General features: G+C 37.3%; 1 protein-coding gene across 1 annotated transcript; it reads left to right on the top strand.

The window, feature by feature from the left end:
- Positions 1-20,308: 20,308 nt before the first annotated feature.
- Positions 20,309-23,296, top strand: LOC143855481 (alpha carbonic anhydrase 7-like). Its single transcript, XM_077365597.1, has 7 exons — positions 20,309-20,320; positions 20,415-20,521; positions 20,931-21,033; positions 22,647-22,660; positions 22,787-22,952; positions 23,046-23,099; positions 23,240-23,296. The coding sequence occupies exons 1-7, from the start codon at positions 20,309-20,311 to the stop codon at positions 23,294-23,296; spliced, it is 513 nt and encodes a 170-aa protein (XP_077221712.1).
- Positions 23,297-72,089: the final 48,793 nt, after the last annotated feature.

The following is a 72,089-nucleotide window of genomic DNA, read 5'->3' on the forward strand; positions in this document are numbered from 1 at the left end:
TTAGGATTCACTTTGTGAGCCTACTTGTTTTTCTAGTATACAACCTAGTTGCACATAGGATGTAGGACCCACCTGCATTAGTTTAGGTTTAAAAACTTACATTTAGTTAGGGAATATAGGGAGTCCTAAAATCCACAATCCACTTTAACCTAAATAATCATATTTAAGAAGTTTTCAAAACTAGTCCAGTTCTTTGGGTCGAGTCTAGTTTAGTGGTCTAGGCACAAATAGGCATTGTAGCTTATAATAGGCCACAGAACTACATAAGCCTTGATTCCAAAAAGGGGCTTGGATACGTAGGCAGCTTGGATGACTGGTCATCCAAGTCCAGGGAAAACTGTTGCACATTTTTATTTTAGAGTTTTTAGGAGTTTGTGGTTTGTTGGTTATCATTTTTTTATGGGTATGTTGTTGTTGGTTATCATTTATTATGATAATAATAATTGTTGGTTATCATTATTTCTTACATAGGGACGTGCTAGTGTGTTTTCTTTCATCATTTTGGGTGTTTATCATTTAGTATGATTTTTCTTATTCACTCACATGCTAGTTATAACTTTTACTTGTTTATCATATACATGTTTAGATGTAGTTTCACATGTTTAGTTGTAGTTCTTTATTGTTCATTACTGATTATCTCTTGATTACCTGTCTAGTTGTAGCTCTTTACTGTTTACTTATTTTATTATCTCTTAATCATTTGTTTAGCTGTAGCTCTTTATTACTTTCCTGCTTATCTTATTTCATCATATCTGCTTATTATTATTGCCAATATTTGCTTAGCTCTAGATGTACATGTGTATGTTTACTGCTTTCTTAGATGTGATGAGTTAGGATTAGATGGATGTATAGAGACTGGTAGCAGGGTTATCTGTTATCGGATCGACACTAGTTTCCTCTGCCTCCTCCTGATTTCGATGTACTTATTTCAGCATTGTATATGTATTTTCATATTATGAGGAGGAGACGGTGGATTCTAGTGTTCATTCTAATGACAGATAATACTGGTTCCAACTCTCTTTAGGCATGGATGTTAGATGTGATGTATGGAGATAGGTAGCAGAATTGTCTGATATTGGATTAGCTCTAGTCTTCTCCGCCTCTTTTAGAAACGGTGGATTCTAGTATTCTTTCCAATGTCAAATGATTCTGATATCACTTCTCATTAGGGCTTGTTTGTTTTATTTCTCTTTTATCCATTTCCGGGTCATGCATGTTCAGGTAGACATTTTCTTGGGGATATTTGTTCCCATTTCACATTATTTTCGCCCAAAATTCTTTGAAAATAATAAATAAATGGCATAAGAGACCAAGTACCCTCGGGCGAGTAGGGTGCCTAACACCTTCCCAACTTATAATCAGGCACAGACCCTTTCTTCTCTGGTTATCTGTTGCAAACATAGTATTTGTTTTTGGTTCCATGGCCTATCCATGAATGACGACTCTTTCATTGTTTTATGTACGTCTTGGTTTCGAGGCTTTTGTCTCCGGATCAAGAGGTATCTAATATATCATCATAAGATGTTTTATTTTGAGAGTTCCTAGTAGAGCTCTCCTTCACATGTGAAGGTCTAAAGGACTGACGGGGACTCGTTCCTCGCCGCTTCTCAGATCGAGGTCCACACCACATTAGAAGCAAAGGAAGATTGCATGTCCCATTCACCATCCTCCTCCTCCTTGTCTTTGGATTCAATCACGACATTCCCATCATCGGTCTCAATCTTAACCTAACAATTTCTTCTAATATGATCCGGCTTACCACATTGATAACAATAAAAATCATGTTTTTCAAGTGATTTATCACTATTTTTAGCCTGGTCACCTTTCTTATAATCGAAACCGAGATATTTCGGCTGAACTTTTAAAACTTGATTGCAAGCACTATAATATATTATGATTTTCCATCCTAAGGGAAAGTGCTTGGCACCTGTAATGTATAAAGTAGGAGGCTGAGCATATGTACTCTTAATAGACTTATAATAGGTTTGTTGGCGTGCTTTAGTTATAGGGTACTTTGATAGGTATACCTATGTGGGTGTAGAAGTTGTGCCGCTTCCTATGAGACTTGGCTAGTCTCTAAATTTCCCATGAAACCAAGATATAGACACAAAGTCAATATACATGCTGGCTTCTAGAAATCGCCTAAGGAGATGAAATCTTATATGTGAAATTTGTTCTATTAGCTAAATAGAATCGCTAGTTCAAAGATATGTCTACTACGCAATCCTTGTTAATTTTGATGTGTTTTTACAAAGTGAAGCTTCAAGTCGTGAGATACCTTCTTCTATGCATAAGAATTTTAAGTCTCATGAGATATTTTTTTCTTTGATTTTGAATATTTTGGGGGCTTTTGTTAGAGTTTTCTCAAAATAAAGTGTTTGGTAAAATGTTTTCTTGAAAAGAAAATGTTTTGCTTTTAAAATGAGTGCCTTTTGAAAAATGGGTTTGATGTGCTCGAGGATTGTCCCACATTGGAAAGTGAAAATTTTGGAGAGGGGTTAATAAACACCCTCTCACTTCTCTCTCTTGCTTTTAAAGCACGTGTAGACTTTGCAAATGGAGGGGCGTGCACGGTAGTGGGTTGTAGGGCACTTTGCAGTACACATCATCGCGAGGAGCGACTGGAGCACTTAAAATTTTCCAAAATAGATCTGAGCTGTTGATCTTGGCAGAAGATCAATGAGATCGAGTAGTGGATGATCCAAAGAGGCTGCGATCTGAACTATAGGATTGTACTTGGATGTGCTCCAACAACTAGTGCTCGATCGGGTGTGATCTATTGCATAGGATCGCATGGCAATGGCTAGTATTCAATAGGGTACAATCCGGATCGTTGGATCTTGACCAATCGCTTACCAACAATTAAGTGTTGATCGGGTGCGATCAGAGCCACAAATTGGTGATCGGTCATGATGTGACTATTTCACCAATTTAGGCCATGGAATTGTGATTTAACGATCAGATAGAGTAGCCATGTGCTAAAAAATGGTGCTTTTCAAATTGAAATGCTACCAAATGCTCTATAAAAATACCAGAAACTTGCCGGTTGAGGTATCATACAAAAATTGCAATTGAGCCCTCTCTCTCCAAGCCAATTATATTCACTTTGTCTTTTATTTCACCATTCTCTCTATGGGTTTTGTTATTCTGTAGAAATAGAAACAAGTTTTTCACTCACCTGTCAAATCCAAAGGCATTTCAAGTTTGTTACCGCTCGAGTAAAGCGTAAACAAACAACAATAGATTTTCTCTTTTGTGCTTCATTGTATCTTGGAGGCGAACTCGCGGATCCCCTCTATACATTATTCAGTTGGCGGGTGCGAATATCGAAAAGAGATGAATTGTATTGTCCCTTAAAGCAAACATCATCAATGTCTTACCGTCATTTCATCAACACCTTTGAGATGTGAAAGCATGTCTTACTAATCTCACCACATTGCCATTCAACTCTTTACCATCTCACCAATGTTGCCACTTCTTGAGGATGTGCCTACTTTGTAGGCTGAAAGATTGACCTGATCCTATGGGATCTTATTGAGTAATTGGGGTCATGGCTGTTGTATTTTTTCATATATTTGTTAGATATTTTCAAAATCTTTTGGGTACATTCAAAATATTTGAAAGTGTTTTATCAAAATAAAAAAGGAAATTAAAACAGATTTTCAAACAAGGCCGGTCGACCACGAAGGTTCAGTTGACCGCGGATTGGAATCTGGAAATGTATATGATTTCCAGAAAGGTATGACCGGTCGACCTCGGTAGCCCCGGTCGACCGCGGTTCTTTGGATCAAAAAAAATAAAAAGTCCAGAAGCATATCGGCGAGCGACCGCTGATAGCCCGATCGACCGTGGTTCTGCGAAAATCTACCCGTTGGGGGAAAAATGGACACATCTTTTCACTTCCAAATTTGAATCTCTTCGTGTCCTTTTGCTTCCCAATAGTCATGGATGATTTCAAACTCAATTGACACTTTTTGGATGATCCAAATTAATTATATCGCGAAGAGGTGCGATCTAACGACCATTTTACAAACCAATCTAAGGGGTACTTTGAAGAGGTACTTTTCACATTGAAAAGACATCTATGGCTCTATAGAAAGAGCAGAAAATTTATCTTTTCAGAGTTAGCTATTGCTGGATCTTTTCTCTCTTGAAATCCCCAACATTCTTGGTTTTAAAGGTTGAGTTGTACACAAAACAGTGCACTAAATACTGTTTTTTTGCAGAAACGGTTTTAGTGAATTTCTCTAAGGCTTGTAATTCTTAAAGGGCGTTTTGGGTTTGATTCCGCTTGTGCAAAGTGTCGTCAAACTTTTGTAGGATATTCCTACAAGGCTTCATTGTATCTTGGAGGCAATTTGCAGATCCTCTTCGCACGCTACTGGTGGGGGCAAAATTTTTCTTAAGGAAAGCGATTGCACTCCTTGAAGCATCACCACTTGTTGATCTTAAATCTCCATCAGCCACAGATCCCACCAATAATCTTAAGACAAATTTCTCATGGAGATCTTCTAGGCATGTTTTCAAGAAGACAAGAAGACAAATTTGATACAATGGTATGAATTACTTTCGTTAGATTTGATTACATCAGGTGCGCCTTTGTTTTCGGATTATAAAGCATAGAGAATTGTGTTTAATTCTATATGTTTTGTGATATCTTCATATTTCCCTTAAAAGAATGAAATCCACCATATTTGAATGACTATCGCAATAGTCTGTGTTTCAAGGAGGTTTAATTGTCTTGAAAAATTGACTCTGTCAATATTTAGAGAAAAGTAGAGTTTAAAACTCTTACTTCTAAGATGGTTGAATCTCTTAAGAAAATTGACTTGAATGTCAATAATTAGAGAAAGTAGAGTATAAACTCTTACCATCATATACACGGTCAATTGATGAAGAAGTAAGAAAGGGCATAAATAACACTTTCTTGTTTAAGATGTAGTTCTTGTAAAAAGGAAAATCTATGTGAAGATATATATAAGGCATATGAGAATATTCACTTTCAATTTAAAATGTCATTTAGGACATAATAATTGATAAAAGTGAATGTTATCGATGTGTGATATAGTTAATTTTATAACCTTTTATTCTTTGGTTGGAAATTAGAAAAGAAACAAACATGAAAATGTTCCTGAGAAGAACATGTATGGTTTGGTTTTCCTTGTGGCTAAACTAAGTTGGGGCACACTTCTTGAAAGAAGTTAGTTGCACAAGATGATAAAGGAATTTTGAAGCCATGAAATCCGAGGATATATCCTCGAAGATGAAAATGTTTGTATTGACTTGGGTGTTACAAGTAGTGTCTATAAAAAGACAATGGCCTATTTTGACTTAGTGGTTAAATTGAGAATGTAAGCATTCTATTCATGGGCAATTGTCACTAGTAAAGTCAAAGGATAAGGAATGATTGGAATAGATTAATAGGAAAATTTCTCAAAAAAATGAGATTTTAACTGAAAATCTCAAAAAGGGTTGAGCTGGCTAAATTCTCAAAAAGGGGTGAAACGTATCCCAAGGCATGTTTTAAGACAAGAATGCCCTTGAGTTGCTTTTCCCTCCACCTTCTTGAGAAACGGATCTCAATGCATTTCACAAACCCTATTCACCTTTTTTAGCTTCTTCTTCCCCATGCCAAGTGTTGAAAGTTCATTGCCTTTGGTAAAACTCCATTGTATAGTCCCCTTCTAGGATGAATTCAGCCGATACTTTTCAAAATGGACTATACAGCCCATACCATAGGATGATCCAAACCACCCAATTGATGGGCCACAAAGTAAATAGGTTGTGCCCCAAAAATCATTTCCATAGGATGATTCAAACCATCCGATCTAAAGAGGGACTTAGATTATGGAAACTTCTATAGATTGGACGGTTGGGATCATCTATGGAAATAATTTTTGGGGCGAAACCTATTTATGTTATGGCCCATCAATTGGGCGGTTGGGATCATCCTATGGTGTGGGTTGTACAGTCCATTTTGAAAAATAAGAGGTGAATTTATCACTGCCCTTCTAGAAATTGTGTTTAATTACATAAATACGCTTGGCTTTTGACTTGGTGGTAGGGAAGACCTGTTGTTTCTTCATGAGAAAGAGTTTTTATATGGTGTAAACCCATATACTCCAGCATTTTTCAAAAAATATTGTACGGGTCACACCATAGGATGATCCAAACCGTCCATTAGATGGGCCACAATGCATATAGGTGTAGACACCCCCATTTTGCTACACTTTAAAAAGCGAAAGATTCGGTAGTATCATCGAGTCTTGAGTCCGTATTCAGCATTAGATTAGGCATCTATGCATTTTAGGGTAGATTTCACCTCATTATGGGAGTTTTAAAGTTGATTCGCGATCCTGAAGGTCTCTAGGGGGTTCCTTTGGCCTCTGGAAGAAGAAAGTTTAAGTTTCCAAGCAAATGAAAAAAACCTGCTATTTTTAGAATTTTCAGGGTTTCCCTCATTTTTGCCTATTTTGAACTGCAGGGGTATGTTGGTCATTCCCGATGTGTCTCATTTGACCCCCCGAGTTATATTTGAGAAATCTTGAGTGATTTTACAAATTTTGAAAAAGCTGCTATTTTTAGAAACTTATGGGGCTTCCACATTTTCATCATCTTATGGATATTTCAATCATTCCTCATATGTCCAAAACCATCTCGAGGGTACGGCTGATGGATTAAGAGTAATTTCGTAAGATTTGAGAAACCTGCTAAATTTAGATCTCTCAAGATTTTCTCTTAGTCTTGCACTTCGAGGGTATTTTTGACATTTCCAAACATATCATATTTAGTACCTAAGTTGTGAGTCCGTTCATAAATTTTTGAAAATATGCTATTTTTAGAATTTCTCAAGGTTTTCCCTAGTCTCGCCAAATTGTAGCACCTCGGGGTAATTTGGTCTTTTCCTGTGTAATTCTTTTGATCCCCGAAATATGTCTGAGAGATTATGAATGATTTTCTGAATTTTGAAAAACCTGCTAAATTTAGTATTTCTCAGGAGTTTCGCTTAATTTGGAAATTCTAAGTGTTGAGGGCATTTTGGGTATTTTCAGGGGGTACCAAATGATCCTGTTTGATATTACTCATCAAAAGGACCCAACTTTAAAAGTTTCTATTTTTGAAGTTTGATCACAAAGACTTTCCATTTTTAACATTTCCCTTTAGGGGTGAACCAATTTAAGGTTATTTTGGTCACATTTGGATGTGTAATTGTCAAATAGGGGCATTTTGGTTCCAAAAAATTATTTTCCTAAAAAAGATGGTTCGATCATGTGTGAGGGATGCATCATAAATGTCAAATGGGTTGGGTCCATATATAGAATGTTGAATTTAGAAAGATTTTATTGAATTTTTACGGAAAAATCCTAAACCAGTGTGAAATGGCCCATTGGGCTAAAGCCCGTAAAGATGAAGCTCATGTGGGTTCACCCATATGGGTCGACCACCATGGTGGGTGCCCCACATGGCTGACCCACATGAATTGAGCATCCAACCTTGATGATGTCACAATGGTGACATCATATTTGTTAAAAGAAAAATAAAAAGAATAAAAAAAAGAAAAGAAGGAAAGAAGGAAAAGAGGAATGATTGCTTAAAAAAGGTTTTCTTCCAAAGAAGCAATGTGGAATAAAGAATAGCATGTCTTGATTGACAATAAATTAAGATTGGAATCAAATCCAATTTGAAAATAAGAAAGAAAGCAAGCAAGAGGGGAAAATTGGAAACAAGCCAAAAATGAGAGCTCTCACATTGGGAACTACTATTTCCCTCTTAACCCTAGCTTTTTTGTATAAAAATCAAAGCAAACAATCCTAAAAAAGATTGGAAAAAGATTAAAATTCATTTTTTTCTCTCTCCTCCCAAGAAGAAAAAAAAATCTTTTTTTTTGAAGTGTGATCTCACTCTCAAGTGTTCTTCACAAAAGGAATTCTTGAATTCGAATTCCTTCTTCTTCTCCAAGGCATCACACAATCAAGAATTATTGGAGTGTTCTTTGGGTCTTTTTCATCATATAAAAGGGTGCGACAAAGCGTATACCTCGGATCTATGCACCCTAGAGACAAGGAGCGCGATCAACGGTAGGATCTTTATCTTTGTAATATCAAAAGTAGAAAAGCATGCTAGGGTTTTACTTTTGATAGATCAAATCAATGAATTTTTTCTTGAAATTCCAGTGTGTTATAATATAGATTATGAGTTTTCAAAATCCAAAATTTGATCCAAAAATTAAATTTCCTCCATTTAATAATGATTTTCTTTCGTTTTTTATTCAATATGGATTTAAATCGGATTATCAAAGCAAGTGTTAGAAAACGTGGGTTTCTTTAAAAACTGATATTTTTGAGGATTTTTATAAAATAAAATACTACTGGAAACTTAATTTTCAATCACGGTTTGGCCGTTTTAATTTTCATTCTAATTTTCAAACAATAACCCCGAAAGGGGTTATTTCTTGATGAACGATTCCAAAAGTATATCAAACCATGTCCAAAATTTATAAAATCTTATTTCCAAACTAATGTTTTGATTTCCAGAATACCCAAAAATTTTCGGATTTTTTGTATTTTTTCAATCCGGTTTTAAATTATTTTAAATTTCGACCATTTTTAATAAATATCAAAATATTTTAAAAATTATTGAAACTCTCCAGAATTAATTTTCAATAATAAATTGAATTTTTCATGAGATTTGTTTTTTGAAAAAGGTTTTTTTATTTGTTTTCTAATCGCTTTTTCGTTTTACGTGCCGTAATTCTTTTTCGTATTAAATTAGTTAATTTTTGAAATTTTTCTTTATAAACCAGTAACTTAGGTTACTGGAATATTAGATAAAAATTTTAAATTGGTTTTGAAAAGTTTGAATATGGTTTTGTAATTTATTTTAATAAATGGGTTTCAATTTCTAGGAAACAAATTCTCCTTTTCTATTTAAAAATCGATTTTATGGAGGAGATTTAATTTTTAAGTTTTGAAATTTTGATATAAAATTTTATAATCTATTATATATCTACTGGAATTTTTTATTTGATTTTAGGATACTATTAGGATTGCTTTTTAAGTAATTCTTTGGTTTCATCCAAGTTTTGTGTGAATTTCAATTGGCATCAAATAGTAATAAAAATTCTTGAAAGTCATACAGTAGTCTAATCTCATGATTATCTTTATTCTGTGAAAGTTTGGATTAATGTGAAATTGATATGCTACAAGTTGATGTGTTAATCTATAATCTGAGTTGGATTTTGAAAAATCGGGAATTGATATCAAATCTTAATGATAATTCATGAAATTGTTCGAGTAAGCCACAATCATCCATATCTTGTTACTGGAAATGTTTCAAATGATTTGGAGTTCGATTACTTAGGGTTACTGTGTATTCCTAGCAATCCGGTCTTAATGATATTAAATCACAATTTAATAGCAAATCAATACAAAAGTCAATAAAAATCTCCAAAGACCTTAAGTTTTTATCATAAATGCAATCCCTAACTTTTTTGAAACAGAAACCTTAGGGTTCATAGATTGCCTTTGTAAATTAGCTATTCTGTGACAATTTAACTGCCGAGATCGCAACCGTAATCGTATACTAATTGCGATTAATCCTGCATAATTGGAGTGCGTAAATTATAGTATGATATTGGCTCCGAGGTCCACTGTCCACGAAAATCCTGAGAAATATGCCAGGCAATAAGATACTATAATTTACGTGCTAAATTATACAAGTGTTGAGAGCACGATTCCTTTCCATGGTTGCGATCCGAGGCCGAAACTTGCGAACCATAGAGCCTTTGGTATTCCTTAGATGTTTAGGAATAAAAAATCCTCAAAAATTGAAAATCATTAAGTTCAACAAATCGAATTAACTCGATCCGTGTCTTAGGAGCCGTTGGATTACGGTCTCCTATCGTTGGAACCTTTAGGGCCCCTTAGGAATACTTACGTCACGTTGTGTCCTAAGTTTTAGGGAGTCCTAGAGTTAGGAGTCCAGCCTCATAACGGGCGTTTGCTATGGATAGCAACCGTGCCATAGATCTAGTTACATTAGTCACCTCACTTTTCTCATAGGACAAGCCTAGTTACCTAGGATGTAGGTTCACCTGCATTAGTCAAAGAGATGTCTTGCACTTAGATAGGACCATATAGCATCTTAGATGAAGTCCTAGGATAATACAATCTTCAACTTGAATTAAATAATTTCTCTTAAAACTGTTGAAACAGTCAATCCAGTCTAGATCGGTGTCCTAGATGAGTTAGGCATAAGTAGCTTAGTTCAGGTGCACCGAACTACGTCGACTCTGATCCCTGTGAGGCTTGGGTACGTAGGCAGCTTGGATGCTTGATGGCATACCAATCACGAGTCGGCTCCACACATAAGTGGGGTTTTGTACATTAATCCTTAAATTAAAAGTAATTAAATCACTTAGGACTTTCCATGAAATTAGAAGTTTATGAGAACTTTCACTTAGATTGAATTCAAACAAATTAAGAAAATCAAGATACACATTTAGGAATTACATAGAAATTAGATCTTAGGATGCATGTCACATAGTTCACACATTAATATAGAGTTAAATGAGCCATTTAAAAGAAATTTGAAAGAGTTAACTTTTGGAATTGAAGACCGATTATCGGGCAGGAATGGTGCATGTGGTGGTAACTCCTCATACCTTCCATTCTCGTAACCAGGTAACGAGTCTAGATTTCTGGTCAATTATGGGTCCTAGATCCCTCATCTAGGTGGTGACTCTGTCACTCTCTTTTGCATGGAATTCGGATTGCCTTAGTGATCTCAAGTTCACGGAAAAGATGAATTAAATCACACCTTGCTAGGCTCGGCGGGTTACCCCTGCCCTTATGGGTACTGGGTTGCACGTTTGTTTGTACCCTATGGCTTGGTTGCTGCCTGCTTGGTTGGGTAATTAAAATCAATAATAAAAAGCACACGCCATTCGCGTGGGTACGAGAGACCAAGAGAGAGCGTGGCGGCTCGCGCCCCACCCCTCTCGCGAGATCGGGTCCCACAATAGGTTGTGCCTAAAAAATCATTTCCATAGGGTGATCCTAGCCCTCCAATCCATAGAGGAAATTCAGATTATGGAAACCTCTGTAGATTGAAGGGCAAGGACCAGCCTATGGAAAACATACTCAAAACTTCAAACAACATTTCATGTTCTGTATTTTTGTTTGGATAAAAATTGTCCATCTTCTCGAGTTTCTTTCCACTTTCTCTTGATCCCTAATTCTAACCGCAAACTATGTATAATATAAGTAGGATTTACGACACCTTGATGGATGGTCCCACTTGACTCAAAATAGCTTGTGACCCGGACTCAGAAACTAAGATCCGAAAAGCACTCCAAAAAAGGATAATGGGTCTAATGAAATATTATTAGAATGTATGTACCACTATTTATACATTGGAACTACTATTTATACCTCAGAACTACTACATAGTGGTCAATAGTGGTTCCGAGGTATAAATAGTGATTCTCACTGTATAATTAGTGGTTCTGAGTGTTTAAGCCACTATGTATACACTCATTCTCACTTTTTATAGTGGTTTTGACTGTAATTGTGGTTCCCAGGAATCTTGAAACCACAATTAGTGCTTGGAAGGATTTAATTGTTGTTCCTTTCATCTAAATGTGGTTCTGAGTGTTTAAACCACTGTTTATAAATTCACGACAACTTTGAGACCCAATGAAATACTATTAGAATGTATGAACCAATATTTATACCCAGAACCACTATTTATACCTCGGAACCACTACATAGTGGTAAATAGTGGTTCCTAGGTATAATTAGTGGTTCTGAGTGTTTAAAACCATATAAATACACTCATTCTCAATTTTTATAGTGATTTTGAGTGCATAAAATTTTCAATCTCACAATTTAAACTCTCGGAACAAGTATTAGGCCATCTAAACTATCAACCACCATAAGATCTGAGTGTTTAGACAAATATGTAACCCATTGTTCATAACTTCATTGCAACTTTAACAACCAATGAAATACCAGTAGAATGTGTGAACCTTTATTTATACCTCAGAACCACTATTTATACCTTGGAACCACTATATAGTGGTAAATAGTGGTTTCTAGGTATAATTAGTGGTTATGACTGTTTAACCCCTATTTATACACTCATTCTCACTTTTTTACTTGTTTTCGTTGCATAAGCTTTTATTCTCACTATTTATACTCTTGGAACCACTATATAGTGGTTCAGAGGTCTACATGGTAGTTAGGACTAGGGGTGCACTATTTGGTTAACGCCGAATTAACCGACCGAACCGATTTGGTTTTTCAATTTCGGTTTCAAAACTAAGTTTTATTCGGTTTTGGTTTCGGCTTCTAAAAGTAACTAATATGGTTAACCGAAATGACCGAATTAGATCTATAAGCTGTCAATAGTTGATTCTCCTCTCTCTTTCTGCAAGGAAAATAGGAAGAAAGCTCTGACCAAATCCTGCAAAGTTGACATCCAATCCCATCTTTTTCCTAATTTGGGAAAGGTAAAGAAAATATTACAGGTCCCGCCTTATCCACATTTATTGATTCAGCAAGTACTGTCCAGTCAACACATCTTGTGACTGACCTAGCTGCTGGAAAGGACAAAAGGAGTAAAGGACCTACTTATCTCTAGCTGGTCAAGCTGAAATTTCAAAATTTAAAAATCTAAAGACTAAAAGTAAACCTAAAGTCGTCAAAGCCACCTTGAGATAGAGAGACTATCAGGCGAGATTTCTAGGGTTTTATTTTTCACTCCTCTTCTTCGATGCCTCGACGGGACTTAGGGTTTGAAACTTTGAGTGACGGCACCGCGGTCTGCCGCCTCCAAGACTCCAACGGCCTCCACCTCTCCGCCTCCGTCTCTTACATCACAGATTCACAGGTATTCTATTTCTGGTTTTCTTTTTTTATTTTCCTAGATTTTGAAATTATGGACATGCTGTAGGATCAAAATATCAAGTATGTTACTTCCTAGTTCCTACGGCCCTTCATGGCTTCATCTTCATCATATAAAAACTTGAAATTCCATACGGCGAATTTGGTTATAACCAAACTAACCGAATAACCGAAGAACTATTTCGGTTCGGTTAATTTTGGTCCAGAAAAAATTAGTTTCGGTTTCGGTTATTAAAAATATGGCATTTCGGTTCGGTTATAACCGATTGAGCAGCTTTAGTTAGGACGGTATAAATAGATTACCTAAGTGTTTAAATAGTGGTTCTGATATTCTCCATAGGGTCCTCATTGTATTTCCACATTCAGAACCACTATTCAAACCATTGGAACCACTACTTAGTGGTTGAGAGGACTAAATACTGGTTCCCACATATCAACAGTGGTTCCGAGAACAAAATATTGCTTCTACACATTTAAATAGCGGTTTTAATTGTATAGACATGAGTTTCATCCGGGTTTACTCCAAATAGAAACATAGAGAGCAACAGAGAGATAGAGAGATGATGACAATACACCATAGCATTGTAAAGAGGATGATGACAATAACAAGTGCCTAACAAAACCATAACAAATCCCTAACAAATAAACAAGATGATGACAATACACCATAGCATTGTAAGGAACATGTTAAACCTAAAAATATGTATGACAATGGACCTACCAGAGAACCTTAGGTTTCATAGGCAAAGAAAATAAAGAGATCCAATAAAATCTAGATGTTCTCTAGGGGAGTTTCACCGGTCTGCAATGGAATTTCAATGGAGTTATACAACAGGCAATGGAGTTTCAGCAGTTGGCTTGGGGAAGAAGAAGGTAAAAAGGTAGAAACGGTAGGTGAAATGCATTGGGATCCGTTTCCTACTTTCTTGGAGGGAAAAGCAACTCTAGGGCATTTTTGTCTTAAAACATGCCTTGGGATGCGTTTCACCCCTTTTTGAGAATTTAGCCGACTCAACCCTTTTTTGAGATTTCCAGTTAAAAATCACATTTTTTGAGAATTTTTCCTAGATTTATTCTAAGAAAATTCCTTAACTTTTTTTATATAAGTTGTTTGTTTGAAACTAAAGATATTGTAGTCTTTAGTGGCACCTTTGATAAAGTGGAATAAAACTTGTTTTAAAGAAAACAAGTGATATCTTTCAAGGATAGTTTGAGAATAATCAGTTGTATAACTTTGATGTCATACAAGTAATTATATTACTCACATACTTTTTAGTACGAAAAGGTTAATTTCATGATTAAGAATGATATGTTGCATGTTTAATCTTGATATCACCTGAAAACTTCAAGTATGATATCACAGAATGAAACATGGTTATCATTAGAAAATGCATGTTGTTATACTTTCTAAAGTATGAACTATTTTCTAAATGAATATTTACATCTATACATGGTGATATGTATATGATCATCTTTAATAGAGTATGCGAAAAAATCATGATAAGCTACCTAAGTTTTAGTATGTGCATCTTTTCTATATTATAAAGATGAGTTTCGAGAAAGTTAAAACTTTTAGAAAATCAAATGAAACTAAAATCAAGTATCTTAGGTATAATATTAATGTAAATTACCTCTTTCTTGATGTTGTGAAAATATAAAGGAAAGATTTGAAATAAGTTTTGACTTATATATACTTTGATGAAGTAATGGAGCAAAACTAATGATTAGAATGTTAGTAGAAATCCTAGTTAGTGGGTAAAGCTTCAACAATCACTAAATGTATATAGTGTACCCTTATAAAATTTGAAATAAATGAAAACCTAACTTAGGTTATAGGGTATTTGTGTTAAGTACCCAATCATGTCTAAGAAGTTATGAAGTAAGGGTATTGAGTGCATATTCCTAGATATGAAAATTTACATGCTTTAAGTGATAGAAATTAATGTTGTATGTAAGGTCACAAAGTTGTTGACCCTTGGGTTGTAATCTTTTGAGATTAAATTCTCCTATATCCAAAGGTTGAAAGATTTTAATCCATTCTATAATCATTATAACAGTCTAAAGAGGAGATACCCAATGAATAAGAATAAGGAAAAGAGAAATAAAAGATAGTGAGATCTTGTTTTATTTAGTAGGAGAAACGAAATAATCTCTTAAACTTCCATCATGATAAATCTAAGAGTAGAGTCTGATCCTCAAGATTATAAAGAGTAATTAATATATCTAGATTATATTGTAAAATGGAGATAATAATGAAGTAGACTCTATTGTGAAAGTTCTTTTGCTATAAGTGGATCTTTAAAAGGATCAAGACCAAGATCAAGAGATAAAAGTCAACAAAATAATCTGAAGCAAGATGGTAGCAAAAGATATATAAAGGAACCCAAGATAAATTGTTTTGACAAATAGTTTTTGAATGCTAAGATTGAAAACCGTGTTCTTAATCTCTAAGATCAATAGTTATGAAATGGATGATTGAGATAGGGTAACTTGAATGGTAATCTTGATGGCAAAGCATATATAACTATATATTGAATGACTTCGAGTTTTCAGTTATTTCTAGTCTATAAATAAGATATGCAAGTCATTGTATAATTTGCTCAATGCTTGATTTGCTCAAGTATCCAAATAGAATAAGAAATATTTGATGAGATTATAATATCAAATGATTTGAGGATACATAATGCAATAAGTATGCTTATAGCAAATCTACAATTCTAAAGTTGTTAACATTTTTGGATAACATGTGATTTTGATGTTGACATTGGTATTATAGATGTCATAAAGTAATTTGTGATCAAATTTGACATTAAATTGGGTATTAAAATGCCAAAGAGTTTTGTTAATAGTAAAATGTTGGTGTTATAAATGATTTTTTGGGTATTAAAAAATGTGAGAAAGAGTAACAGTCGTGTTATGTCTCAATATAGAAAATACCCAAAGGTTCAATCTTTTGAATGCACACCAAGGAATATAATTTTGGTTCAAATCCAAAATTGGAAAGTATAAGAATTATTTTCAGTCTAAGTAAAACTATGTTATTGATAGTTTTGTATTCTTTGAAAGCTGTTAGACCTGGTAAAACAAAAGCAGTATGTAAACTTGTATGTTTACTAGAAATTCAGGTTAAGTACATTGACATGTATGGATTTTCAAATGACTGAATAGAACTTTGAACTATAGAAATGTCTATAGTTGGTATCCTGTAATGATACAAGGATATGAAATGCCAGTTAGATGACTGAGCACACATGAATGGGTAAATGATATGCATTCATGGTGGGGATATGCATTCATGGTGGGGGTATATCTCCCGGGCCTCTAAAAGCAAGGATGCATAATTGATTCTATGGCGCTAGAATTCAATGCATTGAGCTTTTAGGATAAAGAGGCAAATTGGCTAAGGAATTCATTATTGGAAATTCTAGTTTGAAATAAACCAATGTTGTTTAAAATTTCAGTAGTGGGTTTTTGCACTATTGAAGGCTTATAACCAAGTGGTAAGTCATGATATATGACTTAGGGTAGTTATGTAAAGCAGTTACTCATAGGTGGTGTGGTAACAATTGATTATATAAGTCTAGACCAAGATCTGATTGATAGATCACGCGAGACGGATGGTGTTTAAACGCCATAAGGGGATGGGGTTAAAGCCATTAACCTATAATTACCAATGATGGAACCCGACTCAGCACTTGAATAAACATCAAGTCTTTAGTTCAATGAGTCCAAGTACATCATATGGAGTGGTTGCAAGCACTATAATATAATTTTATTTGTCATCCCAAGGTAAAGTGCTTGGTACCTGTAATGTTTAAAATGGTAAGGATGAGCAATTGGGCTCTTAATAGACTTATAACATGGTGTTGGAGTGTTTTAGTTACAGGGACACTTTTAATAAGTCTACCTATAAGAGCGTGGGAGTGGTGCCGCTTCCTATGAAACCTAGCTAGTCTCTAGAGCACTCATCAAACCAAGATGACACAAGGCCAATACATGTGTCGGCTCTTAGAAATTGTCTAATGAGATGAAAACTTATGTGTGAGATATGTCTGGTTAGCCGAATAGAATCGCTAGTTCAAAGATACGTCTACTACGCAATTTTGGCTAACTTTGATATGTTTTCACTAAGTGAAGGTTCAAATCGAGAGATACCTTTATTTATGCGTAAGGTTTTCAAGCCTAATAAGAAAACTTTCTTTGATTTTGAAAATGGTGGGGGATTGTTAGATATTTTCAAAATGTTTTGGGTAAATTCAAAATATTTGAAAGTGTTTTATCAAAATATAAAAAAGAAAATTAAAACAGATTTTCAAACAGGGCCGGTCGACCGCGGAGGTTCGGTTGACCGCGGATTGGAATTTGGAAATGTATATGATTTCCAGAAAGGTATGGCCGGTCGACCTCGGTAGCCACGGTCGACCTCGGTAGCCCCGGTCGACCTCGGTAGCCTCGGTCGACCGCGATTCTTTGGATCAGAAAAAATAAGAAGTCTAGAAGTATATCAGCGGGCGACCGCGGGTAGCCCAATCGACCGCGGTTGGGCGAAAATCTATCCGTTGGGAGAAAAATGGACACATCTTTTCACTTTCAAATTTGAATCTCTTCGTGTCCTTTTGCTTCCCAATAGTCATGGATGATTTCAAACTCAATGGACAATTTATGGATGATTCAAATTAGTTATATCGCGAAGAGGTGCGATCTAACGGCCATTGTACAAAACAATCTAAAGGGTACTCTGAAGAGATGCTTTTCACATTGAAAAGACATCTATGGCTCTATAAAAAGAGCAAAAAATCTATCATTCAAGAGTTAGTTATTGCTGGATCTTTTCTCTCTTGAAATCCCCTACATTCTTATTTTTTTTAAAGGTTGAGCTGTATACAAAACAATGCACTAAACACTGTTTTTCTGCAGAAACAATTTTAGTGAATTTCTCTAAGGCTTGTAACTCTTAAATGACGTTTTGGGTTTGATTCCGCTTGTGCAAAGCGTCGTCAAACATTTATAGGATCTTCTTACAAGGCTTCATTGTAACTTGGAGGCAATTCGCGGATCCCTTTGTAAAGTACTGGTGGGGGCGAAATTTCTCTTAAGGAGAGAGATTATGCGCCTTGAAGCATCTCCACTTGTTGATCTTAAATCTCCATCAGCCACAGATCTCACCAACAATATATCATTGCTAAATCTGTGTAAGTAGGTACGTTGCCTAATCACGTAATCTCTATCTACTTGTGTGATTTTTTGTTCTCCTCGCATGGCCATTTTGTTTTTATCAAGATTGGATAAAGTTGAGTCAACCCCTTGCACTTTTAAGTCAACTAGAGTTTCCAAGTCTCCGAACTAATCTTCTTGGTGGAACTATACTTCTTCGAACTATTCTTCACCTTGTGGAATATTCAAATAGATTTCACACACTCAAAACATTCAAAAATGACGTACGTAGGACAGAACAGCTTTGGTCGTGAGACTTATCTTTCAATTTTTGTTCAACTAATCAATGCAGTTGGTAAGAAATGGTTAGCTTTAGCTGTTTTTCCTCCGTTATCTTTGTACTCGTGAGTTGAAAAAAAATAACCATGAAGAAAATTTTCTGACTAAGTCGTTGGAAAAACAATAACCATGAAGAAAATATTTCTTCTTAGTCAAACATTCTTTCATGTTGCTTTCTTTGATTTATACTCTATATAAGCTAGCAAGGCTCTCTCAACATTTACAGTAAGGGTGTGGGTGTTTTCTTTGGAAGTGATAGGACTGATTTTATTAATGAGAAAAAGGGGAGGACACTCCTGCGGCGAGATCAATACACGGATAAGAACAACAACACAAAGGGTACAACCGTCAAGGAGAGAGAAAGTCAAAGATCTCAAGCCTAGCTCTAGCAACCCCTTTTTATGGAAAACTTGTCAGCATTTGAATCATCCGCTCTTTTGACATGCTTGAAGGAGATGGACTATCCTTTTAAGTTCTATCCAATCCTTGATCTCATCTATCCAATGAGCAAACCTGCCCTAATCTCCGTGTTATTTGAGTCGGACGTCCCCAAAGGGCCAAAGTATGCCATAATTGTCACCCCTTGACTATCTCTAATGAGACCTCCTACTCCAAAAGGTCCAAGGTTACCCAAACTTACCCTTCAAGGTTTAGCTTGAATTTGCCTAGCTCTGGCAAATTTAAGTTTAGCCTAAGTCCTTGAAGCACCGCTCAAATGTGTTTAAGGGTGTGTTAGGCAACTCTTGTCGTTTTCAGATGAAATGAGTAGAAACGATAGGGGAGCAACCCAAACCCAACTCGAGATAGCATGATCCAAAATTGTATTTTTGGATTTTTAAAATCACTTTGCAGAATTTATATGGCCGATAATCCAATTGGGCCGATGAGGCTTTCAATCAGACCTTCGTTCATGCATGTAATTTCAAAATAGAGATCGAAACACCAAAAATATAATAGAGTAGGCAAAACAAACCCTACTCGGAAAAACCTATTTTTTAATTCCTAGAAAGATAAAATAAAAGAACTACTTTCTCTATTTATCGTCCATAGGGAAGGAACAATGATCTAATAAGAGAAAAAGAAACAAAAATGAAAACTAGTAGGAGAGATTCTCTTGGCTCACAATTCTACGTCCCAATGCATGGTCTCTCGGAGATCTTCTTCTTCTTCAAAGCCTCAACGTGTGTTTCTGAGTGCCTCTACAATTCTTTCTTTCTTCTTTTTTTTTTCTTTCATTTGTAATAATAGGAGTTTCCTTCAATCCCATATCTACTATAAATAGCGAGTTTCAGACTTACAATAATATAGTAATTTGCGCATTTACTATAAATAGTAAATCATTGACTTCCTAGCATTCCGTCAGCCCTAACCGACCAATTCTGACCCTCTCGGGTCGAGGATGGTAAACCCTAATCCGGCCCAATCCAAGCCTTGGGTCAAGGATGGTATCAAATCAGGTTGGGTAGAGTCGGGTTAGGTTAGGGTTAGCCTAGAGCAAAAACAGAAAAAATACAAAAATAAATAAATAAATAAAAACATACCCCTAAGATTTTTAAAATCGGGATAAAATTGTAGGATGGAGGTGGGGTTCGGTTCATGTCAACCCTAACCCAACCCAACTCGAGGAATTGCCAACGCAACCCGAGCCGAAATCTGGTTGAACCTGTCTTACTCAGTTGAGCCCGACCCAAGTTGCACTATTAGAAAACGAGGGAATGAGAATCACCTGAATCAAATCCGCTTGGAGAATGCTTACCAAATGTGATTTTTCCAATTTTTCATCATTTCTCATTCTCCGCAAGGCAAAATTGATAAAAGCCCTACGGAGAATGGTTGCCAAACACGCCCTAAGCCATGTTTGTTTTGGATTTTGAGAATCGATTTTGGGTCCAAAGCTGATTCTTGGTAAAATGAGGCCTTTGGTTTGCTGTGAGGAATCAATTTTAGACTCAAATTGATTCTACATCCCAGTAATATCAGATAATTATGACTCTCTTTTGTAATTTATGGATGCAGCTAAGATGGATTAACGGCGCTGGGTCAGTTCATATCAATGGAACTGAGTATGTGCTGAAACAATGCCATTGGCATGCACCCTCGGAGCACACCATCAATGGCAAGAGGTGCTTCTTCTATCCCTTCATCTTCATTAGAACTGTTTATTTCTATTTCTTTTTCAGCTAATATATTTTGAACATAAGTGGCTCTTTGGATGCACCCAAATTGCTCTTCCGCTGCAAATAACATTATTTTTGTCCAGTCTTTGTAAATGGGAAATTAAGGGCTCTTTGGGAGCTATTGGTAACCATTATTTGCAAATAATCACATTCAACTTCAGAACCATTTGCACATACAAAGTTTTAGTATTCTTGATTAAGTTAAAAAAAATATATGGGAAATGATTTAGTGTTAGTGTTCTTGATTAACATTAGATAGTAAATATATTGTCTTAGTTTTCAAAACCATAAGGTGAGCTTAAGGAAATCAAATAAATACACTGTCCTCACCCTCTCATTACTTGTATCATTACAGTTTTGCCCTTGAGGTGCACATGGTTCATGAGAGCTCGGACAATAAGCTTGCCGTGGTTGGAATCATGTACAAAAAAGGCCGACCTGACTCATTCCTTTCCCAGGTAAGCTTCCTCTCTACTAAAACTTGATGAGTCAAATAAAACCGACTTGACTCAGCTCGACTGTAAAATGGGTTGACTCGTTCAATTATCATAAAAGTATACAATGCTACTAGAAGCAGTTGAACCCACAACTATAAAACATATAACCAAACACACCATACTAAGCCAAACACGATTTAACATTTTATTGTGATAAAGTCTGGTATAAATAGTAATCATATTTATGGTACTAGTCACTTGCCCTTGGGGTTTTAACGAGTCATTTGCAACTCTGTTGAGCTTGACTCGACCTACTTTCACTTCGAGTCGAGTTTTCTAGATTTTAACTCTCTCTCTCTCTCTCTCTCTCTCTCTCTCTCTCTCTCTCTCTCTCTATATATATATATATATATATATATATATATATATATATATATGTAGAGAGAGAGAGTGAGAGAGAGAGAGCGATCTGGGTTACAATTTGTATCGATTAAACAAATCATCGGAATCCCCAAAGTGAGACATTCTTGAAGAGCCGTATATTCTTCTTCCTGATCAACAATGATTACAATATCGGGTAAGCCCGTCATATATTTGATCCCACCCAAATATATTTGTTGGTGAGATAATTGTCTCTTCTATATTGCTGCATATCTTTTCGGTAGACGGTTGAGTTTTCCAACCTTTTGTTCCACATTCAAATCCCTGAACTTATGAATCCTCCCTTTAACAAACATATATGTTTCTTATTGACTCTTCCCTTATCAGAGTACTAGGGGAACACTTGCGCCCCAGCTCGCTTGCACTTTGATCAAATAGTCAGCGCCAAGTTAGCCACCCCTCCCTTCCCAATGAAGAAGTAGTGGGGGCCTCTTCGGGCGTATGCGCCTTTTACACACAGAGAGAGAGAGAGAGAGAGAGAGAGAGAGAGAGAGAGAGAGAGAGAGAGAGAGAGAGAGAGAGAGAGAGAGAGAGAGAGAGAGAGAGAGAGAGAGAGAGAGAGAGAGAGAGAGAGAGGTTGGCGTTCCTGCACAAGTGTGTAGGTAAGCTTACCTGCACACAAGTGCAGAAACAGGGTGGGGGCCCACATTTTTTGGGGGTCCAAAGCATTCACATGGAAGGCCCTTCCATGGATAGGTTGTGGCCCAAAAAACAACCCCACTGGATCATCCTAAACCTGCCATTTGTGGAGGAGGAAAATGGGCAGAAACATGGGCACACAATGTCTGTCCACCCCCTCCCCTCCTTATGCCCATCTCCTAGATATAGAAGGGCAATAAAGGGGTTGAGCCTCCTCTAGCTCAATTGGTAAAGACTGTTCTTCAACCCCTGAAGTCGGAGGTTCAATACCATGCACCCAAAATAAAGAGGCCATAAATACCTTTGTGCTAAATTTCTAAGACATTTCCAACATTTTATTATTAAAAACTCTATTATAGTGTATTGTCTAGGCAATTTCACAATAGCATTTTTGGAGTCCCTTTTTTCGAGAGAGAATTGCCACCTCATCTCAATTAAATGAATAAGAAAAATTCAGCTATATGGTGGCTCGTCTCTTGCAAAAGATGGGTTGTGAAATGGCTTTTTGCGAAATTGCTTAGACATTCCCCTATTATAATAGAAAATATATGTAGCTTAATAGTCACATGTACTCGAGATTTTAGCGAGTTGTTTGTGACTATTGGGACTCAACCTTCGTTCGAGTCTTGTCGAGTTTTCGGGATTTTTAACTCTCTCTAATATACATATATGTATGTGGTGTACTTCAACTGAGGGAACATATCAAGTCAATTGCGGATGGGCCCCACGACATGGAGAGAACAGTTGGAGAGATGGATCCAAGGCATATAAAGATGGGTAGTCGGAAATATTACAGATACATGGGCTCTCTCACTGTTCCTCCTTGCACTCAAGGTGTTGTTTGGACCATACTCAGAAAGGTGTGCTCTTCAAACTGTTCACTTATCAGTGTATCTATCCAATTTATTTGATAGTCTAATAACAAGATTTCTATCTAAATCTCATGAATTCAGGTGAGGACTGTTTCGAAAGAACAAGTACGATTACTGAGGGAGGCTGTTCACTATGTGAGTTTTTATTATTGACACCCGCCACCCCCATTAACATGCATTTTTTTGAATGGCCACCCCCATTAACATGCATGTATGGATTCTTTTTAAGCTCACCATTTTCAAATGGCTTACCTCAAATTAATTCTCCCTTGCAGTATGCAAAGAGTAATGCGAGACCGATACAACCAATCAACAGACTTGCCTCAAATTAATTCACCTCTATGTTCCAAGGCTTGCCTGATTCTGTTATGCAGATCAATCTTAAGTTAGAGAGATTTGGATTAATGGAGCTCTACATCCGAAACTTAATCTTGATCTTGACTTGTTTTTTGTATTATAAATAAGTTGTTATCATCTGTTGTTAGTAATCAATGAGTTTGGTTGTATGTACACATCATATACGGCCCATTGAGCCAATATATTTCTTATTCTATCCATTTATAGCTATAAAGTATGGATTCAAGGCAATTTTGACAGGGCAATTATTTGAAAATTTTAGATAGGATTTGAGAAATTCTTGAGTAAGTTAAAAAAAACCAACGAAAAAAGAGCAAAGAAAATTTTCAAATAAAAATTAAAGTAATTTTTGTTGGTGTTGGTAAAAATATTTTGATAAAAAAGTCTATTATATGACCAGAATTGCACACCTGTAAGTGGGCTCACCTTGAAGCTTCTTGGGGGAATAAGGAAGAAACTATAATAGTTAAGTAGCCAACTTCAATCTCCACTTCCATAGGAGTAAAAGATGAGACTAATAAAGTAATAATAAAATCCAGCCTCCTGCATTGACATTGACAGTCCCTTGGAAAAATAGGCTACTTCTATCTTCTTAGGGGAAGTATACTCTTAACAAGTAGGGCCTTAATATGTCATCATTTTAATACAACGAGGAACACATAATATTACATAGTTGGCCCTCACTGTGATTGATTTATGACTGTCCATCTTTGAGCCCCTAAGTTGGATCTACAATGCAAATTGGGTGACAATGTGCCATACAGATGAGATTCAAGATAAGGCCATCAAGGGAAATATAAGCTAAAATCGTGGAGAATCGTGGTCCCCTTGGCTATATACATTATGGCCCCAATGCATCATATAGCCAAACAATTCGAGCATGAGGCAACAACTATGCTTTAGTTTAGCATGATAGAATCAACACAATTTGTATGATTGACCAAACATGATAATATTTCCTCTTGTATTTCTCCTTTCACGCCATATTAGCCGGAGTTGGCACAAATATAATTAGTAGGTCATTAGAAGTTACTATTTTCCATGTTAAGGATCATAAACTTTAAATCTTTCTTTTAAGGTGTAATTTCATATCTTTGTAAAGTTAATTTATTTAAATAATCAATATCTTTTACTTACAACTTTCTAATATTCTATTTTGTTTGTGATTAAAGGTGTATTGCATGTTAAGACTAAGAAACACATACTTGAGATGTTGGAGGAAACTGAAAGAACTAAAAATGTAAGTTTAATCGGTTGTGTATCTTGCTAATCAATCTTTTGATCGTACTTAGAGAATAGATGCTCATTAGATCTCGTGTTTTAGAACCAAATGAAATCTAAACTAACATCTTTGGGCTATTAAAAGGGAAATTAAAATCAATATTATATTTGAAATATTCTAATCTGCATCTCTTACATCATTTGATGTTGTTTCTTCAAATCTGATTTGGACATCTTCTGGACCTCACCCTCTGAGCGTCTTTCAGCTGCCATGTCTCTTACACTCTTTCTGGAAGCCATTAGATTAGCTTGGGACAGATTTGCCCAAATGGCAATTGACTTCGGACTTCAGATGAGGTATTCTGTGTTTGATTGTGATCTAGGAAATCACATAAATGAGTAATTCTCGGTCACTAGCAACCCATTGCCAGCAACAGTTGTTAGGGATAATGAGTAGAGATAGGGTGCTATCAATGCAGGTGAATTTCAGGCTCAAGTTCTCTCAGTTAAACCGAGAGATTTCCTTTCTTGCAAACAGGTTTCTCTTCAGATCAATTGCATCAGTGAATGGCAGTTGTGAGTGGCTGAAACTGGTTGCTCTTGACCCAAGACAAGTGACCTAATATGGGCGACGTTGTGGTAATCAAGTGAAAAAATAAGCAAATGAACTAGTGAGCCTGCTGATATGTAGTGCCTAGCTTGCATAGGCCCAATTCATTAGGCTGCTCCATGTCTAGATTCTATTCTCATTTCAGAATTCTAGGAGAGTCAGTGTAAAGAAAGTCTTGGAGTCACATTTTGTTGGTTGAACAAAATTTGATATCGGCAATTTGCAAGTTCTGAAAATAATATCAGCTAGAGACAAGGTAGACAGCTTCAGGGATCAACCTAGTGTTTACAAGAGCACTGTAAGTGTACACTGACACTAATTTTGATGCAGGGTATTTGCAAGAAATAGTGATGCAAGCCTCTCCTAGGCCTCTTGGACTAAGGATCGGGAAAGTGGCAAGCACACATTCAATTGCTCAATATAGAAAAACAAATTTGCATAAGTTCAATAAAATGAGTATTTCTCCCTAGATATAGGTCGGAATGACCTGATTCCAAAGCCAAAATGTTAAGGACTCACAGACCTAAAACTTTGATGAATAAAGTTTTCTCAGAAAAATACTGTAAAGTACTCAAAAGTATGATAGAAATAGGCTGTCCAGCAAAGATAAAATTCTAGGTAAGATAACAACTTCAATGGCTACCATTCAAGGATGCCAAGGAAGGTAGGTAACATCAATTCTTCTAGATTGAAAGTTGCAACTCTTCAAAGATGCAAATGATAGGAAAAAGATTCTACTCTTCAAGGAAGGAGTGAAACTCATCTAGGTTTCAATGATTAACTCTTCAAGGTTCAAGGGAAATGCTCTAGGCAAATTTTCATTCAATATTCAACTTCAAAACTTCATTACAGATGTTTGCTAGACTTTTATTGAGCAAATACAATAGAAAAGACGTTCAATCTGGCCCACTAACTATTTTAGAGACTTACATACATCACTAATAGCTTAGGAACTCAAAACACATTGACTAGTCAAAGTCCTACAAACATAGTCTACTAAAATGATCATAACTTTCTAATGACTTGGTGAAATGAAGATCTTAAATATCCGTTGGAAAAATAATTCAAAGATATACAACTTCTTAGTTTACCATTTTTCATGATTCGTGCATCTAAAGGTCCAAAATCGTGCTTCACAACCTACTAGAATCATTATGACGGAAATTGCAACTGGATCATCCCAGAATTGGCGTGTCCATCATCTTGGGCTGGGGCTGGCCGTTATGCTTTGTGGATTCAAGTTGGCCTTGGGCCTTGTGTTGGGCTTGAATGCGGGCTGATCTTCTTAAAGCCGTTGGATGGTTCAGTCTGTCTCTCACATGGATAGAGGCTGCATCATTCCCCCCTTGTTTGAAAGAATTCGTCTCTGAATTCGAGTTTTCATCATCGATTGAATTTCCCACATAAGGTGTAAAGTGACGGACCATCCGCATGATCTTGAAGTTTGCCAAACTTCCGTTGTTCAAGAATACTCATCCTCGAGGTTTGAAGTGTCGAAGAATGTTAATTATTTAAAACTCTTCAGGATAAAATCTTATTGCATAATTCTAAAGACAAAAATAGAATGTGTCTCCTTCTTGAACTTGCTTTAATTTATGAAGATACGCTATATGCTTCAATGTCGAATCAAATAAAAATGGATCAATGTAAATGGATGAAGAAAAAGATGTTTCCACCCACCTAACACTTCAATCTCCATTGGTTCACCTAATGTGTTGTCCAATCCAATTCCTTTGGTGATGAATTCATTAAATTGTTGTTGAAATTCCCCCATGCGTGAGTGCGTGCGAGAGTCGTTAAAGAGAGGCTTTGCCAACCGCTTTTAACGAACTAATGTCTCGTTCTCCTCATTCACTTCGTCAACAAGTAGAGCATAGGATATGCCATTATCCTTGTTCTCTTGATCGAACTTAAAAGTTACTATCCCCCTAGTCAGGTTTGAGTCGTCTTTTCAATCTAGAAGGAGCCAAAGTCACCTTAATTCCATCCTTAACAAAAGAATAAGTTTTCTTGAAACCATCGTGGATGTCGACAATTTCTAGTTCCACCACATTCTCACAAGTCCCACTATCAGTGATAAGATTGCAAATCTCTTCATTCAACATATATCTTTTATGAAATATATGATGAGGTAACTCGTTAAGATTTTCTTCCACTTTGGTCGTATTCATAGCACACCAAATAACTAACGCCTCTCCATGATCGTTCCAAGTGATCTCGTCACCCTCATCATCATTGTAGTCATCAAAATGTGGTTGTTCATCTAGAACATTTGATACAACGGTAGTAAAGCATTTTATGAAGATATCTTATTGTATCTTTCCTTCAAACTCGGGAACCTCCCCCTTAACGTCAGCGAAGTGTTGACGTAAAGGGGAACGTCTTGAAGAAGAACCATCACTCTCTCTATGGCATTGGAGTGACCAGGCGTAAGCGTTGACGTCCAATTACAATCCATTGCTTTCCTCTACCTCAACTTGAGGCTCTTGAATATTATTGTGAATCACCAACTCATTGAATTCATTGGTGTATTGGTCCACTGTTCGCGTACCTTGCCTCAAGTTTTGGTACCGTTGGTCGAGTTTCCTCTTATAACCTCTGGAAAGGAAATACTTGCGGATCTTGTCCTCCATCTTTCTCCATTGAGTAAAGGGTACCTTGGTGGCGAAATGGCGTATCTACATCTCACGTCTCCAGCAAACTATAGCCTTTCCTCGGAATCGCATGGCAATGATACCAACACAGCGATCTTCCGGGATATTCTTACACTTGAAGAATTCATTAACAACAGTCAACAAATCAACTATTTCGTTGAGAGAATCAGTTCCTGGAAACTCTGGAATGTCCCTCTTGATTTTCATTTTCCAGTCCGGCTCTTGAACACCTTGTGTGTCGTATTGAGGAAGTCTTCTTTGTGGAAAAGATTGAATACTTTTAGAAAAAGAAGAATCACCAATAGTTCCTCCGGATCTGGAATGGGGTGGAGGATTGTTATCTTTGGCATGGAGACGTTCAACTTCTCGAGTCAAATCATTGATATGTTGTTGCATATGCTGCTGGAAATTTTCAGCAAGTGTGTGTACTTCACTCAAGAGAATAGTTCTGCCACCTCGATGTCTAGCTTGTCTTGGACGCATTGTCCTCTGCTCCAAAGCTTTGATACCAAAATGATGCAAGCCTCTCCGAGGATTCTTAGAATAAGGATCTGGAGAGTGACACACACGCACTCAATTGCTCAATACAGAAAAACAGATTTGCACGAGTTCAATAAAATGAATGTATCTCCCTAGATATAGGTTGGAATGACATGATTCCAAAGCCAAAATTTCAAGGATTCACATATCTAAAACTTTGATGAAGAAAGTTTTCTCAGAAAAATACTATAAAGTACTCAAAAGTAAGACGGAAGTGGGCTGTCCAGCAAAGATAAAATTCTGCGTAAGATAACAACTTTGCTACTCTTCAAGGTTGCAAAGGAAGGTAGGTAGCATCAATTCTTCTAGATTGATGGTTGAAACTCTTCCTGGATGCAAATGATAGGGGAAAGCTCCTACTCTTCAAAGAAAGAGTGAAACTCTTTTAGGTTTCAAGGATGAACTCTTCAAGGTTCAAGGGAAATGCGCCAGGCAAATTTTCATTCAATATTCAACGTCAAAACTTCATTACAGATCTTTGCTGGACTTTTATTGAGAAAATACAATAGAAAAGACGTTCAATCTGGCCCATTAACTATTTTAGGAACTTACATACATCATTAATAGCCTAGGAACTAAAAACACATTGACTAGTCAAAGTCCTACTGATACAGTCTACTAAAATGATCATAACATTCCAACCTCTTTGCCAAATGAAGATATTAAATATTCGTTGGAAAAAGAATTCAAAGATCTACAACTTCTTAGTTTACCATTTTCCATGATTTGAACATCTAAATGTCCAAAATTGTGCTTCAAAAAACTATTAGAATCAATATAACGGGAATAGCAACTGGATCATGCCCGAATTGGCGTGTCCATCATCTTGGGCTGGGGCTGGCCTTTATGCTTGGTGGATTCAAGTAGGGCTTGGGCCTTGTGTTGGCCTTGAATGCGGGTTGATCTTCTTAAAGACATTGGATGGTCCAGCTTGTCTCTCACATGGATTGGGGCTGCATCATCCCCCCCCCTTGTTTGAAAGAATTCGTCTATGAATTCGAGTCTTCATCATCGGTTGAATTTCCCACATAAGGTGTCAAGTGACGAACCATTCGCACGATCTTGAAGTTTGCCAAACTTCCGTTGTTGAAGAATACTTGTCCTCGAGTTTTGAAGTGTCGAAGAATGTTAATCATCTTAAACTTCTGAGGATAAAATCTTATTGCATAATTCCAAAGACAAAAATAGAATTTGCCTCCTTGAAAATGCTTGAATTTATGAATATGCGCTATAGGCTTCAATATCGAATCGAAAAAAAAATGGATCAATGTAAATGGATGAAGAAGTAGATGTAATATGTTCCCACCCACTTAAAACTTCAATCTCCATTGGTTCACCTGATGTGTTGTCTTATCCAATTCCTTCAGTGATGAACTCATTAAATTATTGGTGAAATTCCTTACACTCCTCATTAACTTTGTCAACAAGTAGAGCATAGGGTATTCCATTGTCCTGGTTCTCTTGATCAAACTCAATCTTGGAAACAAAAATGTTTCTTTCCCCTTTGTCAGGTTTGAGTCATCTTTTCAATCTAGAGGGAGCTAAAGTCACCTTAATTCCATCCTTAACAAAAGAATAAGTTTTCTTGAAACCATTGTGGATGTCGACCATTTCTAGTTCCACTACATTCTCACAAATCCCACTATCAATGATAAGATTGCAAATCTCTTCGTTCAACATATATCTTTAATGAAAAATATGATGAGATAACCCTTCAGGATTTTCTTCCACTTTGGTCGTATTCATAACACACCAAATAACTAACACCTCTCCACGATCGTTCCAAGTGATCTCGTCACCCTCTTCATCATTGTAGTCATCAAAATGTGGTTGTTCATTTAGAACATTTGATACAATGGTAGTAAGGCATTCTATGAAGATATCTGATTGTATCTTTCCTTCAAACTCGGGAACCTCCACCTTAACGTCGGAGAAATGTTGACGTAAAGGGGAACATCTCGAAGAAGAACCATCACTGAAATCCCAATAGGCAACACAAGAGGGGGGTGAATTGGGTTATTAAAAATTTTGCCCTAATTAAGTGTAATGTTAAAACCAATTTTAACAATTAGCAATTATAATTTCAATTAGGATTTTAAAATCAACACAAGCATAAATCTAACCCTTGTTCAAATAATTATAAACATAAAGAAAGGTTAGAAGTTACCCAAGCACCCAAAGGAGGCAAGAAGGAAAGCAAGGAGACCACACGATTTATAGTGGTTCGGTCACAAACGGACCTACTCCACTACCCAAGTACTTGGTCTTTCCTTGGAATTTTCCTTTAATATGATGGGATTCTTGAAATGCCGAATCCCCAAGCTTTTACAAGAAACGCCGCCTCCAAGGGAACAAACCCTCTTTGCAAACACCGCCTCCAAGGAATTAACCCTCTTCGCACACCACCTCAAAGACTACAATTCCTCTTCGCAAACTGCCTCCAAGGAGATTAACCCTCTTCGTAAACCGCCTACGAGGGAATCTATCATCTTCGCACACCGGATTCACTTTTGTTGTTGGGCCGAATCGTAGACCCCGATTACAATCAAAGGAAGAAAATGAAGCTCACGCAATGCCCCTTGATAGGCTAATACAAACAATAAAAAGCTCACCAATCACTCCAAATGATTACAAATAAAAGTTCTATGGAGTGCCTCTTGACAAGAAAAAAATGCAAGATTAAATGCTTCAAGAGGTTGAATAAGAATCCTTTTGATTTTCAAGTATAAAGCTCTAGGGTTTCAAAAATGATAGTTCAAAAGGTTGTTTGGAAGGTCTTGAATGAGGTTTAAATAGCCCAAGTGTTTTTATGATCGTTTGGGGGCAATACTGTAAATATTTGGCCAAGAAAAAATCGCGCAAGTCCCAACGGCTAGATTTTCAGACCGGGGTACGGCGGTCGCCCGCCCTTATCGGACGCTATTTTTAGTTTTGAAATTTAAGCTTACGCGGTCGACCGGAGTTGTCGCGGTCGCCCACCGAGGGCTTCGTGTTTGTTTTATTTTTTTCATTCAAAACCTATCCGTGGTCGACCAAGCTAGTGGTGGTCGACCACAAAGACCTTTCTAGATTGCTCCAATAAATCCAGGAGTATATCCGCGGTCGACCGGGATGGCTTCGGTTGACCGACCCACTTTTGAAAGGTAATTGCTTGAATTTCAGCAACCCTTCCGCTGTCACCCGGAGGACCCTGGTCTACCTGCCCTGTTTTAAAATTTAGTTTTAAAATTTAAAACCATGGGGCAATGGGCTAAGGTCTTTGGGCTTCTTTTTTATGTTTTCAAATACCTTTTTAAGATTGTAAAAGTATGTTTGAAAGAGGTTTTGAAAACATCAAATCATCCAAATAACTCAATGTCAAGAGCACTCTACTAAACATTAAAACCTAATGAACCTTAAGTCTTGTTTAATCTTCGTCTTCTATGTACTTGCATGAAGTGTTCTTGACTTGGATGAGTCTTCTATCTTGCTTATGTGCTTGTGGTTTTCTTGAATCTTCAATGGTTGAAGGATGACCACCAATGCTTGACTTTCTCCAAGTGGAGCCTTTCTTCTCTCTGCTTGGCATGCTTGTGAGATCCTTGACTCGAGCTCTTGACTTGAACATCTTCCGAGGATGATGTCTCTAATATGTGTACAAGCTCGTTGGCTCATCGTGCATGTTGATCCGCAAGCCATGTGTTGAGTTGTGTTGTGTAATGGCGGTATGTAAAGTTCCTGTCTAAGGCACAACACTACAAAGCAACACATTAGTCCATAAAGACTAATTAATTTGGGTTTGCTAGCATCAAAACAACAAGGTAAAGAAGATTAGTTGAACCCATGGGAACCCTTGGGCTTACAAGCACTCGCTCCATGACGTTGGCATGGCCGAACGTAAGGGTTGACGTCCAATTCCAATCCATTGCTTTCCTCGACCTCATCTTGAGGCTCATGAATATTATTGTGAATCACCAACTCATTGAATTCATTGGTGTATTGATCCAGCGTTCGCATACCTTGCCTCAAGTTTTGGTACCGTTGGTATAGTTCCCTCTTATAACCTTTGAAAAAGTACTTGCGGATCTTGTTCTCCATCTTTCTTCATTGAGTAATGGGTGCCTTACCGGTGGAATGGTGGATTTGCTTCTCATGTCTCCACCAAGCTATGGCCTTTCCTCGGAATCGCATGGTAATGATGCCAACATAGCAATCTTCCGAAATATTCTTATACTCAAAGAATTCATTAACAAGAGTCAACCAATCAACTATTTCATAGGGACAATTCTGGAATGTCCCTCTTGATTTGTTTTTCCCGGTCCGGTTCTCAAACACCTTGTGTGTGATGTTGAGGGCACCTTCTTTGTAGAAAATATTGAACACTTTCTGAAGAGGAAGAATCACCAATAGTTCCTCTGGATCTGGAATGGCACGGAGGATTGTTTGCTACAGCACGGAGACGTTCAACTTCTCGAGTCAAATTGTTGATTTTTTGTTGCATATGCTGCTGCAAATTTTCAGCAAGTGTATGTACTTCATTTAAGGGAATAGTTCTGCCACCTCGATGTCTGGCTTGTCTTTGAGACATTGTCCTCTGTTCCAAAGCTCTGATACCAAAATGATGCAAGCCTCTCCTAGACTTCTTGGACTAAGGATCGGAAGAGTGACACACACAAACTCAAATACTCAATACAGGAAAACAGATTTGTACAAGTTCAGTAAAATGAGCGTTTCTCCCGAGATATAGGTCGGAATGACTTGATTTCAAAGCCAAAATTTGAAGGACTCACAGATCTAAACTTTGATAAAGAAAGCTTTCTCAAAGAAATATTGTAAAGTACTCAAAATTATGATGGAAGTGGGTTGTCCTGCAAAGATACAATTCCAGAAAAGATAACAACTTCAATGGCTACTCTTCAAGGTTGCCAAGGAAGGTAGGTAACATCAATTCTTCTAGATTGATGGTTGCAACTCTTCAAGGATGCAAATGATAGGGGAAAGCTCCTACTCTTCAAGGAATGAGTGAAAGTTCAAGGAAAATACTCTAGGCAAATTTTCATTCATTATTCAACTTCAAAACTTCATTAAAGATGTTTATTGCACTTTTATTGAGAAAATACAATAGAAAAAACGTTCAATCTAGCCCATTAACTATTTTAGGGACTTACATACAACATTAATAGCTTAGGAACTCAAAACACATTCACTAGTCAAAGTCCTACATACATAGGCTACTAAAATGATCATAACATTCCAACCACTTGGCCAAATGAAGATCTTAAATATCCGTTGGAAAAAGAATTTAAAGATCCACAACTTCTTATTTACCATTCTCCATGATTCGTGGATCTAAAGGTTCAATATCGTGTTTTGAAAACGATTAGAATCATTATGATGGGAATTGCAACTGGATCATGCCCGAATTGGTGTGTCCATGATCTTGGACTGGGGCTGGCCTTTATACTTGGTGGGTTCAGATGAGGTATTATGTATCTGATTGTAATCTAGGAAATCACATCAATAAGTAATTATTGGTCACTAACAACCCATTGGCAGCAGCAGTTGTTAGGGATAATGAGTAGAGATAGGTGCTACCAATGCAGGTGGATTTCAGGCTCAAGCCAATTCTCTCAATGAAATCGAGAGATTTCCTTTCTTGCAAACAGGTTCCTCTTCAGATCAATTGCATCAGTGAACGACAGTTATGAGTGGCTGAAATAGTTGTGAGTAGAAAAGTGTATTTGTTATCTACTCGATGGAGTAGATAACTTATCTACTCCGTCGGCTTAAAATACAGTGAGGGCCCACATTGTTTGGGTGATGCCAGCCATTCATTTTATGGTCCCTCACATAGATAGGGTGCACCCAAAAAATCATTACCATAGGATCCCCCCAACCCTTCGATTTGTGGAGGTTAAATGGACGGGTATAAAACTTCACAAATCTGTCCATTTTTTACCTCCACAGTTCGAAGGGTTAGGATGATCCTAAGGAGCTGATTTTTTGGGCACACCCTATCTATGTGACAACCTATCAAATGAATGCTTTGGATCATCCAAACAATGTGGGCCCACTGTGCTTTTGGCCGACAGAGTAGATCAGTTATCTACTCGATCGAGTATTAGGTAGGGTTGGGGAATGGAGAATTGAAGGAAATGAGAATGGATTTCTATTAGAAATGAGAGTGTGGGGAAGGGTGTATAGATTTACAGAGGATATGAAAATTTGAGAATCGCGGCAAAGGATTTGGAGGTTTGGAGAATAGGAATGTAAATGGGAATAGAAATGGGAGTGGAAATGGATCCACACCAAGGCTTACTCCACTCCACCAAGGGATTCTTAATGGCTTCAATAACCGATCCCCTTAACGGTGAGGACCAAACCCAATTTACAAATCTCCACACTCGCCCTTTACATTGATTGATGAGAAAAGAAAGAAACAAATATCCTTTTACAAGGGTGTATAAATTTATAGAAGATATACAATCAAATCCTACGTCCAATCTCACTTTTGAATCGAAAGAGGCATAAATGGGTTCAAGTTGCTTTAAAGATGTTCCACTGTGTTTAGGAGTGTAAGAAGTGTGTAAAAACAAGTGTTTAAAGATGTATTTATAGTCAAGAATCAAATATAGCCATTGAGGGGCATTTTGGTAATATTTTGGGATCAAATAAAACTAGCTGTTATATCCACAAAGGCTACTTTTACACTAGCAAATGTCTGCCTTTCGGTAGAGTGCAAAAATTGATTTCCAAATTTGCGCACTAAATTTGTAAAGTTCATATCTCCCCCGTTTGTTTATCATTTCGACGTTCTATTAAAAATATTTGCAAAAATATTTAAAAATCATTTGGACCACTTATGATAGAATTAAGGCCTGTGGTCATCCAATCAAGTGCCAAATTGATGTTTTTTCATATGTAGGCTCACTTTGGCAGTTGGGCTATCTACTGGGCTTTTGGTCCATGACTTACCTTATAGTTAGGACCTATTTGGGTGTGTTTGATGTGTCTAACAACCCTAAGGAAGATGGACTTATACAACCTACATAAAGACTTGCAATGAAGTTGGTCTTCAATGAATCTTCAAAGCTTCAAGTCTTCTATCCATCCTTGGAACTTCTAAGGTCTTTTAATCTTAGATTGATCATCCAATGCTTTGCTTCTTGCCTTAGGTCCATGCTCCTTGATTTTGTCCAACAAACATAAAATCTACAACTAAGAGAGACAAACACATTAGATACAAAATCTCATGTGTTTTGGAATCATTAAAACAAGATGGGAATAAGCCAAGGTGTGAACCATTGGGCTTACAGCTTGGAACTAGAGTGCAGTTAACAAAGTGGTGCAGGTTAAATTATATGTGTGGAACTAGAGTGCAATTAACAAAGAGGTGCAAGTTAGAGACAAAATCTGAAAGAGACTGCCAAGTTAAGACTGGTACTTATTCCAAATTATGACTTTGGACCTTCTTAATTCTGATCTTTTCAAGCAGAACACATTTTGGTTTCAGGCCTCAGATAATGACATGCTACAGAGTCAAACCTAACATTCTCATACCCTGGATCTTGAGCTTTCAGTTACTACTCGTCAAAGGTATTTAGACTAGAAATATATGTCCCTCTCTATGCCTTCCTTCTACAATGTTCTGGCAAAAACCAACAAGACCAACAGATCATTATGCCTAAAGCTGTAGGTATGGCAATGATCGGCTGTTAATGATGTACAATCGACAAGCATAGTAGATTCAAGATGATCCGACTCAAAGCACCAACTAAGTGTTCAAAGTAATTAGGCCAGGTAGTCATTCATGTATGTTAGAAGCCACCAAAGAGGGAGAAAGATAGAGTGAGTAGGGGATCCTCCCCCTCACTTATGTATTTGTAGGAAAGAGAACATACAAAAGACTACTATGCCCTAATGGCTACAATACACACTCACACACACTTCTAACACTCCCTCTCAAGCTGGAATGTATATATTATACATTCCCAGCTTGTTATAGATGTCATTTAATTTTGCATTACTAAGGGATTTAGTGAAAACATCTGCTAGTTGGTCCACATACCAAGTGAAGGAAATATGAATCTCGCCTCTATGAATTCGCTTGCGAATGAAGTGACAATCAACCTCTATATGCTTGGTTCTCTCACGGATGGTAGCTATATGAATCGTAACCTTATTGTCCCAATAAAGCTGAGCTGGAGAAGATGGGGAGAAACCAATCTCAGATAGGAGTGAACGTAACCAAAGGAGTTCTCCACTAGTATGGGACATAGCTCGGTACTCTGCCTCGGCACTAGACTTGGAAACAATGTCATGTTTCTTACTCTTCCATGACACTAAATTGTCGCCAACAAAAGTACAATATCCGGTAGTAGATCTCCTATCTGCAGGAGATCCTGCCCAGTCTGCATCACTAAATCCTTCCAACCTGATATGCCCATGGTTCTTGAATAGGAGGCCTTTCCCTGGTGCCCCTTTCAAGTAGCGAATAATCTGAATCACTGCTGCCAGGTGGGAAGTACGGGGTGAGCTCATATGTTGGCTAACAACACCAACAACATATGATATATCTGGATGAGTGACTGTAATATATATGAGTTTACCCACTAGCCTCTTGTATCTGCCAGGATCATCTAACAAAGCCCCTTCTTCTGGAAGAAGTTTCACATTTGGGTCCATAGGAACTGAGGCAGGTTTCACTCCGAGGTAACATATCTCTTCAAAAAGATCCAACACATATTTCCGCTGACAGAGAGAGAGAGATACCTATAGTAGAATGGGCAACCTCAATGCCAAAAAAGTATCTAAGACGTCCTAGATCTTTGGTTGAGAACTCTTTCGGCAAAAATGTCTTCAGTTTGTGTATCCCCACTGAATCACTATTTGTAATGATAATGTCATCAACATACACTATCAATAGAACACAACCAACACCCAACTGATAAGTGAAGATAGAGTGATCAACAATACATTGCTTCATGCCAAAGCGCATGATAGCATCGCTAAACCGACCAAACCAAGCTCTAAGGGACTGCTTCAGGCCATATATAGATCGCCGCAACAGACACACTGAGGAGGACATCTCCCCCTGAGCAACATACCTAGGAGGTTGCTCCATATACACCTTCTCAATAAGCTCTCCATGTAAGAAGGCATTCTTCACATCTAACTAATGTAGGGGCTAGTGTGGGACCCGATCCCGCGAGAGGGGTGGGGCGCGAGCCGCCACGCTCTCTCTTGGTCTCTCGTACCCACGCGATTGGCGTGTGCATTTTAATTATTGATTTTAATTCATCTTTTATGTGAACTTGGGATCACTAAGGCAATCCGAATTCCACACAAAAGAGACTGACAGAGTCGCCACCTAGATGTGGGATCTAGGACCCATAATTAACCAGAAATCTAGACTTGTTACCTGGTTACAAGAACGGAAGGTATGGGGAATTATCCACCACATGCACCATTCATGCCCGATAATCGGTATTCAATTCCAAAAGTTAACTCTTTTAAATTTAGTTTAAATGGCTCATTCAACTCTCTGTTACTGTGCGAACTAAGTGACATGCATCCTAAAATCTAATTTCAATATGAATCCTAAATGTGTATCTTGATTTCTTAATTTGTCTGGATTCAATCTAAGTGAAAGTTTTCCTAAAATTCTAATTTCATGGAAAATCCTTAGTGATTTAATTAAGAATTTACAAGAAAATTAATATACAAAACCCCACAATTTGTTGTGAGGCCGACTCGCGGTTGGTATGTCATCAGACATCCAAGCTGCCTACGTACCCAAGCCTCACTGGGATCAGAGTCGACGTAGTTCGGTGCACCTAAGCGAAGCTACTTATGCCTAACTCAACTAAGACACCGACCTAGATGGGATTGACTGTTTCAACAGTTTTATGAGAAGTTATTTAATTCAAGTTGAGGATTTTATTATCCTAGGATTTCATCTAAGATGTTATATGATTCATATCTAAATGCAAGTGGTTCCTTAGACTAATGCAGGTTAGCTTACATCCTAGTTTACTAGGCTTGTCCTAGGAAAAGATTGGGTGACTAGTGTAGCTAGATCTATGGCACGGTTGCTATCCATAGCAGACGTCTGTGATGAGGCTGGACTCCTAACTCTAAGACTCTCTAAAACCTAAGACTCCATAAAACCTAGGACACGACCTGACACCAGTGTTCTTAAATTGGGCTCTAATGGTTATTATGATGGAAACCATAATCCAATGGTTCCGAAAGACTCGAGACAAATCGATTCAAGTTCTTGAAGTTAATGAATTTCAGATTTCAAGGATTTTCAATTTCTGGACATTTAAGGATTACCAATGGTTCTAGGGTTCACCAATTTCGGCCTAGAATAGCATCCAAGGAAGGGAATCGTGCGCTCTTTCCTTGTGCAATTTAATACTTAGGTTATAGCATCTTATTGCCTGGCATATCTCAGGATTTTTGTGGACAGTAACCTTGGAGCCAACAACATGCTATAGCTTAAATATTCAAATTGTCAAAGATCGGTTGCAATTGGGATACGATTATGGATGCACTGGCCAATTTACCAGGGAAATCTAAGGATCCTAAGATTTCTGTTTCAATAGATTAAGGAATTAATATGTGACAGAAATTTAATGTTCTTTAGAAACTTTATGATGATTTTTAATTAATTTCAATTTTTCAATGGATTTTATCAATTTTAAACCATGTGTGTGCTTTTACAAGGGAACTTATTGCAAAAAAAATCGAAATGAATCGAAATTTCTACAGCAACAAGATGGGAATGTATGTAGCTTACTGGAAGAGTTTTGCAGATTTTTACATTAAGCTCATATTTAATTTTGATTTAACAATAATGAGACCAGATTGCAAAAATAACACAGAAACTACTAGAAATAGAAATCTAAATTCATTGAAATTTCTACAGTAGTAAGATATGAATAAACATAGCATGATGTGAGAATTTAATGAAGTTTAGAGACTATTTACTACCAATTTCGGATTTTCCAATTTTCAAACCAGATTATAAATTTACACTACATCCCATATGAAACAAGATCCAAATCAATTGAACATTTTACAACAGCAAGAAATATGAAATATAAGACTAATGTAAAATTTTTGAGAATTGTAACTGTGAACTGATGTCAGTAAAAAATCTCCCAAAATCGGATAATTTTCAAAGAAAGCATCAAATAATATACCAAACACAATCTAAAAATTCTTAAAAATTCATGGTAAAAGTATCAGCATCATATTATTTTTCCACGAAATTTCATTAATTTTGAAATCTGTTTAGTATATATTTTATTTTTCTTCGTCCAAAAGATGTTTTTGAAGAGTTTTCTATTTTTAAAACACGATTTTCGAGAAAGTTACGACTCCGGAAAATGTCCTTTAATCTTGTTCTGATGTGATGAACACAAGAAAATTTTAAAATTCCAAAAAATAGGTCATCCTGAGATAGCTATTTTTTCGAATTTTGTAATTTCTCAGCCATTATTTTAAATAAAATTTCATTCTGCCCTCAAAATTTTGAAATCCTTTGATTCAATGTCCGATCCGATCCGATGGTTATTTTACTCTATTTAGATAGATCAGTGCATTAAATTTCGAGACGAATCGGAATTGAAACACTCATGTAGATCATGATTTTGAGCACACACATATAATATTGAATTAAATTCAATTAAATATTAAAAACCATGCAAAAATACATAAAAAATGCCAAATAATCCTGAAAAAATCTGAGAATTGTGCGCCTACCTGTGATGGAGATCCTCGCCGAATCCGAGAGCCGAAAAATCCGAAAATCCCGTCGCCGCTCGAGCCGCTCCGCTTCCTTCTTCTTTTTTTCTTTGTTTTTTTTTTTTTTTTTACTGCTGAGAGAGAGCGATAGATAGAGAATGAGAGAGAGGCCGAGAGAGAGAGTAATAGAGAACGAGAGAGAGAGAGGCCAAGAGAGAGTGAGAGAGAGATGGAAGTGAGAAATAGAGATAGAGAGAGAGATAGAGAGAGAGAAATAGAGTATAAGAGAGATAGAGAGATGTAGAAACTGAGAGTGTGAGAGTGATAGATGAAGAGATGGAGAGAGTTCGAGGTATAGAGAGAGAGTTCGGGAGAGATATAGTTAGAGAGATTTCGAGAGAGGTATAGCGAGAGAGAGAGAGAGAGTTACAGAGAGTGAGTGGAGGAGATATACATATAGTTAGAGAGAGAGTTACAGAGAGTGAGTGGAGGAGATAGAGATATAGTGAGAGAGAGATTTCGAGAGAGGATTAACGACAACAGAAAGAGAGAAAGTTAAGAGGATTAACGATGACAGAAAGAGAGAGAGAGAGAGAGAGAGAGAGAGAGAGAGAGAGAGAGAGAGAGAGAAAACAAAGCGCAAGATGCTCTGTTTTTCGTTCTCTCTTTTTTTTCTCTTTTTTTTTAAATGAGGTGTGAATGAGAGGGAGAGGGAAACCGAGGGGAGTGTGGAAAGGAAAAAACAAAAAAAAACAGAGGGTGGTGGTGTAGAGAAACAGAGGGTGAGTGATGGGTGATAAAAAAACAGAGAGTGGGTAATGGGGAGAGGAAACAGAGCCACTGTGAGAGGAAGAAGGATCGAGAGATTGAGATCAGAACAGAGAGAGAAAGGGGAGAGGGAAAACGCAGACTCTGTTCTCTGTTCCCTCTTCTGTCTTTTTCTTTTCTTTTCTTTTTGTTTTTTCTCCTTTTCTTGCTGTTGAGGGAGATGCAGAGAGTGATCGGGGAAGAGAAGAACCGAGAGCAATGTGTGAAGGAATGGAAAAATAGAGTAATGGGAGATGGCCGAGAGGGAGAGTGAGGGAGAGGAGGTTGAGATGGCCGAGTGAGAGAGGTTTTTTTTTTTTTTTTTAAGCAGAGTCGGGTTCATTTCTTTAAAAGCTTGCTGTTTTTTCCACCGTAAAAATAGAGCCACCTTTCTAAATTTTTCTTTTTAAGACAATCTCTCCACCGAAAATGGCAGCTGCTCTTCACCTTGTAGCTCTTAATTTAGACTTCATTCCAATTCTCTTTTACAGCTTGTAACACAGCCCCAATGATAATTTTGGCAACCAACTCAGCCACAATGATAATTTTGGCAACCAATTAATAGCCTCTTGATAACACGTTCAAAATATGGTCAACAAAGACTAAAGATCCTAGCCTTTCCATTTCATAGGCTATTGGGGAGATAGAAGCTTCTACAAATAACATCAATCAACAACATGCATGCATATGGTTGCTAATTTCCTCCACAAAAAGGAAGAATCGTAGATCCCTTCCCCATGTAGCTCAATTCCTCTAAAACCTTGGGCCCACTAACATCTTAGGCAATTAAATGATCGAATCTTCTTTTCCTCAATAAAACCTGCTCAGTTAAAAACCTAATGGCTTCCTTAGGGTGGTTGAAACCCATTTTGGTAATAATTTGGTTTTCAAAATTCGGTGGGTTCGAATAAAAGAAAGCATTTTCTCACTAAGAACGATATGCGGGCCTACTTCGCATGATGATCCAAACCGTACATTTTAGTGGCCTTCAATGTAAATTAGTCACACTCCCCTAAATCCTTTGCATTGGATGATCCGAATCGCTCATTTGATGGGCGATAATTTATGATCTCGATCGTTCCCTTCATGGACATCTTTATGCATTAGATCGAAGTAGGCTCACAACTCATTTTCATTAAAACAATATACGGGCCCCCCTGTTTGATCCAAATCTAAACAAATGCTCGAGGTGAGCCTACCAAACGGGTCTAAATTCCCTCTTACTCAGATTCTCGTGAATAACCTTTCTCAACACTTAGCGGAAAAATGAGAAACATGGCGGAAACGATTGAAAAGATCGAGAAAGCATAGGGGACGGATACGGGAATGGAAAACACTGAAAAAGATAGATAGCAAAACATTAATTTCTTTGTTGATTAGAGCGGAGCAAAATGGGGTTGTCTACAGCTAGCCGTTGTTAACTGCAAGTGAGACGAGAACCCTAACAGATGGTATTTTGGCAACCGGGGAAAATGTCTCATGGTAATCAACTCCAAAGGTTTGAGCAAACCTTTGGCAACTAGGCACGCCTTAAGGTGATCAACTGTCCCGTCAGGTAAGTGTTTGACGGCATAAACCCAATGGCAACCGACGAGCCGAGCTCCAGGTGGAAGGGGAACCAAATTCCATGTATGAATGGCCTGAAGGGCCTCCATCTGAAGGTCCATAGCCGCACGTCAACCAGGATGATCAAGAGCTACTGGCAAGGACTGTGGCATGGAAACAGAAGACAAGGAAGATACAAAACTCAAAAACATAAGGGTCAGATAGTCATAGGAAACAACTGAGGAAATAGGATGAGTAGTACTATGAGAACGAGTACGCGAGGCAATGGGAGAATTTGCAGGTACCTGATAAGAGGTAGTCGTGATCTCCAGCTAAGATGTCGATGGCGCGGGAGAGGCTGATGGGCTGTAGACTTCGACTTGAGTTGATATGTCCTCGTAGGAGCTGGAGGAGGAGCCTCTGGAGCCTGTAATGATGAGGAGGGCTCATAAACAGTGCTAGACGGAGGAACCGGCAAAGGAAGAGCCGGGGAAGGAGAAGGTATGCAAGCAAAGGAGGAGACGAGGAAGGAGAAGGTATGGGGTATGGAAGAGCTAGACGAGGAAGCGGGATGTCCGAATCAAGAACTGTTGGCCGATCCTCATGAGGAGTGATAAAGTAAGACTCAGACTCAAAAAATATGACATCAGCAGAGACAAATGACCTACGTAAGCGATGACTGTAACACCGATAACCTTTCTGGGTCCGAGAATACCAAAGAATGATACATCGATCACTGCGAGGGTCCAATTTATCTAATCTAGGGCCGAGCTTGTGGACAAAGCACACTGTGGGACCCGATCCCGCGAGAGAGTCGCGAGCGCGCGATGCGCTACACTCTCTCTTGGTCTCTCGTACCCACGCGGTATGGCATGTGCTTTTTATTATTGATTTTATTTACCCAACCAAGCAGGCAGCAACCAAGCCATAGGGTGCAAAACAAACGTGCAACCCAGTACCCATAAGGGCAGGGGTAAGCCACCGAGCCCACCGAGCCTAGTAAGGTGTGATTTAATTCATCTTTTTCGTGAACTTGGGATCACTAAGGCAATCCGAATTCCACGCAAAAGAGAGTGACAGAGTCGCCACCTAGATGAGGGATCTAGGACCCATAATTGACCAGAAATCTAGACTCGTTACCTGGTTACAAAAATGGAAGGTATGGGGAGTTATCACCAAATGCACCATTCCTGCCCGATAATCGGTCTTCAATTCCAAAAGTTAACTCTTTTGAATTTCTTTTGAATGACTCATTTAACTCTATATTAATGTGCGAACTACATGACATGCATCATAAGATCTAATTTCAGTGTAATTCCTAAATGTGTATCTTGATTTTCTTAATTTGTTTGAATTCAATCTAAGTAAAAGTTCTCCTAAAATTCTAATTTCATGGAAAGTCCTAAGTGATTTAATTACTTTTAATTTAAGGATTAATGTACAAAACCAAACCACTTATGTGTGGAGCCGACTCGGGCTTGGTATGCCGCTCAAGTATCCAAGTTGCCTACGTATCCCAGCCTCACTGGAATCAGAGTCGATCGTAGTTCGGTGCACCTGAACTAAGCTACTTATGCCTAACTCATCTAGGACACCGATCTAGACTAGATTTACTGTTTTAACAGTTTAAGAGAAATTATTTAGTTCAAGTTGAAGATTTTATTATCCTAGGACTTCATCTAAGATGTTATATGGTCCTATCTAAGTGCAAGACACCCCTTAGACTAATGCAGGTGAACCTACATCCTAGGTAACTAGGCTTGTCCTATGAGAAAAGTGAGGTGACTAGTGTAACTAGATCTATGGCACGGTTGCTATCCATAGCAAATGACCGTCATGAGGCTGGACTCCTAACTCTAGGACTCCCTAAAACTTAGGACACAACATGACGTAAGTGTTCCTAAGGGGCCCTAAAGGTTCCTACGATAGGAGACCGTAATCCAACGGCTCCTAAGACGCGGATCGAGTTAATTCGATTTCTTGGACTTAATGATTTTCAATTTTTGAGAATTTTTGATTCCTAAACATCTAAGGAATACCAAAAGCTCTATGGTTCGCAAGTTTTGGCCTCGAATCGCAACCATTGAAGGGAATCGTGCTCTCAACCCTTATATAATTTAGCACGTAAGTTATAGTATCTTATTGCCTGGCATGTTTCTCAGGATTTCCGTGGACAGTGAACCTCGTAGCCAACAACATACTATAATTTACATGCTCAAATTATGCAGGAATGATCACAATTAGTATACGATTATGAATGCGATCTCGGCAGTTAAATTGTCACAGCATAGCCAATTTACAAAGGCAATATATGAACCCTAAGGTTTCTGTTTCAAAAACATTAGGGATTGAATTTATGATGAAAAGTTAAGATTTTTTGGAGATTTTTACTGACCTTTGAATTGATTTGCTATTAAGTTGTGATTTAATATCATTAAGACCAGATTGCTAGGATTACACAGTAACCTAAAGCAATCGAACTCCAAATTAGTTGAACCATTTCCAGTAACAAGATATGAATGATTGTGGCTTACTGGAAAAATTTCATAAATTATCATTAAGATTTGATGTCAATTTCCGATTTATTAAAATTCAAATCAGATTATAGATTAGAACAACAACCTAAATCATCTCAATTTAATATTACTCCAAACTTTCACAGAATAAATATATATATGATTAGAGCTTACTTAAAAATTGGCATGAATTATCATTAAGATTTTAATTCAATTTCTGATTTTTCAAACTTCAAATCAGATTATAGATTAACACAACAACCTGTAGCATATCAATTTCAAATTACCTCGAACTCTTACAGTATAAAGATAATCATAAGATTAGACTACTGTATGACTTTCATGGATTTTTATTACGATTTGATGCCTATTTAAATTCACACAAAAATCAGATGAAACCAAAGAATTACTTAAAAAGGAAACCTAATGGTATCCTAAAATCAAATAAAAAATTTCAGTAGATATTATAGATTATAAAAAATTTTATCAAAATTTTAAAGCTTAAAAATTAAATCCCCTCCATAAAATTGGTTTTTAAATATAAGAGATCAATTTGTTTCCTAGGCGTTAAAACCCGTTTATTAAAATAAATTGTAAAACCTTATCAAATCTTTGGAAAATCAATTGAAAATATTTCTCTAACATTCCAGTAACCTAAGTTACTGGTTTGAAAAGAAACATTTTGAAAATTTATTAATTTAATAAGTAAAATAATTATGGCACGTAAAACGGGGAAGCGATTAGAAAACAGTGAAAACCATATTGTTTTAAAATATTTTTCAATGGAAACATCCATTTATTATTAAGCTTTAATTCTGAAAAGTTTCATCAATTTTTAAAACCATTTGGTATTTATTAAAAATGACCGACATTTAAAATAATTAATAATCCAATTAAATAAACTCCAAAAAATATGAAATTTTTTAGGTGATCTAAAAACCTTGTAAAACTCCTGGAAACAAACTTTCACTAAATTTGAACATGATTTGATATACTTTTGGCTCCATTCATCAAGAAATAACCCTTTTCGGGGTTATTCTTTGAAAAATAGAATGAAAAATAAAATGGCCGACCGCGGTTGGAAATTAAGTTTCCAGCAGTTTTGTATTTTATATAAAACCCAAAAAATATCAGTTTTTTAAAAAGAACCATGTTTTCAAACACTTGCTTTGATAATCTAATTTAAATCCATATTGAATAAAAACAAAAGAAAACCATTTTTAAATGGAGAAAAATTAATTTTTGGATCAAATTTTGGATTTTGAAAACTCATAATGTATATTATAACATACTGGAATTTCATAGAAAAACTTGTTGATTTGATCAATCAAAATTAACATCTTAGCATGCTTTTTCTACTTCACAAAGATGAGGAATCCTTACGGTTGATCGCGATCCTTGTCTTTAGGGTTGGTGATCCAAGATATACGCTTTGTCCAACCCTTTTATACGTTAAAAAATATCCAAAGAACACTCCAATAATCCTTGATTGTGTGATGCCTTGGAGAAGAAGAAGGAATTCAAGAATTCCTTTTGTGAAGAACACTTGAGAGAGAGATGAATACACTTCAAGAGAGATGAGGTTTTTTTTCTTTTTTCTTTTTTGGGAGGAGAGAAAAAAAGGACGAATTTGGATTTTTTGGATCTTTTCTAGGATTGTTTGCTTTGATTTTTATACAAAAAAGGCTAGGGTTAAGAGAGAAATAGTAGTTTCCAATGTCAGAGCTCATTTTTTGGCTTGTTTCCAATTTTCCCCTCTTGCTTTCTTTCTTTCTTGTTTCCAAATTTGATTTGATTCCAATCTTAATTTCTTGTCAATCAAGACATGCTATTCTTCATTCCACATTGCTTCTTTGGAAGAAAATCTTTTTTAAGCAATCATTCATCTTTTGCTTCTTTCCTTCTTTTCTTTTTTTATTCTTTTTATTTTTCTTTTAACAAATATGATGTCACCATTGTGACATCATCAAGGTTGGGTGGTCAACTCATGTGGGTCAGCCATATGGGGCGCCCACCATGGTGGTCGAACCATATGGGTGAACCCACATGAGCTCCATCTTTGCGGGCATTAGCCCAATGGGTCATTTCACACGGGTTTCGAGTTTTTCCGTAAAAATTCAAGAAAATCTTTCTAAATTCAACATTCTATATATGGACCCAACCAATTTGACATTTATGGTGCATCCCTCACATATGATCGGGCCATCTTTTTTGGACAACAACTTTTCGGACCAAAATGCCCCATATTTGACTGTTAAACATCTAAATGCGACCAAAATACCCTCAGATTGGTTCACCCCTAAAGGAAAAAATTAAAAATGAAAAGTCTTTGTGGTCAAACTTCAAAAGTAGAAACTTTTAAAATTGAGTCCTTTCGGTGAACAATATTAAACAGGATCATTTGGTATCCCCTGAAAATACCCAAAATGCCCTCAACACTTAGAATTTCCAAATTAAGCAAAACCCCTGAGAAATTCTAAATTTAGCAGGTTTTCCAAAATTCAGGAAATCATTCATAATCTCTCAGACATATTTCGGGGATCAAAAGAATTGCACAGGAAAAGACTAAATTACCCCGATGTGTTAGAATTTGGCGAGATTAGGGAAAACCCTGAGAAATTCCAAAATAGCAGATTTCCAAAAATTTATGAACGGACTCAAGATTTCTTAGACACAACTTAGGGACCAAATATGATATATTGAAAATGTCTAAAATACCCCCGAAGTGCAAGACTAAGAGAAAATCTTGAGAGATCTAAATTTAACAGGTTTCCCAAATCTTACGAAATCACTCCTAATCCATCAGCTGTACCCTCGAGATGGTTTTGGATATATGAGAAATGATTGAAACATCCATAAGATGATGAAAATGTGGAAGCCCCATGAGTTTCTAAAAATAGCAGTTTTTTCAAAATTCATGTAATCGCTTAAGATCTCTCGGACACAGCTCGGGGTTCAAACGGGACACATCAGAAATGACCAAAATACCCCTGTATTGCAAAATGGGCAAAAATGAGGGAAGCCCTAAAAATTCAAAAAATAGCAGGTTTTTTCACTTGCTTGAAAACTTGATTTTACATCTTCTGGAGGCCAAAGGAACCCCCTAGAGACCTTCAGGATCGTGAATCAACTTTAAAACTCCCATAATGAGGTGAAATCTACCATAAAATGCATGGATGCCTAATCTAATGCTAAATACGGACTCAAGACTCAATGATACTACCGAATCTTTCGCTTTTTAAAGCGTAGCAAAATGGGGGTGTTTACAGATGCCCCTCTTTGGTACAGATGACGTAGTCATCGAATACCAAAGCAAAAGTGACAGAGCCATTTTGCGCAGCTTTAATCAATAAAGGACTCTAGACAAAATGCAACCTAGACGCAAACATATACTACCTAATGCAAGACCCTAAATGAAGTCCTAGAATTTGAATGTAATAAAAAATCATTTTTATTCTTGCTACCATGAGCTGGTAATTCAGAATAAATGGAGAAATGAATTTAATCTAAGAAAGAAAATCACGCAACTTAGAATGAAAAATAATCCCAATGCGGCGCCGTTCACAAACGGGCAATGAGAGAATGAGATATCATTTTCGAATGGATTCTGAAGAGAATGAACAAAGATCGTTCGCAAACGGTTTTTAGAAGAAAATGAGACACCGATCACAAGCGGGCTCAAGGAGGATAAGAGGCATTCCCAAATGGACTCAGACAATGAGGCACCATTCACAAACGGCCTCAAGGAGGATAAGAAACCATTCACAAATGGACTCAGAAAATGAGACACCGTTCACAAACGGGTTCAAGGAGGACGTGAGACCATTCACAAATGGACTCAGAAAATGAGACACTGTTCCCAAACGGGCTCAAGGAGAACATGAGACCATTCACAAATGGACTCGGAAAATGAGATACCGTTCACAAACGGGCTCAAAGTGGATATGAGGCCATTTACAAATGGACTCGAAAAATGAGACACCGTTCATAAACGGGCTCAAAGAGGATAAGAGACCATTCACAAATGGACTCAGAAAATGAGACACCGTTCACAAACGGGCTGAAGGATGACATGAGACCATTCACAAATGGACTCAGAAAGAATGAAATACCGTATTTATACGGACTCTAAGGAAATGAGACATCATATTTGTATGATGCTCAAAGGGAAGAAGAGACCATTTTCGAATGGACTCAAAGAAGATGAAACACCATATTTATACTGATTCCAAGGAAATGAGATATCATATTTGTATAATGCTCAAAGAGAATAAGAAACCATTTTCAAATGAACTCAGAGAAAATGAAACACCGTATTTATACAGATTCTAAGGAAATGAGACATCGTATTTATATGATGCTCAAAGAGAATAAGAGACCATTTTCGAATGGACTCATAGAGAATGAAATACCGTATTTATACGGATTTCAAAGAAATGAGACCGTAATTGTACGGACTCGGAAGGAACATGACGCCGTAATTATACGGACCCTGAAGGGATGAGACACTGTAGTTATACAGCCTCAAAGGGAATAGGACACTGTAGTCATACAGGCCTAAAAGTCCATAGTCATATGGACTCAAAGAGAATGAGACACCGTAGTTGTACGGATTCAAAAGAGATAAGAGAACTTCAGTTGAGATGAATTAATGAATTCGACAATGAAGAATTTGTAGATTTTTCATGAACTTGAATTTGAGGTAAACTCGAATTTGATGAATTTTAGATGCTTGAAATTGGTGTAGGATGAAATCGGGGACAATAGAAATCGTGCCCGATGAAGATATGGGAAACTAAGACTTTGACGAATGACGAGACGACAAACCTTAGGAACTATGAAACATGATTAACGAGAATGGTTTAGGAACGCTATCAGGAAGCTTCAACATGATTTTTTTTCGCAAAGAGATTGTCTGTCTTTTCTTCTGGGGATTTTGATAACCGAAACCTTGATCTAACTACCTGGTATTGGTAATCTAGAACAACGGCTCTCTTGGATACTGAAAATTGGGACGTGTAATTTTTCCTTTGACAGGTGTTTAGATAAACACTTCTTGATCAGGATAATATTCAACTGCCAGGAAGGAAATTAAAATTTTTAAGGGTTCATCTTTCTGAGAAACTGGCCCAATTATCATCACATATTAAATCCTCCATGCCTCAGGTGTCTTTCTGCGGCATGGTCCTCTTATGAAAACTCCACTTCCCGATGTTTGTACTTCGGAATGCTTCTGAGCTGATCTTCTTTAAAACGAAGCTCTTTGACTAGATTCTCGATATCTTTTCTTTAGGATTAACTTGGCGCAAGTACAATCGCAGGGAGTTGATGATACCGGGCCTATTTCACCGAGACAGTTGCATCATTTGGACACAAGGACGACGCCTGACTCTTCTTAAAGAGGAAATTTGGGTAAATGACACTATTCAAAAGATTGAGAAACTCCGAAAGAGTGAACTTAGAATGACAAAGATTGACTAACTACACTGACAGACACAGTGATGCTTCTGACTTAGTTAACATTTTGTTTTGTAAGTCTATCTTTTCAAAGAGTAGTTTCTCAATTAATAAACACTGGACTTCTTCCTTAAAACAGTAATGCCTCAAGGATTTGGTTACCATTCCTAAGATTGCTTGGTTTCAATGCCCCCAATTTCTAGGATGACACTTGAACTCGCTTGAACTTCTTTTTGATCTTCAGTCTTTATACCGGCTGTAGCCTTCTTATAATGATTCTCTTACCGTGACCAAGTCATCTCTTCAGGGTTTTTAACTTGGCGAACCGTGCTAGCCTTAACTTTTGCCTGAACCGCCTTTCTAGGTTTTTGATCCAGCAGGCTATCTTCTTAGCTTTTGCCTAACCCGTCCTTTCGGATTTTCAACTTAGCAGGGGAATGATCTTAAATTTTGCCTAGACCGCCTTTTCAGGTTTTCAGTCTAGCAGATCTTCGAACTTTGTTCTTTTTCTTATTCATCATTTTTTTTTTAGGAATAGATCTTTCACTTTGAACATCTGAAGGACTTTATAGGTAGGATAGGGCTTTTCAAAGAATGGCTTACGGTTGAACAAAGATTTCTACTGAACCTGTGAATAGGTTGCCTACGTATCCCAGGGTAGGAATCAGGTCGTGCGTAGTTCAGGGCGAATGCCCCTAGTTTGAAGATAAATTGTTTGAAGGTTAATTGATTTTTCTTTTTTTCTTTCTCTCTGGAATGATTGACTTCTCTTCTTTTGGAACTTGTCCCTCTTTTTTTTTTGTGGAACGATTGAATTTCTTTTCTTTTTTTGAATCGACTGAATTCGGTTTAACCGAGTTGCCTACGTACCCCAGTGTAGGATCAGGTCTCACGTAGTTCGGGGCGGATGCCCCTAGTTTGATGGGTTTTCAAAAAAATTTCATTCAGGCTCAAAGGGTTTGCAAACCGGTATTTGTTTTGACATTGGGTTATGATTCTGAGATTTGTTCGGCTAAAGGAGGCCTTCCAATGTTCAGGTTTGGAATTGATCTAGGTTGATGAGTTCTCTTTATTATTATTTCTTTTTCTTTTCGGAGTTTGACGGGATTTCCAGGTAAGAGATAATGGATCTTCTTCTTTCAAGATTCTAATATGTGCTTTCGACTTTCATAGAGCGAAACTTGTTCTTTGACATCCTCCATCTATGGATTTGTAACTCTTGATATTTGATGATCACTTTTCAATGCTTGATCTTGAACTTCTTATCTTAAATTTGTTGGCTTCATGTTATGAATTTGAGAACCAAGGTTATTGATTGGAAATATGAAAGTTGTTTACACTCTATGCCCCTTGAATAGCATATGTCTCTTACTTTCTTCATTCTCTTGAGCTTTCTATCTATGTCTTGCCCCTGGTATCGGTTGTAGCGTTTATAGACAATCTTCTTATTCTTGAAATAAGTTTATCAATTCTTCACACTCTTCAGAGGGTAATGTACTTTTAATCGACATTCACTGAATCAAAGTTTCAGTGCCAATGTTTATCACTTCAGTTTTATCTTTAAGAGGCCAAGCTCGACGCTCCTCTTGTTTGCGCATATGCTACAAACTAAGGGGAGTTTCGTCGGCATTTCTTTCCTCATTCGAGACGGGAGTCTTATTTTTATTGTTATGAAAGTTAGAAGCAAACACACTAGAATGGATGAAGAAGCAAGCTTTATTGAATGGAAAGAAATTATATCATTATTGGACTCATCCTGAACAAGCTCAAGATTTACATTATCAGAAAAGAACTCGCTTGGACAAGGCACTGACAGTGACTTAACTGACATGACCGAAATAAAAATTTATTCAAACTTCAGAAGACAAAACTAGATGACTAGACTCAATAAAAATAGCAGATGGACTAAGACTCTAACAGTTGCGACTGTCTGATGTTGAAGGCTCGGCGAAGGCTGGTTCGTTCTGAATCATCATCATGGCTGATACTTTCAATTTTGGATTCTTCCTGTTCTACTGCAGCTAGACCTGAGCTTCTCAAACTTCGATGTGTCTAAGCCTTATCTGGCGATGGTGCGGCATGGTTCCACACAACATTTGGCATTTGCTGGAATGATAGCTTGCGCTCATCAATCAATTTTTGGATCACATGTCTCAAAGTTATACATTGATCGGTGGTGTGCCCTGATCTTCGGTGAAAGTCGCAGTGTTCATCTGCCTTCCACGTCTTGGGGAGTGGATTGAGAGGATCCCTAATGCGAGGTAAATAGATATCGCCTGAAGCCAACCCTTGTTGCAATATAACAGATGGTGGAAGCGGGAGGGGGCGAATTGCCTATTGGGCTTTTGCTGAGGTGTAGGTCTTGGTTGATCACATTCGATAACCATAGGCTCCTGTGACCAATTAATCCCCTTTTCCCTTTCCTTAAACCCTTTCAGGATACCAGATCGTGGGATAGGCAAATCAGTGAATTTTTTGCTCTGTTTTGAAGCTGACTTCTCTTCCTTACAGACTAGAGTCTGAAGAGGTTTTTCGCAATTTTGGGCAATACTGCCTTTGGCAGTGACATCTTCAGTTATAATATCCATGTTGATGAAGTGCTCAGAACTTTGACATTGACAACAATGGGTGGACATATAATGTATTTGATTCTTCACTTGACTGACTTCGCCAACTACCATGGATGTCTGCAGAGAGAGGTTCATGAAGAATTTCTCCATCTTTATGAAGGCATCATTTTAAGACGATTTCAATGCATCATAGAGGCTATGATTTTTGTCCTTAGAAGCAATAGTGATTGGGCCAAGTTTCTCATCCAGCTGAGCCTTAATGTATTGATTCGCTTCCTTAAATTCTTTCATCTGCTCGACAAGCAGAGCCATGGTTTTTGTGATATGAAAGAGTTAAAAAATTTCCATAGAATCTGCCATAGGTAGGAAAAAGTGGATAGAGAGACTTTCAACACAAATGGAGAGTTAAATTTTCTCACTTAATCCAGAATAAGTTCAAACCCAAGAAATTTTCCAAGATTCTCAGTGATGACCAATCCTAATATAGAAACAATAAACATGAGATGTAAGCTTGACATTCAGGAAATTTTTCTTTTCTATGATTGATATAATATTTATGATACGACTAGTTAAGGAATGTGAGATAAAATGATGATTCCTCAAAACAAATAAACATAACAATGATGACATGATAGCACATGGGGATGCCTCTGGTTTAAGGATTATCGGAATGAACTCTGAAGGAATTTAGAAGATGATCTTGAAAAAGGTTCCCCCTAGAGTCAGAAGGAATTGATCTTAAGCTAGGGATGCAATGATCTTAAGAGAAAGATGATCTAGGCTAAACAATCTGAATATGTAAACTACATCTCAGATGTATGAACTGCCCTAGGGAAAGCCTAAGCGATAGGTCACACGACCTATAATGACACAAGCATGACTAGGCCATTGAGAGAGAGAAATCAGGATATCATAATCATATGATTTAGCAAGATCGTGCAAGATAGATCTGAGAGATAGATCGAGAGGAAGCTATCCTATGAAATCTTTGGAATGATGGGATTTATATCCTAATCCCAAAGGGAAAGTTTTTTAATCTTCTTACATTTTAACAAGTGCTACCTGAAGGCATCAATCCTAATCCTGATCTAGCGGAGTGGAGAAAGAATCTCGACTCTTGACTTTGTTTGTGTACCTAAGGACCGATCGCAGCCATTGGAATATGGACTACTGCCTAATCTAGACAAAAATGGGTAGGATATCCTAAACTAAGCTCACACACATGGTGCACGTGTGTTCGTATACTATATGCATGTGTGGGGTAATCTACGGGTAAGGCCAAGAGTTCCTTTAGTACGAATCCGTGCTCAATATACTGTACCAGTGTCCGGTGTATCAGTACGTGAGCAAGAGATCCGTTTACGCACCATAAAGGTACTAGGCTAAGACTGGAATGCTTCTTTAGCACAGAGGCACCAGGTGATGAAATCCCAGTCAACCATGCTAGATAACACTCCGGGTTCCTAAAATAGGACGTATGTGCATGTAAGATGCAAGCATTTACATGCAAGTGATGTAAGTGTGTGCAATAAGTTTGCGCAATCTATGATGCCTTCAAGTTTTGTTAGATTAAATTTGAGTAAAATGTGATGAGAAAATAAAACATACAAACTAATCTAACAAGTATAAGATATAAGATAGAGTGTTTTAAGAGCCAGTTAAATTAAATTCAAATGAGTTATCGTTTGAAGTTTTAATGAAGTTAGGTGATCCCCAGCAGAGTCTCCAAACTGTGGGACCCTATCCCGCGAGAGGGTCGCGAGCACTTGAGGCGCTACACTCTCTCTTGGTCTCTCGTACCCACGCGGTATGGCGTGGGCTTTTTATTATTGATTTTAATTACCCAACCAAGCAGGCAACAACCAAGCCATAGCATGCAAAATAAACGTGCAACCCAGTACCCATAAGGGTAGGGGTAAGCCACCGAGCCTAGCAAGGTGTGATTTAATTCATCTTTTTCGTGAACTTGGGATCCCTAAGGCAATCCGAATTCCACGCAAAAGAGAGTGACAGAGTCCCCACCTAGATGAGGGATCTAGGACCCATAATTGACCAAAAATCTAGACTCGTTACCTGGTTATGAGAATGAAAGGTATGGGGAGCTATCACCACATGCACCATTCCTGCCTGATAATCGGTCTTCAATTCCAAAAGTTAACTCTTTTGAATTTCTTTTAAATGGCTCATTTAACTCTATATTAATGTGCGAACTACATGACATGCATCCTAAGATCTATTTCAGTATAATTCCTAAATGTGTATCTTGATTTTCTTAATTTGTTTGAATTCAATCTAAATGAAAGTTCTCCTAAAATTCTAATTTCATGGAAAGTCCTAAGTGATTTAATTACTTTTAATTTAAGGAATAATGTACAAAACCCCACCACTTATGTGTGGAGCCGACTTGGGCTTGGTATGCCCCTCAAGTATCCAAGTTGCCTACGTATCCCAGCCTCACTGGAATCAGAGTCGATCGTAGTTCGGTGCACCTGAACTAAGCTACATATGCCTAACTCATCTGGGACACTGATCTAGACTGGATTTACTGTTTTAACAGTTTAAGAGAAATTATTTAGTTCAAGTTGAAGATTTTATTATCCTATGACTTCATCTAAGATGCTATATGGTCATATCTAAGTGCAAGACACCCCTTAGACTAATGCAGGTGAACCTACATCCTAGGTAACTAGGCTTGTCCTATGAGAAAAGTGAGGTGACTAGTGTAACTAGATCTATGGCACGGTTGCTATCCATAGCAAATGACCGTCATGAGGCTGGACTCCTAACTCTAGGACTCCCTAAAACTTAGGAGACAACGTGACGTAAGTGTTCCTAAGGGGCCCTGAAGGTTCCTACGATAGGAGACCGTAATCCAAGGGCTCCTAAGACGCGGATCGAGTTAATTCGATTTGTTCGACTTAATGATTTTTAATTTTTGAGAATTTTCGATTCCTAAACATCTAAGGAATACCAAAGGCTCTATGGTTCGCAAGTTTCGGCCTCGAATCGCAACCATTGAAGGGAATCGTGCTCTCAATCCTTGTATAATTTAGCACGTAAGTTATAGTATCTTATTGTCTGGCATGTTTCTCAGGATTTCCGTGGACAGTGGACCTCGGAGCCAACAATATACTATAATTTACATGCTCAAATTATGCAGGAACGATCACAATTAGTATATGATTATGAATGCCATCTCGACAGTTAAATTGTCACAGCATAGCCAATTTACAAAGGCAATGTATGAACCCTAAGGTTTGTGTTTCAAAAAAGTTAGGGATTGAATTTATGATGAAAAGTTAAGATTTTTTAGAGATTTTTACTGACCTTTGTATTGATTTGCTATTAAATTGTGATTTAATATCGTTAAGACTAGATTGTTAGGATTACACAGTAACCCAAAGCAATCAAACTCCAAATTAGTTGAAACATTGCAGTAACAAGATATGGATGATTGTTGCTTACTGGAAAATTTTCATGAATTATCATTAAGATTTGATATCAATTTCTGATTTTTCAAAATTCAAATCCGATTATAGATTAACACAGCAACCTATATCATATCAATTTTAAATTACTCCAAACTTTCACAGAATAAAGATATAGATGATTAGAGCTTACTGAAAAATTGGCATGAATTATCATTAAGGTTTGATATCAATTTTCGATTTTTCAAACTTCAAATCAGATTATAGATTAACACAGCAACCTATAGCATATCAATGTCAAATCAACTTGAACTCTTACATTATAAAGATAATCATGATATTAGACTACTGTATGACTTTCATGGATTTTTATTACGATTTGATACCCATTTAAATTCACACAAAAATCAGATGAAACCAAAGAATTACTTAAAAAGCAAACCTAATGGTATCCTAAAATCAAATAAAAAATTCCAGTAGATATATAATAGATTATAAAAAAATTTATCAAAATTTTAAAACTTAAAAATTAAATCCCCTCCATAAAATTGGTTTTTAAATATAAGAGATCAATTTGTTTCCTAGGCGTTAAAACCCGTTTATTAAAATAAATTGTAAAACCTTATCAAATATTTGCAAAATCAATTGAAAATATTTTTAAAATTTATTAATTTAATAAGTAAAAGAATTATGGCACGTAAAAAGGGGAAGCGATTAGAAAACAGTAAAAACCATATTTGTTTTAGAATATTTTTCAATGAAACTTCCATTTATTATTAAGCTTTAATTTTGAAAAGTTTCATCAATTTTTAAAACCATTTAGTATTTATTAAAAATGGCCGAAATTGAAAATAATTAATAATCTGATTAAATAAACTCCAAAAAATATGAAATTTTTTTGGTGATCTAAAAACCTTGTAAAACTACTGGAAACAAACTTTCACTAAATTTGGACATGATTTGATATACTTTGGCTCCATTCATCAAGAAATAACCCTTTTCGGGGTTATTCTTTAAAAAATAGAATGAAAAATAAAATGGCCGAACCGCGGTTGGAAATTAAGTTTCCAGTAATTTTGTATTTTATATAAAACCCAAAAAATATCAGTTTTTTAAAAAGAACCATGTTTTCAAACACTTGCTTTGATAATCTAATTTAAATCGATATTCAATAAAAACAAAAGAAAACCATTTTTAAATGGAGGAAAATTAATTTTTGGATCAAATTTTGGATTTTGAAAACTCATACTCTATATTATAACATACTGGAATTTCAAAGAAAAGCTCGTTGATTTGATCCATCAAAATTAAAACCCTAACATGCTTTTTCTACTTCACAAAGATGAGGAATCATTACCGTTGATCACGATCCTTGTCTCTAGGGTTGGTGATCCAAGATATACGCTTTGTCCAACCCTTTTACACACTAAAAAAGATCCAAAGAACACTCCAATAATCCTTCATTGTGTGATGCCTTGGAGAAGAAGAAATTCAAGAATTCCATTTGTGAAGAACACTTGAGAGAGAGATGAATACACTTCAAGAGAGAGGAGGTTTTTTTTCTTTTTTTTTTAGAGGAGAGAGAAAAATGACGAATTTGGATCTTTTCTAGGATTGTTTGCTTTGATTTTTATACAAAAAAGGCTAGGGTGTGGACCCCGATCCGAGAGAGGCGGGGGACGAGCCCCCACGAGAGTAGTATCTCTCCACAGATCATCCACGTGAATGGAGAGCTCTACCAAGGAACTCTCGAAAGAAGTGCCCCTCACGGCATGAGTGGCGATACAAAGGGAGATACCTCTCGATTCGGAGACTAGCCCGGATTCGAGGCGTACATTAAACAAAGAAGAGTCGTCATCCAAGGAAGTGGGCCTTGGATCACATGCTATGCTCTGTTGCAACGGATAACCAGAGATATAAGAGAAGGTTCGTGCCTGGTTACGAATTTGGAAGGTCCGAAGAGCACCTCGTCCGCCCAAGTGCAAGCACCTGGTCTCTTATGCCATTTATTTATTAATTTCGAAGAGTTTTGGGCGAAAGTCATTTGAAATGGAAACGAATATCTCCGAGAAGACATCTATCTAATCATGCATGTCTCGGAGATGATTCATAAGCACACATAAAAGAAATAAAATAAGTGTCACCTAAGAATAACTAGGTTATTAATGTCATACCTAATTGGTGTCTAAGTTCTAGTGTGCAAACACATGCATGCTACAGCTAAAAGTATAGGATCTGTACATGAAAGTAAGAAAACACAACAAAACACACAACACAATTCAACTCTATACACAACTCGACAAGACAAATCCTAAAACTCTAATGCAAGACTTGACTCGGACCAAGATGGCCGTCCATCCCAGCTGCTCTACGTATCCCGGCCTCGGGAAGAATCAGAATCAACGTAGTTCGATGACCTATTCTAAACTATGATGCCTAACCATCTAGAACCACTATCCTAGACTCGATCCCCTAGACTCGACTGATTTTTAAAGCTTTTTGCTTAAGTTCAGGTGAATTGTAATTTTTAGGACTCTCTATATGCCCTAACTAATGCAAGTTGATTAACCTTAAGCTAATGCAGGTGGGCCCTACATTCTATGTGTAACTAGGCTGTGCATCCTAAAGAAAATCATGGGTCGATTATATGCTTCCTAGTCTAGCCATCGGTTAGACTAAATGTCTAACCGATCAACATTAGGCCTCCTAACTCTAGGGACACTCACACGACAAGACACACCATATCAATACAAATCAAGACAGCCTCCTAACTCTAAAACACCCCAAATATCTAGGACAGATTCCTAACTTTAGGGGAAGATCTTTTTGAAAAGGTTTTGAAGAAGCTTTGTATTTTTGGAAGGTATGAAATGTTTATTTTTAAAGGTTTGGCTGGACTTGGGATGTGGATCCCAAGCTGCACTACGTACCCGTGGAAAGGGATCAAGCCAACGTAGTTCGGAACAGATTTTCCAAGCTACTCCTAATGACTCTTGATTTTTGAGATTTTTGGTTTTTAGATGTTTTTGAATTTTCAAGTGTTTTTGACTCAAAAGGAAAAATTCCTATCATCATAAGAGTATGACAGACTCCTGATATCCCGCAAAGGTTGGACAGCATCCTATGCTTTGCGGGGGGAAATGACAGAATCACGACTCTGCAAGGGTTGGACAGCATCCTATACCTTGCAAGAGTGGATAAAAATCATATGATTTGATGAGAGGTTGGACAGAATCCTAACTCCTATGATGATAGGACTGACTCTTGAACAAGAGGACTGACTCTCTAGCTAAAGACAGACACCTATGCTAATGAAAAAGACTTTCTGGCTAAGGACAGACTCCTATGCTAATGGAGTAGACTCAAAAATAAAAAGCTCTATAAAATGAGAGAAATAGGCTAATGAGACTAGGCTAGTCTCCTAAAAGAGAGATGACAACTGATGCTTATGAGACATGGCCTGTCTCCTATGAAAGAGAAAACAAATAAGGGTGCTAGTGAGACTGGGTAAGTCTCCTAAATACAGAGAACATTATGACCAATGAGACAAAGCCTGTCTCCAAAAGATTCGACTTTTCCGCGCAGACATAGCTTGTCTCCCTAAAAGGTAATCTTTCTATGAGACAAAGCATGTCTCTCTAAAGGGTGCAGCATTTCTACACGAGACATAGCTTGTCTCCTAAAAGGATTTGATCTTTCTATTAAGACATAGCTTGTCTTTCTAGATGGTGGACTCTAGATGACTCTTTCATTGCCCTTGCAATGATAAGGCTCCTAATGTTTTAAAAGATATACATCTAAAAGACTGGGCAAGTCTTTTAAAGAGGGAAGCACTATTTAGACTAGGTGAGTCCCCTATAGATGGATTTGGGATGACTCCTTCTAGATTGAACATTTTTTATAGAATTTTTTCTAAACAACCTATGAATATTGTCTTCAAAAGTCAAATCATAGTGAAGGTTACACATATGACCTTTTATTGATATATGTATGATCAGGACACCCATGTGTACATGACCAAAAAACTTTGTATAAAATCTTAAAACATTTATAAGATTGAGTGTTAAAAAGTTAGGTGGCATTCTCATTCAAAACTGAGAAAATTAAAAGTAAGTAGATAACATTTTTCCCTTCTTCTTTAATCTCAAGGTTCTTCTTGCATTTACGACTATTCAGACTACTCTTGAAGATAATCCTTCCTGCTTCAAACATGAGCCCTTTTGGGTATTTTCTAAATACATTTAAGTGAAAACTCTCTTATAAACAATTCAGTTATGGATAACAATGATTCTACAAAATCTTCGTGAATAAATTAATTTAATTAGAATTACTGTAACTCATGCAATTGAAATTATTATACTTCATGTATTAAGTCAATTCAATAGTTATTAGAATAGATATTCATCTAAGTTTCTCAACTCATTCCAGTATGCAAATCATTTCATAATTCTTACCACAATTAATGAAAATCATAAAAACCAAATTTAACATTTATGTCCAAGAATCTATTTCTTTAGGATTATATCCTGAATTTCAAAGGCAAATAAAACACGAAATTATCAGTTTTCCTTTTTTTTTTAAACAAAAAATAAAAAATGTACGCAGACCATAAAAAATATATAATATTATGAACACTTTAGACCTAGTAATGAACAAATTGTTTTCTTTAAAAAAAAAAAAAAAACTATCATGTATCATAGCAGATTACCACTAATACTTCCATGATATTGATATAATCAGATCATGCACTTGTTAAACATGATTTCAATAGTCTCCCAACCTTTATGCAAACTAAAAGAAAGCATGCATCATTCACATCATTTAGTGGTTACTCTATGGGGCTTATATCAATTAGCGATTCAGGTAATATGAGTAATATGGGTTTTCATCAAATTATAACCACACCAGAACATGTTCAAATCTCTTTGATGACTACATGGACAATTTCCAATTTCTTCATGATTAGAGAATAACTAGCTTATCTTATTCAATAATATAGCAAAATGGATCTAGTTATGTTAGAAGGGATCCCAACTGCTAATACTGTGTGTGAGCTACTATGAGCATTATCATGTTCAACAACAAAAGAAAAGAGCTGCTAGTATCATGGGTGTAAAGGTTTCCTAATTATGAGTGGGTTTGACTGCCACAACCAAGTGAAGGTTACATAGGTTAAAGCCAAATGAAGGAACACATTCAAAGTAAAGTGAAATTACACATGTCATAACCAAGGGAAATATAATAGAGTCGGTGTATGGCGTCAGAGAGATAAGAAAAAACCCTAAACAATAACATTATTGCTACAGAAACCTGCCTACATCATATGAATTTAAAGTTTCTCAAGCAACCTAAAGAATCATGGAAAATTTGAATAGCCAGTAATATATTTAGTTGTCTCTCACCATAAATCCCACACTCCTAAGCTTTAAACCCATTCTGATATGATCCAAATTAGAAACAGGTAGCATCTTGAGCTTACCATAAAGGAAGAAATCCAATTATCATGTACCAAAAATATTAGACATGTGTTAACATCAAACTATAATAATGCAGATACTATTACTCATGGCTTCTTTAGTGAAGTGATATCATTACAAGCATTCCTTACTAATTACATTAACTCAAAAATGTTTAAATACCCGAGCAAAGAAACTAAGTTTACGCTACTATAGAAATATAATAGAGTCGGTGTTAACTTCTTAGATTTTTTTTCTTTAAAAAAAAATTTTATAGGGTATGCCAATATCAAGGAGGTTATAAGGGCTGCCATTATCAAAAGCGATGTGAAGGGCTTTCAAAATCAAGAATACAAGGGCTGCCATAGTCAAAGTGAAAAAGGGGCTTGTGTTCATGTAAACATTTTATTGCCAAACCACTTACACATAAAGCACATGATTTTGAGTCATCATAAATACCACCGGCCTAATAATAACAAGAAAACCTGTTGACATCAAATGAGATAAATGTTTCTAAGGAATAAAAAATCACTTTGTATTGATATATGTTTCCCAACTAAATTGAGTTATATTGATTTCCTCACTGAACAAAGGTCTCCTCTTACTCCCTTTCCTTTTTCAGTATTGACACAAAACCATGAATTTAAGCAAAACTAGACTTAAAGAATAAACTCAACCCAACCTCCTTGTTATGTGCAAACATTAAGATCTCAAGACAAAAGGAATTTGGACCCAGGGGAAAAAAGATTTTGCCCAACCAAAGACATGATATGATAGACCCTGTAAGATATAACTATTTCTGAATGTAAAAATAACATAGTATTATATATATATATTAAAAAAAACAAGCTGTGATCCATGACCTGGACTGTAAGGGTTTAGAAGAAACAAACCCAGTAAAAGAATTTTATATCAAATCTCAATACCAAAGGTAACCATGAATTCCAAGAAGGAAAATTCGAAATCTGCTTCTATAAGAACACTCTGTTTGCATATTTTAAACCAGAAGTCAAACACATGATCACGATTGTAAAGTGTAAGCCCATTGGTTTCCACCTTGGCATTCCCATCTTATTTTGATGATTCCAATACACAAGTGGTTTATGATCACTAATGTGTTTGATTGTCTAAGTTGTAGATCAATTGGTGCTAAGACAACATTGCTTGGATTAAGGCAAAAAAAGATCTCATTGGACCACATTATGAAGGCCAAAGACATCGGAGATCCAAGACGAATGAAGACTTGAAGAATCGTATTGAAGATCAAAGTCAATTTAGATTGTATAGATCCAATCTTAGTTTTAGATTTTAAGAGGCATAATTAAGTTAATCTCACACACCCTAAAATGGTAAAGAGATTGTCCTTGTGGTGTTCCAACACTATGGAACCCTCATAGCAATTCCATCTTGGTTGAGAATTGGAAGCCCAAAGAAACAGAATTGAAAATCTGCTGTTGTTAGGCTTCTCGGAACTCCGAAAGAATTCTCGGAGCTCCGAGCTCAGAACTCCGAGAGATTCCTCGGAGCTCCGAGAAATGGCCCAGTAGAAATTTTCTAACTTCTGTTTGTATTCCCGGAACTCCGAGATTTTTTCTCGGAACTACGAGAATTTCTCAGAACTCCGAGAACACTATAACGGTCTGATTTATAGCTGTTGGGAATTTTCGCAGGAATTACCACTATGCCCTTGAACATTCATATTTTGGTTTTCCTATATATATGGGCATTCTAAACTTCAAGACCATCAATCCTAACACTCTAAAAACATACTTGAACATCCTAAGAGTGATCAATACTTGTTTATGCCTCTCATCATCCAATATTAGGATTTGGATCATTAGGCTCAATTTGTACAACTTATTCAAAGTTGTAAACCCTTGTGAGGGATTTTTGTTTGTTTCTTTCTTATTCAAGAAACGTATATTGGGCGAGTGTTCGGAGAAGCGTAGCCCACTCTCCGTGGTGAAGATTGCCACCAAGGTTAAAGGCGGTCGGAATTGTAAACGGCATTGATCTTCGCCGAAGTTAAGAAGATCACATAGTGAAGCCATCAACGTGTTTGGTTGGTGGAGTGGAGTAGGCCTCGCGTTTTGAGGACCGAACCACTTTAAATCTCGGGTGCACACTCTCTTAAACTCTTGCTCTTTATTTGTATTGCACCTTTAGATTTAACTTGTGTGTTTGAATTTCATTGTTGATCTCTTAATCTTCTAAATTAGGTTTGAGTTTTCAAAAGGTTAAAACTTGCTAAGCAACCTAATAATTTTCACTCCTCATAGTTGCCATCTCGGGACCACTCTTGGATTTTCATAAAGGAATTCTAACTTATAGAAATCAAGCCCTTAATACTGGTCTAAACCTAGATTACCGCTCCAATTGATCATAATACAGGTCATTAAATCCACGGCATTCATTTAGAGCAAAATATTAATAAATAAAAAAAATGTAACATAATTTGCATTCTACAAGTATATCACATGAACTCTAAGAAAAATTAATAAATCACAATTAATTCTCAGAATATAACTTAAATTGAAAACTAAAAAAAAATTGAGATCAAATCAAGATCACAAACACCAGAGATAACAATTCCTACTAATTACACCATTCATCTAAGCACTTCAACAGAATTGAGCTCAATTTAAAGCAAAATAACAATCACAAAACATCTAATCTCTATTATACACCAGATAAATAAATAAAATTCTTAAGGTTAAGGAGGAAACTTACCTGAAGTATCGTATGAGATGGAATCCGGGTCAATTCGATGAGAGCCTTATTCTTGATGAATCTTCTTTTTTAATCAGAATCAACTCCTGATTCTCCCAGATCTGATATGAGCTCTGCAATTAGGACTTATCTCCTAATGAAAACGATAAAAATTCTTTTTGGCATTCTGAGTAGTCAAAAATAGTGCAATCTCATCGGAATTTGCTAAATTCCGATAAATCTTGGATCATTTCAGTCACAAAAAGATAAGACCTAATCAGATTCTAAGAAACATGTCAGATCTGAAATTCTGATGAAGCTACAAAGGTTAGGGTTTGTAAAATCAATGGAATAACAAAGATGAAGATAGAGACAAACAGAACTCACGTGTTTGTAAAGCTACCGGAATTAATGAATGTAACCAGACTTTGCAAAGGATGTGAAAAACAAACAGGTTTTGATGACTAAATGAAGGAGAAAATAGGTATGGTGAGGATTAGAGGAGGTTAAAATGAGAAACAAAGAAGAGCTTCCCAGCCGGAGCTTTGTCGAAGTTAGCTAGAGATTAGATCTGCTAGAGACGGATCTTAACCAGAAAAGATGAAAAATGGCAAGATCTAGGGTTTGAAAGAGGTCTTGATAGTAAAAATAACAGCAACTAAAACTAGCTAAGGAAGAAAATAAGATGATCAAGATGAGAATCCAGCCGGAGCTCCGACGATCTTGTCGGAGGGATGATCGGAGAAGAAAAGGAAAGAGGGCTAGGGATTTGGGGATCTCACTCTCTGATCTCAGCGATTTTTCTTTTTCTTTTTTAGAAAATGAGAGAAAATCAGTATTTATAGGCATTTTCGAGAATTGATGTTGGCACCCTGATTGATAAGGCGCGCGAAAAATTGATATGGTGCGCCCGTAACTTTTGTCCCATTCGGCGCAAAGGTTCGGCCCCATCCAGGATAATCCACCCCCCTTTTGTACTTGCACTACGACACTTACCTCGGCTCGTTTGCTAGGCAAACGCACTCGGATTTCGACGAAATTTTACAGGGACCTAGTTGGGACCCTAACCTAGCCTAGGATGAAATTTGGGGTCTCACCTCACTGATTTGATGGGTTTTTGCAATAAAATGGAGGGATTAGGAGATGGTCAAAATGGGGTGTCTACAGATGCCCCTCTTTGGCAGAGCGTGCTTGTCGCGCGAATGTCAAAGCTGAACAGACAACCATTTTGGCCGACCCGAAAATTAAGCAAATCAAATTTTGATTTTTGGTTTTGAAAATGATATTCACAAAGATAACACGGTGAAATAGCCTTTCGCCGGACTCTGACTCTGCAAACGCTGGTGAGATAGCTTCTCTCCAACTTGTAACTCACCAATTGATATATGGGTGAGATAGCCTCTCTTGTAAGACATTAAAGGATATATTTGATTGGGAATGATCTTGAAATTTGAAGAAAAAATGGATTTGGATGCCATGTAGAAACGGAATTTAGATGCCGTGTGAAAACAGACTTGACTGCCGCGTGAAAACGGACTTTGAATGCCGTGTGAAAACGGACTTAAATGCCGTATGAAAACGGACTTTGAATACCGTGTGAAAACGGAAAACGGACTTTGAATGCCGTGTGAAAACGGACTTAAATGCCGTATGAAAACGGACTTTGAATGCCGTGTGAAAACGGAAAACGGACTTTGAATACCGTGTGAAAACGGACTTGAATGCCGTATGAAAACGAACTTTGAATGCCGTGTGAAAACGGACTTGAATGCCGTATGAAAACGGACTTTGAATGTCATGTGAAAACGGACTTTGAATGCCGTGTCAAAATGGAATTGAATGCCGTGTGAAAACGGACTTGAATGCCGTGTGAAAACGGACTTTGAATGCGGACTTGAATGCCGTATGAAAACAGACTTTGAATGCCGTATGAAAACAGACTTTGAATGCCGTGTGAAAACGGACTTTGAATACCGTGTGAAAACGGAATTGAATGCCGTGTGAAAACGAACTTGAATGCCGTGTGAAAACGAACTTTGAATGCCGTGTGAAAACTGACTTTGAATGCAGACTTGAATGCCGTATGAAAACGGACTCGAATGCCGTATGAAAACGGACTTTGAATGCCGTGTGAAAACGGACTTTGAATGCCGTGTGAAAACGAACTTGAATGCTATGTGAAAACGGACTTTGAATGCCGTGTGAAAACGGACTTGAATGCCGTGTGAAAACGGACTTTGAATGCAGACTTTGAATGCCGTGTGAAAACGGACTTTGAATGCCGTGTGAAAACGGACTTGAATGCCGTGTGAAAACGGACTTTGAATGCTGTAGAAAACAAGTGCAGAATGATTGGATTGGATTCAAAATGAAAAGAAGATTTTGACTGACTTAATTGGAGAATCGATTGATCATCTCTTGCCGAGAGAAAAAAAAGAGAGTTCGCATTCTTTGCTGAGAACAGAACTTGAACACTTGAACAGATTTTGGGTATTATCCCTCTTCCATTTTCAAAAATAGAATTGCATTATGAAGATTATTTTGAAAATTGTTTTTGAAGAAAACTAAGTTTCAAAAGCATTGACTTTGCTGAAAAGCATTTGACTGGAGAATGTTCAAGCTCCTCTTATCTTTATTTGTTGAGAATAGCCATCTCAATCACCATTGCTCACTTGATATCTTTTATGACCTGATTGCTCAGGGCATAAAAGATGCCCCTAGTATGATTTTACTTCCATGACAGATTCATAAGAGAGCAAAACACAGGGAAATGACCAAAAAGTTTTCATTTCATTGAATACTTAAGGTTACAAAACTTTTCTTATATACAACTGACTGAATCTGACTAACGTCTCTTTTTTTAAATTTCTGCCAGCTGTTAGTGCTTCGAATAGGTCTGAGAACCTGCCGTTCTTCTGAACTCTTGTTCGACTTTGTATCACCTTTGAGGACGTATAACTGCGCAATTTTTCTCTTATCACCCCAGCTTTGGGAGGGATACTAATTACACAGGACTACCCACACTGGACTTTGAAGCTTGACCTTGACTCGACAAAGAAATGACTTTGACAATGATATCAAGAACTTCGATGATGACATGACTTGAACTCTAAGAGAGACTGAATATGCTTCTTAGTCTGATAAGTGTTTTAAAATGGTATAGTCTACCACTCTTAGATTCTTTTGAAAACCGTATTTAAAGGTGTTTCATTCCTCTTTCTGAAATTTCTGTCATGGTTATTATTCCTTTGGATTGCTTAGCCTTAACCCCCTTAGCCTTGAAAGTGTCAGTAGAATCTCTACTGGCACTTACTTAGACTTTGGAGTAATGCCTTAGAAGAAACGAAAGTCTTGTTGGCTTTCAGAGGGTTTATCCTTTATGAAGTCACTGTCATTACCAAATCGCCTTTTCAGGTTTTTGATTTAGCGGACCGCATGCCTTAATTTTTGCCTGGACTGTCTGCCCTTGCAGATTTTCCATCCAGCAGGCTCAGCACCCTAATTTTTGCCTAAGCCGCCCTTTCGGATTTTCAGCTTAACGGGCGAATGACCCTAACTTTTGCCTAGACCGCCCTTGCGGGTTTTCAGTCTAGCAGGTCTAAGACTTCATCATCATTTTTTTTCTTTTCTTTCTGTTTCTCTACTAACCTGGGCTTAAGTAGACCAGAAGGACTTTAGGTAGGCTTGGGTTCAAACAGGTTACACATTGGTGAATTTTCATGTATTTGACCGAATCTGGCCCTCCAGACTGCCTACGTATCCCCAAAAAAATAGGAATCAGGTCTGCGTAGTTCGCCCATTTGGGTTTCAAAAATTATTTATTTTGTTCTTTCTTTCCTTTTTTATGGATTTGAAAGGTTTGAAGGATTTGACCGAACCTGAATTGATCAGGCTACCTACGTACCCTGTAGAGAGGGATCAGGTCATGACGTAGTTTAGGCTCAATATCTTTTATGACGCAAGTCATAAAAGATGCCCCTGGTTTGAGTTTATCAAAGAAAGAGTTTATATATATATATATATATATAGGCCCAAAGGGTTTGCAAATGGTTTTTAACTTTGAGGTTGTTGGCTTTTAAGGTCTGATCGATCAAAGACGGCCTCCTGGTGTATATAAGCATAGTACTTTTTTAGTTGGTCCAGTTTTGTAGGTTCTGTTAATTTTTCTCCGTTTTCATTGAGGAGTCTTACGGCTTTTCTAGGCAGGGCTTCATCAACAATGTAAGGACCAGACCAATTTGGCCTGAACTTCCCTCTGGGATCAAACACCGGTGCCCGGTAAAACTTCAAGACGAGATCTCCTGGCTTCAAGTCTCGGACCTTGACTTTCTTATTGAATGCCCTTTCAATTCTTCTATGATACCCTCGAATGTAATATAAGGCTCTCAGCCTCTTTTCATCAATCATCTGTAATTCCTGATGTCTGGCTCTGGCCCACTCAGACTCTGGCAGATTCACTTCCATCATAATTCTTAAGGATGGAATTCTCAGCTCAACAGGGAGGACTGCTTCCATTCCATACACTAGAGAGTACGAAGTTACACCTGTAGAAGACCGGATCGATGTCCTGTAAGCCCATAAAGCAAAAAGAAGCTTGTTCGACCAGTCCTTATAAGTCTCAGTCATCTTACTGATTATGACCTTGATGTTCTTATTAGCTGCCTCTACAGCCCCGTTTGTCTGCGGTCTGTAAGGGGATGACTTATGATGCTTTATCTTGAACTCTTCGCACAGGTGTACTACCTCTTTCTTGAAGTGAGATCCATTGTCTGAAATCAATTCATGAGGTACTCCGTATCTGCAAATGATATTTGCACCGATGAACTTCGCAACTATATTGGAAGTTATGGCAGCAAACGAAGCAGCTTCTATCCACTTTGTGAAATAATCAATGGCCACCAAGATGTACTCGTGTCCACTTGACGATTTGGGATAGACTTTACCAATGCTATCAATCCCCCATACTGAGAATGGCCATGGCGAGGTCATAGAGTGTAACTCTGACGGAGGCACATGAATAAGATTCGCATAGACTTGGCATTTGTGACATTTTTTACAAATGCGAAGCAGTCTGCTTCCATTGTGGGCCAATAGAAACCAAGTCTTAGGATCTTCCTTGATAGCATCTTACCATTCATGTGAGGGCCACAAACACCTTCATGTGTTTGTTCTATAAACTCTGCAGCGTGATCTTCATCAACACACAGAAGCTGTATTCCGTCAAACGACCTTCTGTACAACTCTTCACCACAGATAATGAAGTTGGCAGCGAACCTCTGAAGAGTTTTTCTCTCTTTGCCGGAAGCCTCAGGCGGATGCCCCTTGCCTGAAATGAGATTTCTAATGTCTGTATACCACGGCTTTCCGTCCGGACATCTAGCAAATATCTCTATGGCATTCACATGCGCGGGAGCCCATTGCAACCTCACAGCTAAAGGTTGAACCTCCATCGTCGCAAAAATGTCTAATATTGACGCCAAAGTGGCTAAAGCATCAGCAAAATGATTCCTTGTTCTCGACAGATGAGTAAATGTGACATTCTTGAACTTCTCGACCAAAGATGCAAGATAAGTGTGATATGAGATCAACCTCGCCTCTTTTGTTTTCCAATCCCCATTTATTTGACAAATGATCAGGATTGAATCCTCGAATACATCGATGTCTTGAATTCGCAAAGCCAAAGCTGCCTCAAGTCCTGCGATGCATGCTTTATATTCTGCCATATTATTGGTGCATTCAAACTACAACTTGATGGATATAGGGATGTACTCCTTCTTTGGAGATACTAAAACTGCCCCTATTCCTTGACCATGATTATTGACAGCTCCGTCAAAGTACATAAGCCACTTGGAACTCAGAGTCTCTTCTTCAATGTCCATGATCTCTTCATCAGGAAAATCAGCTTTCAGAAAAGCATTCTCCTCAACAAGAGCATCAGCCAACTGCTCAACGATTACCCGCCCCTTAATTGATTTCTGAGTGACATAAGTGATGTCAAACTCAGACAACAATAGCAACCATCTAGCTGTTCTTCCTGTAAGAGCAGGTTTTTCGAACAAATACTTCAACGGATCCATCCGTGAGAGCAAAAGTACCTTGTTCGAAAGCAAATAATGTCTAATCCTTTGAGTCGCCCAAACTAATGCTAAACACGTCTTTTCCAAAACAGTGTATTTGATTTCATACTCTAGCATTTTCTTGCTAATGTAGTAAATGGGCTTTTCTTTTTTAGACCCTGCATCTTGCTGAGGAAGCATACAACCCATTGCTGTTTCCGTGATGGATAAGTACAATAGCAGCGGTTGGCCTGGAATGACTGGGTGTAGACACCCCCATTTTGCTCTGCTTTGATCAACAAAGAAATTAGGGTTTCGCTGTCAATTTTTCAGTATTTTCCATTCCCGTGTTCGTCCCTTACACTTTCTCAAATCTTTCTGGTCATTCCTGCAATGTTCTGATTTTTTTTTCCGTTGAGTATTGAGAAGGGTTATTCATGAGAATCCGAGCAAAAGAGAATGTGGGACCCGCTGGTGTGGGACCCGTTTGTGTGGGACCCGCTGGTGTGGGACCTGCTAGTGTGGGACCTGCTAGTGTGGGACCCGTTTGTGTGGGACCCGCTGATGTGGGACCCGTTTGTGTGGGACCCGCTGATGTGGGACCCGCTTGTGTAGGGCCCGCTGATGTGGGGCCCGCTTGTGCGGAACCCACAAAGTGGGACTCACCATTAGCATGACTTAACTTTCTCTACCATTTCCACTAACTTCATTTTTCCCTTTAAAATAACACCATTATCTCCATTACCATTATATATTCCATTATCCCCACCACCATTATCTCCATTATCATTATATATTCCATTATCCCCACCACCATTCCCACCATTACCATTATATATTCCATTATCCCCACCACCATTCCCACCATTACCATTATATATTCCATTATTCCCACCACCATTCCCACCATTACCATTATATATTCCATTATTCCCACCACCATTCCCACCATTACCATTATATATTCCATTATTCTCCACCACACCCACCATTCTCATTTTTTATTTCCACCTCTCCACTAAGTTTTTCACTATATAAAGAGAGGTGATGAGAGGAAGAAAGGAGGAGAAAAAACAACACATTGTTTTTGGATAGTTTTCTCTTTCTCTCCTTCAATATCTCCCTCCCTCAATATCTCTCACTCTCTCACTCTCACACTATCATTATCTACTTTCTCTCCTTATTTGTTTCTCCCCATCTCTCTCCCTTGTTCCATATAAAAAAAAATATAAAAGAAAATAAAACAAAGAAAAAGAGAAAGAAAGCGGAAGCAGATCAAGCGGCGGTGCGATTTTCGAATTTTTCGGCTCTCGGATTCGGCGAGGATTTCGATCACAGGTAGGTACTTAATTTTTAGATTTTTCTAGAATTATTTGGTATATTTGCATGATTTTTAGTATTTAATTGGATTTAGTTGAAAATTAAATATGTATGCTCAAAATCATGATCTCCATGAGTGTTTCGAA

The sequence above is a fragment of the Tasmannia lanceolata genome, unplaced genomic scaffold, assembly GCF_043159265.1.
Source record: "Tasmannia lanceolata isolate RefF3 unplaced genomic scaffold, GAP_Taslan_0.1 ptg000021l, whole genome shotgun sequence".
NCBI lineage: Eukaryota > Viridiplantae > Streptophyta > Magnoliopsida > Canellales > Winteraceae > Tasmannia > Tasmannia lanceolata.

Bases quoted from the DNA above. Each gene is read 5' to 3' on its own strand.
- LOC143855481 (XM_077365597.1), top strand. The intron at 22,953-23,045 runs GTGTGCTCTTCA...TCATGAATTCAG, and splicing joins TTTGGACCATACTCAGAAAG to GTGAGGACTGTTTCGAAAGA. The intron at 23,100-23,239 runs GTGAGTTTTTAT...TCTCCCTTGCAG, and splicing joins TGAGGGAGGCTGTTCACTAT to TATGCAAAGAGTAATGCGAG.